We start from the raw sequence: 57,764 nt of genomic DNA on the forward strand, positions 1-57,764 counted from the left end.
GCCAGGGCGATAGGAGGGATGGAGAGTTTACAGTGGACTCTCCGGAGGGCGGTTGAAATCCATGAGACAAGTGGGATTATTTACGGCCGATGGGAGAAGAAGTGGTTCTTTCTGGCTTTCATAAATTAAACTCCTTGTCCTGAATGACCTGGGCAGGATTGGGACTTGTCAGGTATTTCAGAAGGAAACAATCAAAGGTTTGTTTAATCCTTGGCAGACAAGCCAGCACAGAGCTATGCTGGCTGGGGAATTCTGGGAGCTGAGGTCCACACCTTGTAAAGTGGCCAAGGTTGAGAAACACTGATTTAGAACGTGGGTCTTTAGCAGCTATGCTTTTGCACGGTGAATCCTTTTGCCTAGAAATTTGGGACAGAAATTAAACAGGCCAGCCAGCTCATATCTTCCTTCCTTCCCATCAGCTAACAACCTGAGTGGCCTTGTGCAGCGAAGGGGAGGCGACGTGTGTCTGTGTGTCTTCCACACCCAGCTCTCATGTTCCAGTTGAACGCCTGGGTATGAGCCGGAAGGAGCGTGCTTGATTTGGATTTACCTGGAAAAACAGAAGTGCCCATTGAGGCAAATTATTAAGAGGGAGAACTCTGTTTCCTCTCCTATCTGGGGTCACGAGTGCAGATCTCTGTGTAAATCAGATCAGCTCCTGTCTTGTTAGGATGCAAGAAATAATTTAAAAGAAGTGGAGTGGAAGTTAATTTTGTGTTTGTTCAGGAAGCATATGGCTTCCAGCTCAATATCCTTCTCAATTTCAGAAATTCAGAAATAACTTCCTTCTCTTAGACTCACTCCTTGCATTCTGGGCTTCTTTTATGAGCCGAAGCTGCTGTTGTTATCGTTGCTATTATTTTTGAACAGCCTTGAGGCTTGTTTCTTGCCTCACCACCACCGCTGATAGGCAAAATGCACCGTCTGTGCAGTTCTGCGTAGATCCACGCCTCCAGTCCAGGTCCCTGGGAGCTGCAGAGTGTGGCCGGGGTGTTGTGGGGGTGGGGGCTCTGGAGCCACCTGGCTCTTTCTGAATTCTCCAGAGCAAGATGGGTCTGCAGCAGGCATGACGAGCGCGCCCTTGTGCACCCAGAAGCTGGACTTTGGGATGAATAAATGGGAGAAGCAACAAGAGGGAGGGAGGAAGAGAAAGAAAGAAAGAAAGAAAGAAAGAAAGAAAGAAAGAAAGAAAGAAAGAAAGAAAGAAAGAAAGAAAGAAAGAAAGAAAAACTTTGGCAGAGGTCCTCCTGGTGCTTTGCCTCCTTCCAGTTGCTTCTGTCTCTTTGTCCTTGTTCTCCTCTGTTCTATCTCCCGCCCCCCTTTTTGCAAGCTGCAAAGTGTTATCTCTACAGATTCCCCACATGCCGTGGGCTGAGAGAGAGGTGGGGGGGGGGAGAGAGGGAGAGAGAGAGAAGGGAAGCAAAGCGAAGCTAAGCCTGGCTTGGGCAAATGTGCCCTGAGTTGAAGGCTGGGGCTTTTGTTTCCTTTCCCTTCCGTCTCCCCCGCTTTTTCAGACTTCATTGTTGCAAGGATGTATTTTCTCTCCAAGCGTGTGGGACTGAAAAGGGAGTCCTGGAATTCAGTTTCAGATGTGTGGGATTAGAGACGAGCTGAAGGCTGAAACGTTCCCACGGAACCCAGCTTAGAGGGTGGTCAGATAAAGGAGGACTTGGAAGCCACAACGTGCCTGCAGCTCAGAAGGACAAATTCTGGCAGGTGCAGCCCAACCATTAAAGACCCAGGAACCTTCCCTTCCTTCACCTTCGTGAATGTCGTTTTCACCGTCCCCAGAAAACTGGTCCCATCGGATGACTGCATTCCTCAACCTGGCCTGCAGAGAAGGACTGACCTGGACTGGATCAAACATCCAGATGGGAGTCCCGAAGGTGCTTTTTCAAAAGGCAAGTGGATTTTCTTTGTTTTTTCCTTAAAGATGTTTCGCTTCTCGTCTAAAAAGCTTCTTCAGTTCTGGACTTTGAACTGAAGAAGCTTCTTGGACGAGAAGCAAAACGTCTTCAAGGAAAAAAGAAAGTCCGCTCGCCTTTTGAAAAAGCACCTTTGGGACAACCATGACCTGGATGATGGAGAATCCCCATAGACATTTAAGATGGGAGGACTTCAGCTCCCAGAATTCCCCAGCCAGCATTCTGAAATCCTTTCTCAAATCCCAGCTCCCAGAATTCCCCACTTTGGGTCAACAGTGGGACTCCCAAAGAGGTCTTGGAAAGCTATTTGGAGGTCCTAGGATGAGACCCTCTGTTTCCTAAGTTTGGCCATTTTAAGATGGGAGGACTTCAGCGCCCAGAATTCTCCAGCCGGCAAGGGTGGCCTTCAGAACCCGCTGATCGTGGTTGGTTCCATGAATAGTGGTTAAGCCGCCTGATTCAGTTCAATTCACCTGTAGGTGAATTGTAAAACATTCTCTGTTGGTTTAGCTTACATCTCAAAGCCATGCTGTGGCTTAATCTGTCAATGCACGGGGTCATAATTGAAGCAAACTATGGTTTAGCACATTCCATCAAGCCAGCCTGTCTTTTCTCTCCAGCTTCTGATTTGTGACTGAATGTCAGCCTTAATTCAGCCTGGAGAAATCTTTTCATTATACTTCATTATCTCTGCTCTCTTTCTCTCTGAATTGCTTTTAAGCATCGGCCTAATGGCTTTGGGGAAATTTTAGAACGCTAAGGAGAGTGGAGAGAGCATTATGATGGGGGATTCTGAGCTCATCCCAACTGGTTAAAATCAGTACAGCAGGAGGCTGTTTCGTTTAATGGTGGAAACAAAAAACGGAAACGGAAAAAATGGAAATTTTAAGGCCAGGATTAATTAGAAAAATGGGTCTGTTGCAAAGCTATTTTTAAAATGAATAGAATAGAATAGAATAGAATAACGAGAGATTAATAGAATAGAGTAGAGTAGGGTAGAATAGAATAGAATAGAATAGAATAGAATAGAATAGAATAGAATAGAATAGAATAGAATAGAATAACTTTATTGTCACTTTAAATGTACACTAATCAGCATAGATTAAAATGAAACTTCATTGCATTCTGCTATCAAAGGGTAAAAAATAGGATTAGTTTACTGCTCAAGGCTTGTGTGCTATTGCTATATAACCTAGCTTCTGTTTTAATTTCATTTCATTTTCCTACAAGCATTTTTTTCTTTTTTCTTTTTCTAAATTTCTAAATAATTCCCAAGCCTTCTTGTTAAGTAGAGCAGAGAGGAAAAAACTTTTTCCCCCGATGGGAAAGGGAGTCTGAAACCTATCCTGGGGTCTGAAATCCATGGGAACCCCAGTCTCCTTCTGCCCAAACCTCAGCATTCCTCTGGCCTTCAATGGCCCCTCTTAAACCTGATGTTGTCCACTTGAAAACCAAGGCCCTAATACCCAGTGACATGTGTCTGCCCAAAACTAAGAGATTTCTCTCTGTGTTTGTATTGTTGTATTTGAAATTGCTTTTTTTTTTAATTTAAGTTTGGGGGGTGAGTGGTAAATCTGTCTGTTTTGAATGAGGAGGGAAAGGGGGGGTGTTTAGGGCATGTTATTTAGAAAGAAAAAAAGTGATGGTAAAAGAGTTATTGGCACCTGTCACTCACCTGCCCACATTGCTTTCCTCACTTCTTATGAATTAACTTAATGGGCGGGTGTTTCTCTTGTCGAGATTCAGAATCGCTTGGCCTGAGGGTGGAATTTGAGCAGGAATTTTAAGGAGGGTAGATTCATCGGCTCTAATTTTCTGGAGTCCTTTTTTTCTCTTCTCTTTTTGACTTAGCGGCGCCAGGGGTCCTCAACCTTGGCAACTTTAAGACTTGTGGATTTCAATTCCCAGAATTCCTCAGCCAGCAAAGCTGGCTGAGGAATTCTGGGAGTTGAAGTCCACAAGTCTTAAAGTTGCCGAGGTTGAGGACCCCTGACTTAGCCTGTTGTCCTTCTCAAGTTCAGCTGGTCTCGTTTCTCCTCTGTCCTGCTCCAGCGTCCGGGAGAGCGGCTGCCGCAGCATGGGCATTCAGCTCGTCAGCACATAATGCTCCCATGCGCCTCCATCGGCCCTGTCCCCGTGAAGCTCCTTCTCTGCCGTGACTTCCTTGGCCAGGTGCAAGAGAAGTCTTCCTGCTTGACGGAACTAAAATGTGACCTCCTGGAGCACCATGGAGTCCTTCGTGGTGGTAGCGGAGTACGACTCTCCCCCCAGTTCCACAGCAGGCCAGCCGGAGGGGCTGGCAGATGAGGAGCCCATGGAGCCATGCGAGGAGCAGCCCCTTCTGGGCCCGGTTCCTGGAGGTCGCGAAGAACCAGGCCCGGCCGACCCTCCGAGGGCTTCCTCCAGAGAGATCAGGGAACCTTGGATCAAAGTCAACCTTTCAAGTCGCAAGCTGTCTCTGCAAGAGAGGTCTCCCTCCGTCCAGTCCCCCAGCGGGAACATGGGGGTCAACGGGCGCTACATTTACCCTTCCCTCCCTTACTCCCCCGTCACCTCCCCACACTCTTCCCCACGTCTGCCCCGCAGGCCCACCATCGAATCCCACCGAGTTTCCATCACCGGATTACAGGTAAGAGAAGCAACGTCCCTCCCGACTCAGTTTGGAGCTGAGTTTGCTTGTTTGCTCACCATTGTTAAAAGAAAAGGAAAAAGGGAGAGAAAAAACAAACAAGGGGAAAGAGAAAAGGTGGGGGGAAAAAAGATGCAGAAATACGGTAAGTGGATGAAGGAATTACGGAGATTGAATGGCTGTTTTTCCAGTATATTGTTGATAAGAAATGAACTGTAAAAAAAAAAGTACATTGAATTATTTTGGCAAGATGGGAAAGAATTTGATTCTCAATGCCACAATCTCCACACTTCTCCAGAGAGGAAAAGAAAAAGAAAAACTAATAATAATTGGAACTATTAGTACCATTTTATACTCTTTTTGTGCTGTACACTGCTCAAGTCACTTCTTGTAAGAAGGGCAGCTATATAAATTGGATAGATAGATAGATAGATAGATAGATAGATAGATAGATAGATAGATAGATAGATAGATAGATAGATAGATAGATAGATAGATAGATAGATAGATAGATAGAATGATGGGTGGATAAGATGGATAGATGGATAGAAAGAAAAAAGGAAGGAAAGAAAGAAAAAGAAAGAAAAAGAAAGCAAGCATACTGACTGATGAATTCTGAAAGTCGGTCCACGCCTCTTAAAGTTACTGAGGTTGGCAAACATTTATTTAGAGAACTTGCAGGCAATTTATCTTCTGCCATTAATGCTCAAGGTGCTGGTGAGTGGGGCCACACCTTTGATCATTGGGAGAATAAGTGCTTCATGCTTTCTACGGCACTTACCTTCCAATTAACCCCAGTGCATTTTAAGCAGAGAAAGGACGATCGAACGGTGCATTAAGCTCCCTTCCACGTCAAACCGAAGAGGAGCGTCCAGTGGATTTCTGGACTTGGGGCTGCTTTTTCTTACTCCCGGGATTCTTTTTTTTTTATTATTGAGTTTTTTTATCCATAAAGGGAAACGAGGGAGGAATATAGGTATGGTAAACGGGAGGGTGGGGAGGAAAAAATTATTTTTCTTTTTTTTCTTTTTTTCTTAATATTTTTTTTTAATTTTTCCTTATATTATTTTTTCGTTTATGCCTTTTTTTTCATCATTCATATTTTTTTTACTATTTTTTTTCTTTATCTTATTCTTTTTTTCTTTTTTTTTTCTTTTTTTTTATAATTTATTCTTTTCTTTTTTTATTTTTTTATAGCATAAAAGGCATAACAGAAACGAAAAANAAAAAAAAAAAGAAAAAAAAATAAGATAAAAAATATAAAAAAATAAAAAAAGAAAAGAATAAATTATAAAAAAAAGATAAAAAAAGAAAAAAAGAATAAGATAAAGAAAAAAATAGTAAAAAAAATATGAATGATGAAAAAAAAGCATAACAGAAACGAAAAAATAATATAAGGAAAAATAAAAAAAATATATTAAGAAAAAAATAAAAAAAGAAAAATAATAATATAAGGTAAAAATAATAATAATAATAAAAAAAATTAAAAAAATTAAAAAACTATATAAAATATATATATATAAAAAAAATGAAAAAATAAAAATAAAATGAAAAAAAATAAAGAAAAAAAATGTAAAAAAAATAAAGAAAAAAATGCAAAAAGAAGAAAAAAATGAAAGAAAAAAGAAGAAAGAAAAAAAAATAATGAAGAAAAAAAATTAAAAAATGCAAAAAGAAGAAAAAAATTAATAAGATAAAAAAATTAATAAAAAAAAGAATGAAAGTAAGAAAGAAAGGTAAAAATAAAAAAAATAAAATAAAAAAAATAAAAAAGATAAATAATAAAAAAAACGTATGTGGAAAGAATAAATGATAATGGAAAAAAAAGAAACGTAAAGAATGATGATACAAGAAAAAAATATATAAGAAAAAAATATTAAAAAAATCAATAATGATAAGAAAGTAAAAATGAAGATAAATAAGAAATGAACGTATAGCAAAAAAAGGATAAAAAAAGAAAATATAAAAAAATATATAAGAAGTAAAAGGAATAAAAGTAAAAGGAACTCTGTTTGCTGCAGAGTTTCACTTAACAGCTGTGCAAGAAAGGACATGCAATGGCGCAAAGCTCACTTAACAATGTCTCATTTAGCAACAAAAACCTTGGACTCCATTGTGGCTCTAATTCGAGGACCACTTGTAAATATAAATAGCACAAATATCGGTATGAAATGATAAATAATGTTTTCAAAGTGTTTTGAAGTCTAAGGGTGGGGATAACGGTAGCCGAAGTCCTGGGCACCTCATCCCTGTCAGATGCTTCTCTGTTTATATGTGTGCTTGTGTGTGTGTGTATTCCCACCCTCATGTTGGTGGCTTCTATGGAAACAATAACTTAACTGTGCGAATGGAGGAGGTTTTATGTTCCCAAAGGGGAGGAAGAAACACGGCTTAATGGCAGGTTGTTCGGCTATTGACTTTCGGTAATTCATTTTGCCTTTGCCTTTTCTCTTTCTCAGGATTGTGTGCAGCTCAATCAATACACTCTGAAGGATGAAATTGGAAAGGTAAATCACACACACACACACACACACACACACACACACACAGAGTCCTTGCACTGTTGTTGCATATTTGGGATGGAAACTGTCTGACCTTCTGCCTTGGTAAATAAACATACAAATGAAAAGAACTTGTCAATCATTTCAGCAGCATTTAGGAAAACTGTTGCTTCCTTCCTGTTTCCTTCACCTATGGTTTGTGTGTGTGTGTGTTTGTGTGTGTTTCGCAGGGCTCCTATGGTGTTGTGAAGCTGGCGTACAATGAAGATGACAACACTTACTATGTGAGTAAATGCTCATCAGCTGGGATGGATTGCTTCAGTTTAACCCAAAAAAAAAAGAGCTAAAAGAAGGAGAGGGTGGAATTGGGTGATGAGTTTTGAGAAGGGAGGATTCATATTCTTGCACAGCACCAAGTTAGGTGGGGACTTAATTTATTTAATCCACCTATCGGTTTTATCCCCGGAGCAGAGCTAAAATGGCATAAAAAGAACAGCAGAGGAGAACTCATTATGAAACCGTTTCGGAGCAACCAGTAATTAATTTTTGTGTTGCGTTGCGAGTTGTTTTGTTCCCTGGCAACTCAGCGTCCTTGTCTCCTGCAGGCAATGAAAGTGCTTTCCAAGAAGAAGCTGATGAGACAAGCGGGTTTCCCACGTAAGTTGGGGTGCGCAGGCCGCTGTCCCGGGCAGGTGGGTGGGGAGGAAGCAAAATGATGGGGCCCCAAAGGATGGAAGGGATCAAAGGTCAGCCTGTTTCCTCAGAAGGCCTCTGAGTCCCGGATTTGAGGGAATTAATGCAGTGGAGGCCCACTTGGTTTGGCCCTAGGACTCAGGGGTAGGCAACCTTGGCTCTTTTATGACTCGTGGACTCAGGAATTCTGGGAGTTGAAGTCCACGAGTCATAAAAGAGCCGAGGTTGCCTACCTCTGACGTAGGTGGTTGGTTTTGTCTTGACTCCCAGCTTGAGTGCCCTCCAACCCTACGGACGTCGTATGGAAAACATGAAGAAGGGTTGCAAGATTTTGTTACAATAAAGTAGAGTTGGCTCCGCTGGTCATCTTTCCTGTCAGGCTGACCAAGCCATTCTCCACCAGCCTTCCAGGTTGATGACAGGTAGGTAATCTATACCTGTATCTTCTTCCTCAGGCCGCCCTCCTCCTCGGGGTGCCAAACTGCCCTTGGAAGGCTTCTGCCAACCCAGAGGACCCATTGAGCAGGTCTACCAAGAGATCGCCATCTTGAAGAAGCTGGACCACCCAAACATCGTCAAGCTGGTGGAGGTGAGGAGGATCTTGAACCAGAGGCACTTCCTAGGTATGGACCCATCTCTGGCCTGGGCAGATTGTCTGCCAGAGCCGAAGCCAGAAGCTCAGGTGGCATTCCATGGAGAAGGTGTGAGCAGTTGGGTTTCCAAGTGACCCCACTTCAGTTGGCAGAAAGGCTGGCCAAACGTTAGCGAGAGGTTTCTGCTTCCCACCTTAAAATCTGAATTCATTCGGAGAATTTCGTATCGTGCGTATAGCTCAGATATAAAACCCCTTTTGTCTTTCTCGTTACTGGCAGGTATTGGATGACCCCACGGAAGATCATTTATACATGGGTAAGCCACCCTGCTCCCTTTCCTTTGATACTCAGAAAAGGGAGGGAGGGAATAAGGTTCCTCCTGCCCACACATGTTGCACCCCGTCCAGCGTGCAGAGGCAGCCCTGCCAAGGGGTTGATTGACCCAGTCAGCTAGTTGGGACCCTTTTGTTACGCAAATGTTTCTCCTTGTAATTAACGGCCAGTGTCTTTTGCATTTCAGTGTTTGAACTTGTGAAAAAGGGGTAAGTTGATTATTGTTTTTACCATTTTTAAATAATAGTGCACATGTTGCATTACAGAATAAGGGGAGAAATTGTGGCCCTAAGCATTTTACTCCCTATAGCAATATTTTTTTTCAATCTCTGTGACTTTAAGGTGTGTGGACTTCCAACCCCCAGAATTCCCTAGCCATTAAGTTCATACATCTTAACGGCTGGCGAATTCTGGGAGCTAAAATTCACACATTTCTAAGTTGCTGAGGTTGAAAAACACCGCTGGATAGTATGGCAGTAGGTTTTCTGTTTTAAAATTTCTTTTTCCGCACGTGGACTACAATATGACTCACAATTTTTAGTCACAGTGAAGAGTTGGCTCTGCTTGTTTGAGCCCTGAACTAACCACGTTTAAAGTGTTAACTATGATTTGTACAAACCGTAACGGCCCACACTTTGCACGGAGCCACAACGTGGTTTGTTTATTTTTGGCTCTGTGGGATGAGCAAATCCATGCTTTATCATTTAATACTATGCCAGTATTGCTTGTTTAGCAAAATTGTTTTGCTCCTGAGAAATTAAAACCGTCACTTTCGCAGACTGCAGGTACCAGGTGTGCTGGACTCAAGGAACGGCTGCTAATTCCTCTTTAAATTAATTTATTTTTCCCTTTGTAGGCCAGTGATGGAAGTTCCCAATCTGAAGCCTCTGACTGAAGACCAGGCACGATTTTATTTCCAAGACCTGATCAAAGGCATTGAATACTGTGAGTGTGTAGAAAAAAACACACAAGGCTCAAAACCAGGCCTGGGTTGAGTATGGGAACCAATTTTCCGTCCCAAGGCTGGGCCTTGTAAGAAAATATGGAGAAGGCGTCTTTTGAACCCGTGCAGATTAACATCCTTCTGCATAGCCTTTTCTTACAATAAACAGGAACTGCTCACCTGCCCGCGTTTTCCAAGCCAGACAAAAGAGGTTAACATCTTATCTCACATTTAACGTTTCTCCACAGTACACTACCAAAAAATTATCCACCGGGACATTAAACCTTCCAACCTTTTGGTGGGCGAAGACGGTCACATCAAAATTGCCGATTTTGGCGTGAGTAATGAATTCAAAGGATCGGATGCCCTGTTGACCAACACGGTGGGCACGCCAGCATTCATGGCCCCAGAGACGCTCTCCGAAACCAGGAAAATATTTTCAGGAAAGGTAAGTGGAGGGAAGGAAAAGCAGCATGCGTCTTCCTGACTTAAATCTTGTTTTCCTGTCATCTGGTAGGAATGGAAAAGGTTTTAGAACCGACTCCTAATTCAAGCTGACGCGGTCTCTGAACCTGGCCTAAAGCAAACCAATGTAATCCGGGATTTGGGCCGAGGGTGTTGTATAAATCCTGACAATCGTGGCTTAGTCGAGGTGTGGCTAAAACAAACCTTAAAATAGCACGATATGTGAACCTAGCCGGTTGGTGATTTAATGTTAGTCTGTGGCCTCAACTGCCCGTGCCTCAACTGTGAAGCTGTGTGATCTTAGGATGGACCATTACGTCTTAAGGCAGATCACTAGATCTTATGGCAGATCCCCTATTTCCCTATAGAACTGGCTTGATGTGTCAGTATAATAATAATTTATGCCAGCCTTGGAAAGTGAATGGAATAGAGGCATTGCTGAAAGAAGAGGCAAAATATTATCTAGCTGTTTCTCCCAGTGATAGAAGTATCAGTGATAATAATGCAAGGAGCAAGCATTTTTGAAAAGCTAATGTATATTTCCTCCCTCCTTCCCTCCCTCCCTCTCTCTCTCTCTCTAACCCTAACCCTTCTCTCCTCCCCTCTTTCCTCCCCTTCTTCCTTTTCATTCCTTCCTCCTTTTCCTTCCTTCATCTTCCTTCCTTCCTTCTTCCATCTTCTCCCTCCCTCCCATTTCTTTCTTCTCCCTCCCTCCCTCCTTCCCTCCCATTTTTTCCTCCCTTTCTTCCCTCTCCTCCCTCCCTCCCTCCCTCCCTCCCTCCCTCCCTCCCTTCCTTCCTTCCTTCTTTTCCAAGGCTTTAGATGTCTGGGCAATGGGAATCACGCTGTATTGTTTTGTCTTCGGACAGGTAACAGAATGTCTTTTTCTATCTCTATGCCAGTTTTTTTTTCTTGGTCAGATGCCAGGCCAAAGAAAGCATTAAATTTACAGAATGCAAGCCTCTTAATAATGGATATTAAGTCAAGCAGAAATGAGTGGATCTCTCAGTTGTGGTTTGTCATTTTTTCCACTTCTTTGAGTGATCCAATTCCTCCGCTAGGGCTGAGATTCCTTTAAAAAAAAAAACACCAAAGTGCTAAAGCTCAGATGCGTTTCCGTGTATATTCTGTAAACAGGCAAGATTGTGGAATGTGTGGTTTTTAATCCGGTTTTGTTAGCTCCGTGAAAATATGCCCCTCCCTTTTCTACAATGTTGTGTGATTATGTTGTGCCTGTTTGATGGAGTAGGTGGTGTTAAACCGTTTGTAGGCGACCCAGTTCTGGCTCAGGTTGTCGTAGAACTGTTTTGTCACCCACGCAGTGCGATTCGAAGGGGAACTCATCCAGTTTCTCCTCTGTGCCAGCCATAACATCTCCCTGGATATTCTTATCCTTCCCAGTGTCCTTTTATGGATGAGCGGATCCTTAGTCTGCACAGCAAAATCAAGAGCCAGATGCTGGAATTTCCGGACCAGTAAGTGAGAACTCCGCGGCTCTCAGGTTGAGTCCTGTAGATGTGTTGATGCTTCTTCGAGGCATTGCAAGTTCAGATCTGGGGGGGGAAGCAGGGCCCATGTCTCTGAGGCCGATCAAAATCACAACTCAGATTATTGGCCGTGATTTCCTTTGAGGGGGAGGCAGAGACACTTTCACTGCTCACCACCCTAATTCTAACCCATCAACTCAAAAGGCAGTGTTCTTTCTTTTTCTTTTTCTTTTTAATCATCCAAGACCAGACATTTCTGACGAACTGAAGGATCTAATAACCCAGATGCTGGACAAAAAACCCGAATCCAGGATCACCATCCCAGAAATTAAGGTAATTCACGGCCATCCTTTTAGTGAGAAAAAGAGACACCACCACCCCAAATCATCTTCCCCAACTATCTTTTCTGAAATCAGCAGCCCAGCCTTGTCTCTTTCTCTTCCCCCCAACCCACACCTGGGCCCCCAGCTGCATCCGTGGGTCACCAAGAACGGCACCGAGCCGCTGCCGACCGAGGATGAAAATTGCACGCTGATCGAGGTCACCGAAGAAGAGGTGGAGAATTCAGTCAAGCACATTCCCAGCTTAGCCACCGTGGTGAGTGGATTTTGAGCTCTGCGCTTGAGCCGCTGCCAGGCTTTCGCGTCCGTGCCAGTTTCGGTAATGGCTTTGCCATTAAACCCTGTCGGTCTCTGCGGAGAGGCAGAGAGCTTCAAATGGACGGGGCTGGTTTAATTCTAGATTGCTCTGGGCAAGATTAGGAAGGTTGCCTGTGGTTTTAAGAGGACAAGGGGGTCCTGGCTCACCACGGTTCACTTAGGGCAGGGGTAGGCAACCTTGGCTCTTTTATGACTATTGAACTTCAACTCCCAGAATTCCTGAGCCAGCTGTGCTGGCTCAGGAATTCTGGGAGTTGAAGTCCACGAGTCATAAAAGAGCCAAGGTTGCCTACCCCTAACTTAGGGACCAGGTTCCAGGTTATAACGGCACTGAAAAAAGGGGCTTGATCACCATTCTTCACAGTTACAATCTTTGCAACATCCCCACGGCCGTGTGATCAAAATTCAGATCTTGGCAACTGTCTCATACTTAACGACCATCGCCGTGCCCCAAGGTCACGCGATCCCTCTTTTGCGGCCTTCTGACGAGCAAAGTCCATAGGGAAGCCAGCTTTACTTCGTAACCATGTTACTTGCTTTAACGACTCCCGTGATTCATTTAACAACTGTGGCAAGAAAGACTGATAAAAGGGACAAAACTCCCTTAACAGCTGTCTCGCTTAGCAACGTAAAATGTGGGCTCAATTGTGGCCGTTCTGTTCTCAGATCCTGGTAAAGTCCATGATCAGGAAAAGATCCTTTGGGAATCCGTTTGAGGGGAGTAGAAGAGAAGAAAGATTTCTTTCTGCACCAGACCGGCATACGTACTTGATGTAAGTGCCTCGGAGGGGGCTATGGATGAACTATAGCCTGCCTTCCTGCCTTCCTGCCTTCCTGCCTTCCTTCCTTCCCTTCCCTTCCCTTCCCTCTCTCCCTCCCTTATATCTTGAGATTGTACATCTCTTAAAACTTGCAAAAGTGGGTTTGGGGAAAATTCCCCCCAATTTTCCTTCTGTTCCTGCAGAGAGCAAGCTATCTAAATGAAATAAAAATGGTCATTGCACCATCGCCCCCCCTCCTGTCCCCCCCCCCAAAAGCATTGCAATTGTTCTCATGCCTTTCTTTGAGTTAAGGACAAAAAACATTTGGCTTTGACGATCTTTGTCTTCCTTCCAAAGCAGGAAACAGAGCAGCGAAGAGGCTTTCCACACCATGAACGATCTGCCAAACGTGAGCGAAGACGAACTGCTTTCTTGAAAAAAGGAAAAACCCTGGCCCTTCCTGTAAGAGAGATCCTGCTTAGCTCACCGTGCCTGGTGTGCGAAAAGAAGGTGTTCTGCAGACGGTTGAGCCGGCTTGCAGGACGTCGGTTCATTGTTTAAATACCAAATGTAAAGATTTTCGTGACAGCATGCTGTACAGATCAGAATCCATTCTATAACCATCCAAAAAGATCTCTGCTGATTAAAGACAGGGTGTGGAACCCTGAAGGATGATCTTCAGGCTCGCTGGTCGTCCTCCTCCAGCGGTGAAGCATCGTGCTGACTTTCCGGAAAAAGCAAAAAAAAAAAGAAGCAAAGAACTCACCCAAAATGAAACCAAGTTTGGGAAGAAACCTACATCTGCTCAGGCCAAATCTTTTGCAAAAAAAGAACAACGATCCAATTTTTTTTATCAGTGGATGGCTAAACCACGGTGCTTCTTGCCAAATGAGGATCGAGAAAACGCTTGCTTTTGGTGGGTTTTTTTTTGTTGTTGTTAATAATTATTGTTATCCCTTTTTACTGCATGGAAACCAAACCGATGTCACACTGAGGAAGTATTTGCAGAACGCTTAGCTTTTTGTGAGCAGGCGATTGGGTTTTAAGAGCGGGCTTTTTGAAAACTCTTTGAGTTTTTCCTAAGTCCGAAGGGAAAGGCGGAAGGGACGCACACCGGCAAAGGGCAAGAACGGTGCATTTGAAGATGGGTTGTGCGGTTGCGTTCAAGCACAAATTGCCAACATGCATTTGTTTTGGTGCAGCAGTGTGCTTGGCTGGCAAAGCACAGGCTCGTATTTTACTGATCATAATTCTACTTTATATCTGTGTTATTGTATGGCTATGTACACAAAATTCAGGGTTTTATAAATAGTAGCCATCTGGTGCTTGCTGGCATGTTTCAAATAAGTCAAATAACTTTCAAGGATGGGCGTAGAGATTCCGCTGTTTTTCAAGACTCTCCAAGGATTTAAACCAAAACCAGATTTTTGAGCACTTCTCCAACTTGCTTATTAAGTTCCTCCAGACTTCTGGATAGAAAGCAGTCAGCATCGTGTGTTCCAGTAGAGTCGCAGCTCCTAAAAGAGGGAACTGTTGTGGCAAGCCTAGGGGATCCTGACGTATTCTGAACCTCACCTGTAATCCTTTTCACAGATTAACCTTTCTAGGAAGTAATACGACTCATTAAACTCTTTGCATCTGCTTTTTTTTAAAAGCAGCCAAGAATTTACGCATGGAAAGGCTGCTATGGTGTTTTGTTTTTTTTAAAGAAAAACATGTTTTAAAAAAAAGATTAAAAAGCTCTCATTCCATTAAAAAGAAAAAGAAACGAGCATCAGAATATTTCTGGCAGGTTCTCTTCTGTGCGGGCCAGGTAATTTTGACTATAGCTCTCGTTATCTTATTCTAACATGGCAGGATTGCGAGACGGTAACATTCGTTGCTGTAAAAGCAAATGAAAAGGGGTAATTGTAATGGGGGCTGTATATTTTCCTGAGTTACTCTGCCCAACATTGGGAATACTGGTCAAGAGTGATGGGAATTGTGGTCAAAGAAATGTTGAGAGTGAGATTAAGGAAGCATTGGATGGAGTAATTTTGATTTGTGTTTGCCGTGTATCTATTCAGCCATTTGTGACCCTACTTTAAATATCAGGAATATTAGTCTTTCAAGGTATCTTTTGTAGAAAGCTGGCTAGTTTGGCTGCTGAATAATCCCTGACAGCTGCTAATTTTATATCAGTAATGAATGCCTCAGGTTTGTACATTACAGCCTTCAAAGCTTCCTTCCTTCCTTCCTTCCTTCTCCCCCCTCTCTCTCTCTCATTTTGTTGATACTGTATTTTCAACTCAACCATTCATTAACATGAAGAAAAAAAGCGATATAAATCATATTTCCCAATCTTTATTTTCTCTTGCAAAATAGATAATTCTCATTGACACTGCCTTACATTCGTCTCCTAAAACAGGGAAAGTGCCATTATCTTTTCATTTATATATTAAATTTCCGTGGATATAAGCAGGGCAGTAGGAACCCAGTAGTAGAAGCTGGAAGCTGACACGCCTGCATGTCACATTTATTTAATATCCTGGCCATTTCCAGAGTGGAATTGTACTTGAGAGGGAATTCTCAAGGTCTGTTTAATTCCAGCAATAGAGGCTACAAATTGCCCCAAGTGGCACTTTTTGAAAGGGTGACTATGGAAGACAAGTGTCCAAACAAGTGAGTGCAAGGCAAATCGTCCCACCCTTTCCAAAGAGTGAAAAAGGGAAGCACACCAGAAACTGGCAAGTCTAGAAATATCAAAGAAGTATCTTGGTCCCATCACCTCTCCCTGCACCCCATTCTGTCCATGAACTGAACGGTGGAAAAGGCACATAGAAGAATCTGATTCGGAATTATCTCGGACTACTCGAAGCTCGGCAGACCCTACACCCAAAAAGCCTTGAGGATTTGCAGGAGAACGTTGCTTTCTTTGGGAGAATCTCTAGGTGGATCCAGGATGCCGCCAACAGAAGCAAAGGTGGACAGAGGAACTATGGATCCGCTCTTTTCCAAGAAGGAAATCCAGGCCCTCTTTGCCAGTGAAAGACCTCCCTCGGCTGGGTGAAATGAGCAGGATCTGTTTGTGAAGAATCATCGCACTGTGGAGCAGTCTTGAACTTCCGTCTGGGATCCATACGTTGCATGGTCCCCCTGCTAAAATAAAGGTAACATTCAGGATGGGAGAAACCAAATAGAAGAGGGGTATAACGTACCATAGCTGGCTGGGGGGGTTCTGGGAGTTGAAGTCCACAAGTCTTAAAAGTTTCCAAGGTTGGACACCCCTGAATTAAGACTGACATTTTCCTCCCAAGTTGACAGATGAGCAACTAATAGTAAATAGATCACTCATTCAGAGAAAATATTTTAGGTTCTTTGTTTAACAAGCTACCTAGATCCATTCAATGTTCTCTCTCTCACACACACACACGGAGATTATAATTCTCAGGCTATCTGGAGAGATCACAACCAATTCCACCGCCAAGTTTGCACTTAACTTTCTCTCCTTCTGGAGTCCAGAGCTTAAGTAGGAGAAAAGAGTTTTTAATTTAGTGGTTTGGATACAAACGGTCAGCCGCATAAAAGTGATGGGAGGTGGCAAACTTACCAGTTCATAGTCTTCCACATATTTATATTTCTTTTCTCTGTAGTAGTATCTTTTCTTCATAAAATACAGGACGATGATATCGCAGAGGACCGTGGTCTAGATGAGATTTCAAGGAATTTATTTTGAGAAATGAAATCTTCTAAAGACCAAAAACCGCTTGGGAAAAAGAAAAGAAGGCTCTTACCACGCCGAACAGGGCCAAGCCAGATCCAATATTGATCATGGTGGGGATGATATCAAACTTTCCAGCCTAAGACATATGAACGGAAGCAAATTATTCTGACATATCTCCTTAAGAACACGGCAAAGATCGTCTATAAACTGCTGCCGATTCAGACAATCCACTAAAGCCGTAGACCGGCTTGTTTCCATGTGTGACTATTGATTGTGGTTTATGGGTCACGATTAATGGCTTAGAGTAACATTTTTCAACTGAACCACTTCCAAGAGTAGAAGCAAGTGACAAAATGTCATACAATTTCCAAAAAACGTACCTCGCCAAATACCATAATGTCGAAACGTATGCCATAGGCCTTGGTGAGGGTCCGGTACTCGTTGTTGGGAGATGTCCGGTAGTATTTGGCAAACCTGAACCGGAGGAAAAAAGCAACATCCAATCCAATGATTATGACACCATCACAGTAACATTTCTATGCTATAAATACACCCAAAATTTGAATATTTTAAACCTCGCTGCCCTTCCAAGATTTGTGGGTCATCATATGTACCACCAAGGCTTCACAGTTATTACAAAACAATATCCTTCTCAGTAAAAGTTTAGTCAATTATAGTCATCTGTTACATTCACATAAAATCAAAATAGCACTTCAAGTAGTAGTCCCAGTTATAACAAACTCAAATAAATTTTACAAATTATCTAGCAGCACTTCACCAACTTTGGCATGAAGCAATAAAAATCACCAGGGGAAAATCATAAAATAAAAATGACAAAACAAAATACCTCTTTGGCATAAAACAGTAAAAAATCACTAGGGGAAACCGTGTCAGATCTAAAATTCTCCGGGGATAAAACCAGCGCAAAAACGAAATCAGCCTCTGGAGCCATCAGGTCACCAGCTCCAGGTGAGATGGCCCACCACCAGCTTCCAGCTTTGGCTACTCGGACAGCCTTACCTGAAGTTGTATCCTGGGGAAACGGAATGAGCAGAATCCTTGTTGTCAATTCGCCGAAAGGAATACTTTGGCACGCAACGAGAAGCTGGGTAATCTAAGTTGCAGTCCCATCGGATCTGCAGTCCCATCACGCCACCCTGCAAAAGGACATACCAAACAGGTGCAAAGGCTGCTACCGCCATCCTTGAGCAAATTGTCCAATGTGGTAAACTTCTGGTTTTTGCTGGAGCTGACTGTTCAAAATTTCAATAATTTGGTAGTCAGCTCTGAATTCCCTTCAATACATCAAGCCATTGAGTGCTCCCTTTGGCAGAAGCAAGAAAAACACAAGTCTAATTGCTCTTCCTTTCCTGGCCCAAGGCATTTTTGGACCCACCTCAATGGCCATCTCTTGGAAGTTCTGGCCAGCAGCTTCAACTATGTCCCCGAGGCGAAAAATTGGGCAAAAAGGGTCAGTCTTGGCGTTGTATTTGCAGTCCTTGAGGTAGGTGTGATTGATGGTAGGAAGAATGTTTCTCCTAGAAGAGAAAAGAAGTTTCTGGGTTTATGCTCCCTGAAGGAGCCCATGTTCCGCTGCTTAAGTAATCCCCAAGTAGACCTGTCCATACTTTGGTGGCTATGTTGAGGGTTATCTGTATAGACTGTCTGTCTCACTGCCTCAAATATCTGCCCTTTTCATCAAAACAGCAGTAGTGTTTGATGGAGCCATTTTGTGTAAACTACCTAACCCCACCTCGTCCAAATTTCTTCCCCTATCTAGCCCCACTCCAGCCAAAAGAGGTGAAAAAAGTACACATACTTTGTAAAGTTGAACTTTGGGTACCAGATGTTGTTCTTCACGAGAAGGGTAAACTCCTCAGCATCCCGCAGGAAAGCTGGCCTGGAGGAGATTGAGCAAGAGACACGAGGCGAAAGAAAAAACGGTCTTTCTGAAAAGATTTCGTTTCTTATAGCCCAAGTTTAAACACCCTGATTTCAAACCCAACATCGCCCCTTCAAAAAAAGACTTTAAGTGAGATATGAGGGCAGAATTTGCATGTAACACTAAACCAAGATCTGCTTTAGTTCAGTTTTCCTGAACGAGCCATAATTATTCTCGCAAAATACACGATTTGGACAGTTCTTCATTTGCTCTCCATTTTGTTTTCCTACCAGAACCCGAGTGAGATACAAATATAAGCCAGGATTGTGATTTCAGACATAAAGACAAGGAGCTGGCATCAAACTCTTGAAAGGTAACTCGGCAAGATGCTGTTTCTAGAAAGAGTTGCCTTCCACACCCTTCCTCCTTCCTCCTTCCTCCTTCCCTCAGATGCTCACTTGGGTAAGTTGTCATCATTCTCTACCGGACACCAAGCAAAGACCTCGCAAGTCTTGATGGAGGGATCTGTAAGGTTGTACACTCTGCACTTTCCGGTCTGAATACCTGAAAGGATGCAGAAAGGGCATCGTGAAGTTGGACGGAAGCTGGGATCCTCTCAAGACAGCAAACATGAAGTGAGGAGGGGAAAGAAAGCCTTAAGCTTCACTCCAGGGGGGCTCATCAAATGGGCCTCCCCATACAGATGTTTTGCAGGCCATCACTTCTGAAACTCAAACAGCAGCTTCTGTTCTGCTTCACATTTCACAATGTTAGCAGCAGCAACATCATATGTTTTCTGGCGGAAAGGTTGTCACCTCCTATCTAAAGAGGCTTTCAAGGGAAGAGGAGAACCTCAAGGTCGAAAGCATGACCCCTACCGTTGCTGTGGGTGCTGACGTAGCCTTTTTTGCAGTCTGCCTCTGACTTGCACGTGGTGGTCTTATCTGGGAACTGGATAAGAAGAGCAGCGAAGAGAGAAAGAAAGAATCTCTTATCTGCTCTGCAGTTCAAAGATCCCTTCGAATGTACTGCAGACTTCGGCTACCAGGGCCTTGGAGATACGGATAGTCCTCGACTTACAACAAGCATTTCCATTTTTAAGCAAGGCAGTTGCCAAGTGAATTGCACCCAGGGTTTTTTGGGGTCATGGTCATTAAGCAGAACAGTTAAGTTGTTAAGTGAATGCTGAATGCCAAATTTTGACCACTTGACCATGGAGATGCTGCAATGTAATTTTGAAAATTGGTTGTAAATTGGGTTTTTTGGTGCCATTGTAACTTAGAATATCATTAAATGCATAGTTGTAAATTGAGGATTGCATATAATTGCATAAATGGCACACAAAAAGAGCAAAGAACTAAAAGTTCACCTGCTATGCATGGATTTATTGAAAGCAGCCAAAGAAAGTGAAGAGAGGGTCCTCAGAAAAGGATCCATATTCTGCAACTTATGGAGATTGTGCAATTATCCATTTATCCTATACCTCTGCACATCGCTCCAGGTACACGCAAGGCAGATTACACCTGGGACCAGTTATGATCTCCTGCCCCTTTCCGAACTCTACTCCCAATTTCACATCCTTGCTTTAGTTTTTCAGAGGAAAGATACCCCAAATCTGACGATGAGCCATTGTCGCCGAGCCTACCTCTGGACAAAGCCCTTGGGTCTGATTCAGCGTGATGATCATATTTGTCATGATGAAAACCGAATTCTCAGCCTAAAGAGAGGAAAGAAGCAAGGTGGAAAAATGAGTTGAAATAGAGAAGACGTTTGATCTGGATTAAAAGCCTGAAAATGCAGCATTAAGAGTTCCTTCCTTTAGAAACAAAGCATCTGTTGAATTTCGCCATTCCTTATTTACAAGTTTACATTTTTTCAACCCCTGTACCATCCTTTAGACAGGACCATCAGTTTCCATGAGAAGAGAAAGATTAATTTAAATATGTACGTATCTCGGGGTTAGGTGCAGGATGAGTTACATATTGTAGGCAGAAAAATATGGACTAGATAAGGAGCAAGTGCAACTATGAGCTTGCAGAGAGTTTGGAGACAGATGGAGAAACATTTCTCCACTAATATCATGTTTTACTCATTGTTGCTACCATGGAAGCTAAAAACATCAGTGCCTTCCCATAGAAACCAAAGACCATCATCCGAAGTTGCTCACAACAGGAACTAGAGGTTGCAAACCACCGATCCATTGTTCTCTGTTAGCAGGGATTAAGGGAAGGAATCCCCTAAATCTGTCAAAAACCACAGCATTGATCTCCAATGGACCCACCTGAGGTGGAATCACGTAATCAGCCGCATCCCAAACCCGGGGACCCAAGTCAGAGGTGTTGGTCATGGTGACGCCTTTCACCTTAGTGGTGACCGAGCTCACCACCGAGTCGGTTTCTTGGTAACCTTTTTTCCACACAAAGACCCAACTGCAAGGAAGAGGAAAAAATTCTCAAAATGGCTGCCTCAGGTCTCAGGGAGAAAGAAAATGGATTTAGATACCACGTGTGTCTATTTTACTTTAATTTCTTAGTGCTTAGTTCATAGAGATAGATAGATAGATAGATAGATAGATAGATAGATAGATAGATAGATAGATAGATAGATAGATAGATAGATAGATAGATAGATAGATAGATAGATAGATAGATAGATAGATAGATCGATCAGGCTTATCTTGTCTCTGTGTTCTTTATTTCACCATCTATTTTAATTGTGAATTGTGTATTCTTCATTTAAGGGATGATCAACTAGCTTGCGAGAGTGACCTTGCTGACTCTTGTGACGAGAAAGTTTTTTTATTTATTTGTCAAAAATTACAAACTCAAGTGAACAAAATGAAAAAACTAAAATGGGACTAAAATGAGAGGCCATCTAAGAAAACTGGGGCTGTATGGGTGGGTGAAGAGCCAATGAAACACGGAGTCTCCCAAACTGGGCAACCAATAGGCTGTTTTGGTGGGAAAAGAACGGCTATAAAAGGGGCAGGAGCCCGAGGGCATCTCTCAGAGAGCTGAAGAGGCGAGAAGGAGGCAGAGCAGCCCTGAGGGGCAAAAGAGCCAAAGTCCCCCCGAAAGATCTCCAGGATGGAGGCCAGAGCAGCAGCCCAGAGGGTGGGCGAAGGGGCAGAAGTCACTCCCTGCTGAGTCACTGAGCACCTGGGGCAACCGAGGCCCCTCTCAGGCTGAAGTCCTCAAGAGGCCGGAAGGCCCCCAGGAGCCACAGAGTTGAAGCCCCTCCAGAGGCGTCTGGGCTGGAGGCTGAAGAGGCCAGAAGGGCCGGAAGAGGCCAGAGCAGCAGCCCTGAGGGGGCTGAAGGGGCGGAAGTCACTCCCCACTGAGCTGACTGACAGACTGAAGGGCAGGGGGGGCTGTGAGTGGCCAAAGAGCTGGAGGCCCATAGAGGCCAGAAGGGCCAAAGAAGCAAGCCCTAGAGGTGAGCGCTGCCCTCTGCCTTAAAGAGGCCTCCAGAGCCAGCTGGGCTTGAGGAGGAGGAGGGTCTGGGGGGCAAAGGGGCTGGAGCCCCCCTGCAGAAGGACCAGCCATGACTTGGAGGAAGGGGAAGGCCAAGGACAGCCAGCTTGTGTGAATCCGACCCTCCCTTGACCTGGGAGCCAGAGCTGAATCCACCCAGCATTTTTGCGTATGGCTAACTAGTGAGGAATCGAAGCTCCGAGGCACAAACTCCTGCGGTGAAGCCAAGCCAAACCTTACCCAAGCCTCCCTTCATTACTTTCGCTTTGAGCTGCCCTTTGAAACCTGCAAAAGCGGCGCTGAATGCTACCTGGAAAGGAGCCACTCACACTGGGGGAAGCCCCTCTTCGGACGTTTTACCTTCAGGGAACAGCTGAACGCCGGTTCCAAAGGAAGGCAAGGATTGCACGCCGGCCCGTGAGCAGCCAGCCGCACCCAGACAGCTGTTCAACGGGTGCGACTTTCCCCGGCTGTGCAAAACTCAGTTCCGGGGGGTGGGGGGGTGGGGGTTTCAATAGACCCTTCAGGCAAATCGGCAGATACAGGCTGGGGATCCTGGGCGAGGGAGTCCCAGCCCGGCTGGAGGGCGCTGGGTTGGGGGTAGGGCATCGCCCTCTACACCCGTTTGAAACTACGAAGGAGCGAGGGCCAAGGCGCTAGTCCCTAAGAAACGCACGCGCGCGCGCAAAAAAACAACAACAACAAGCGGAGCGGGCGCCTTCCTTACCCGATGATGTAGGCCAAAATAGCCAGCTGGACCAGCCGGTTCATGAGCCCCACTTTGCGGCTCTTGATGGAGACGATCCGCGGGGTGTCGTACTCGAAGAGGAAGCCGCGGAGGGCCCCGCAGCACGCCCCGGGGCTGCCCATGGCTGCCGTCCGCTCGGCCGAAGCGACTGGAGAAGCGCGGGGTCAGCCAGCCGGAGGCGCCCGATTCCTGCCGCCCGCCCCCCGCGTGTTGCAAGAGACGCCGGGCCGGGCTTCGGGTTTGCAGGCGAGGCGAGGCGTGTCCTTCGCCTCCGATTGGCCGCAGGTGGAGAAGCGGCTGCCCAAGTTGGTCTGCGGGCCGGAGACGGTGGGAAGCCAGCCGGATCCCCGAAGCGTCTCCGCGCAAACCTCGCTTAGCATCTCGGAAGACAAACGCGCGCAACGCCTTCATACAGAGATTGCAGCCGGGAGTGGGGGGGGGGGAGGATGGGAACTGGAGTCCCCTTTCCCCGGGGCGCGGCTAGGGAGATAATCCCTCTGCCCCTCGCTTCTAAAGCAGAATTCTCTTCAAGGGAAACCACAAGGGCGATGAAACAAGATCTTGCCTTGCATGCAGAAGCCTTGCCAAAATAAAATTGGTACCCCAAATACAAGACCAGGCTTCTGAGCTTAAATCCAATTTTGAGTAACTTCCCAACCCTTCACTGTAGCTCAGCAGTTCATTAAATAATTTAAGATATCACACAAGGTGCTAAGCCAGAATTAATCAGGCTGTCGCATAAATCAGTAGCTTAATGAGGATGCAAATCTTATGCATGCGCTAATTGCAAAATAATGATTCAGCCTGAATTTCTATGCATATTTGCCTGGTGGTTCAGCCTGACTATGCTGCTAATTTTAATCAGGAATCGATGTGGATCAAGACAGCGATTCAGATCCCAGATATATCTACAGGAAAGCCATGTAGATCCCAGGGCCTTCTCTGACAGCAAAACAGAACTGGACTAATTGCCAAACCTTTAGTTGGCTTTTTTTTATAATTATGTCTACATATCCCTATGAAAACGCCAACTGGAATTGCTGGTTCACAACCAGAAGATAGTTAATCTTTCTTGGGATTTTTTCCCCCAGACAATTTCCATCATACTTTACAATATCTTGTTAGTTGAAATTAAGCACACACAGAATCTTTTATTTGTTCTTATAAATTTAATTTTCATCTGTACAGAGAATTCACATGAGCATATTGTAAAAAAAAAAAGTATAAATTCTGCAACAATATATAAAAATGAGATAAAAAAAAATTGCAGAAAAATTGCTAAGAAATAGATTTTATTTTGCAACAATTAGGTAGATGAGCGTGGAAAGGTTAGCGGCCACTTAAATGTTAGGTTTGCTCCCTTGCTTCTGATAAAGAGAAACCACTTGAAATAACTTGCTAGACCAGCTTGTGGACTACAAGGGAGCTATCCTTTGCCAACAGGCCACCAAATGATTAAAAAAGAAAGCATAGCACAGCAATACGTGAAAAGTATGTGGGGCCAAGTCTCTTTTTGTGTAGACTTTTTAGGTACCAAAGTTCAGTAATGACATTGAATGGAAAAGTTGTTTCCGGGCAGAAATTCCCCCGATATGGCATCCCTGCAATTCACAGAATTCCTAGGCAGCGAAAAAGCATCTCCCAGCCATATTCTGTGCACTTAAGAGCATTTCTGCGTTGCCCTTCTTGTCCTTTGCATCTCCCTTCCTTTTAAATGGAGAGGCTGGAGCTGAACCTGAGGCATTTTGCGCAGAAAATATCCAAGCTTTCTTTGAAGGATATTTAAAATGGGAAGATTCCCTCTGGTTTATCAATGTTGAAAACAAAAGGGATTTTTCCCATTTCCTGAGAAATGAGTTATGGGAAAAGAAAGTTGAAAAGGTAGCTGAGTTATGGGAAAAGAATAGTGCTTCAGAACAAAATAAAGAAAGGAGTCTTTTTAAAATAAACAAAGGGACGTTTTTAAACAAAGGTGGCTCTGTGTTGGGATCAGCCAACCAAAACGACCTGATTTCACACCTGATTTCACACCGGTAAACCACTGCTAGGTTTCTGGGGAAAAACAAGCAGGCTCATTCCGTACTTTGGCTGCCTAAACGTGAGAAATCTGAGCCCTGTACATTGACTTTTCCAATCCTGGTTCTCTCCAGCTATCCCAGTGAGGTAGACAAGGCTGAGCGAGGGAAACGAGGCACAAAGCCTTCCAGGGATTTTCGTGGCTGAGCTGGGATCGAAACTCTGCTGTCCTCTGATCTTATTCAATAGTCTAAAAACATCATCCAGTTAAAGAGCAAAGATGATGGCAGGGCCACAAATGGCCATTTTTGAAAAGCAGGAGGCAAAGCTGATTAATTGGCACGCGTGTGTATCCACCCTTAAGGCCGCAACGCAGAAGTGCAACCAATAGTTACTTCTTCTTCTCGAAACCGCTGTATTCGCCGTTCTCACTCGGAAAAGCATCTCTGATTCTCCATCTGCAGCAGTTGGGGATCACAGCCCTGGCACCCAAGTCACCCTCGCCAAAGCGCCAGTGAATATACCGCTCGTAAGCACAGTGCCGAAAAGGCTGGTTGGCAACCCCAGCCCTCAGATCCAACAAGGGGTCCCTGTAGAGCAGAACAAACTCCAGCCCGGATCGGGAGAGGACGAGTTGCTCAAACAGAGGGGAAGTGGCGATGCAGGCCCCGTCCGTTTTTCGGCAGCAGAGCTGTTCCCAAAAGGGGTCTGCCGGCCGGCACTTTCCACAGCAGCACCAAGAGGGACATTCACGGAAGCGAGGACCTTCCTTTCGGGTTTGGAGGGGCTGCAGCTCTTGTGAGTTTTGGGGAGAGGCCGTGCGGTCCCAATATGGAAATCGGGAAGACTGCGTGAAATCGCCTTGGCATTTCTGTAAGTAAAAAACATCATATTGGTGGGTGATGGTTTTTTTTTTCCTCCCAAGGGAGACGCTTTGAAAGGAAGGGAGTGTGATCCTGTACCATTAAAAATGAAACCTTTCCATGGAACACAAAGACTGTTTCAACCCTGCCTTTTCAGAGATCTGGGAAGATCTTTGGCTGGTCTGAAGTTGCAGGAAGGCCAAATGGAGTCCTGTTCTAAATTACTGATGCTCGGGTTATCGTCGTCAGCGTGAGCCACACAGAGCCTTGTAAGTTGTAGCTTAACCCCAACTGTGTGTCATCCAGATCTAAACCCAGATTCATCTCAAGCCTCATTAGTTGCCACAAGCCAACTCTTTATAAAACATGGCTGCAGTTGGTCTCTTTAAATTAAGATTATCTGCAACATTTAGCTTGGAACAACATAGCAAGGAGTAGTTCATTAAAAATGTGAAACACAACCATGAAAATCCAAGCTTTGAGTGTGATACTAAACTATCTTCCAGCCTTGGGGAGCATTTAGTCTGTTCACAAATCTCTAGGCAGGCACCCCAGCCGACACCTGTGCACACCCCAATAAAGGCAGATTCCAAACTCACGTCCATGATCCTGCCCTTGATGTTCTGTAAACTGGTCTTCAAATATTCGTCGATCATTAGGATGTTGCACTCATCAACAAAGGTCACGTAAAACAAAGTCTGTCCAGTCAAAGAAAAACCAAAGAAATTAAGACTTAGCATTTTACTGGATCAGTGTGATATTCCGTAATTATTAACGGCTCAAGATTTCATCTCGCACCAATGCAAGAAAACTATTTCTCAGGATGGCAAAAACAGAGAAGGAGGGAAGGATATTCTGCATATATATCATATCATGTTATCATATCTGCATGCATATCATATCACTTCCTTCCGGCACTGATGGTGTTGCCTAGCTGGGTCAGGAAATGTCTGCAAGAAAATCACCAAGCTCAGAGAGCACCAGGGACCCCACAGTCCTCCTCGCCTTGAATCCATTACTGGAGATAGAGGGATCACCCGCCTCTCTAGTACGTTTATAGGCCACCACGGATGGGTCTCCATGGAATATTAAAACCATAACACGGCCTGTTCATTTTGTAAGGGAAGAGTTTAGATCCCCTAATGCTACGTGGGATCCTTTTCCTGCACTGAAAGGTCCATAAGGAATGACAGCGTGTCACATTTAGTTATATCGCTCACCCATCTTGGTCCCAGCACCGTCTGACACTTTTTATTGTAATAATACTCCTTCACTGGATCAGATTTGGACGTATAGGAAGTGAGCAGACAATCCACAGCTAGCTGAGCCTGTAAAGACAACACCGTGTGCAGGCCATTCTTCTAACAAATATAATCAATTCATAGGATGATTTTGAAATTGTGAAACCTGGAATTAGAACCGTACGAAAGCCCGACCGCCAGCAGGCGTTCGACAAAAGCGTCCGAAGCCCCCTTTCAAGACGGCTGGGCTGGGCGTCCAAATATCAGCACCATTTTTAAAACCCAAGGACAGAGAGGGACGATTCCATCCAGGGCAGACGTTCACCTCTGAACTCGCCCTGAGACCCTGCAGGAGAAAATTATCTTACCAGGCCGAAGTAGGACAGCGCTGAGCCAATGTACACCACCAAGTCAATGAAGCTGAACCTCCCAGCCTTTGAGGAAAGAGAAGAAAAGTAAGGAAGGGTGCCACATTAGGGAAATCTGCTAGGGCTTTTGTGTTGCCTCCATGGGAATACAGGTAGTCCTCAACTTACGACAGTTCCCTTAGTGACCGTTCAAAGTTACAAGGGCACTGAAAAGAGGGACTTATGCACACGTTTCACATTTTACAACCATTGCAGTATCCTCATGGTCAGCTGATCAAAATTCAGGCACTTGACAACTGACTCCTATTTCTCCTTTGCCGTCTGTCAGGCCCCTCAGAGTTACTTCTGAGTAGTTCCTTCTTCACTTATAAACACAAATCTTTAGCCAAACTAAAGTCGACTATTTGCGTCATTAAAAATATTCTGAGAACTTCAAGGGAGGGAGGGCATCTTAACTTTCTTCCTCCCAAACAAATTATCTAAACTTCCCTGTCTCATGGTCCTCTGGAATGCAGCCCCTCCCTCCCTCCTTTTGGGAATCCAGACTACATTCCACTACATCATCCCACCAAGGAAAGTCTGAACGCAAGGAGAGGGAATATGTTCAGGATCAAAACCAACAAGGAGGGCAAGATTTAACCTCTCCACATGGACTGCTAGAGACGCACCCCAGTCGGGATCTCCGCCCCAACGAACTGACTGACAGCCCCACCTGAAACTGAACTGCCTGCAGGGAGAGGGATATTTCTCATTTGAATTACGTGGGGTTTTCTCATCTACACTTAAGACACAGGGAAGAAAGCCAAGTCGCATTTACCGTGCCAAAGATGAGGATGTCGAAACGGATGCCGTACGCTTTGATCAGGGTCCTTTCCTCCCTTCCACCCGGCTGCTTGTAATACCTGGCAAATCTAGAACGAGCAGACAGGAAGGACTGAGAAGCTCTGGGGCCTCCGGGTTCAACTCTTAGGTGTTCACTGAGCGTGACAGTTTCCCTGCAGGCGTCTTAACACCAGGCTAGGTAGCATCATCAGCACGATGCCCCAAGCACACTCCAAAGAAGAACTGAGGAGGGACTATGACATCCACCTGCTGACTGTAGGGATGCTAGGATTGTCAAAAGTGCAAGGACCAGTCATACATCATTTTCTCAAAGTTTTGAGCCATTTCTCAAAACAAATGGCTGCAGGTTGAGCACTACCGACATTGAAGTTTCCACCACACTTCAAGAAAAGTGGAAAGTGAAAGAGGAAGAAGGATGACCACTGGGTCCTCACCTGCACCTAGCAGGAATAGAATCAAAAGGAATAGAATCACAAGGAACATTGCAACAGAAGCCAGAAGTGAAAACAGGATGTCCAACATGCTGTAATAACACAACTCTAATGACTTTAAAGAAGGGGAGACATGATAGCAGTCTTCCAATACTTGAGGGGCTGCCACAAAGAAGAAGAGATCAGCCTATTCTCCGAAGCACCAGAAGGCAGACCAAGAAGCAACGGATGGAAACTAATCAAGGAGAGAAGCAACCTAGAACTAAGGAGAAATTTCCTGACAGTTAGAACAATTAATCAGGAACAACCTGCCTCCAGAGGTTGTGAATGCTCCAACACTGGAAGTTTTTAAGAAGAGACTGGACAGCCATTTGTCTGAAATGGTATAGGGTTTCCTGCTTGAGTAGGGGGTTGGACTAGAAGACCTCCAAAGCCCCTTCCAACTCTGTTATTATGACCATCACATGGAAAAGTAAAACAGAACCTGGAAGGTCCTCCCTCTTGATCTGTGACATCCCCTAAAAAGAACCTCAAAAACCACAAGTACTTGAATATCCATTACCTAAAGTTGTAGCCCGGGTACAAGGCCTCGTTGGTTCGTTTGTCATCCAGGCGCCGGAAGCCGTAGTTGGGTCTGCAACGGTGCATCCATTTATCTAGATTGCAATCCCAGTTAATTTCGATGCCGATGATGCCTCCCTTGGAAAGAAAACCATCAGAGAAGTAAGTTTGCAAGATGGATTGAGCAGGCGAGAGAGCAGGCATTCCTCATTTCCCCCATTTTCTGCCTATGACACAAAACTGCATTTGTACAAGGAGCTGTTACAGCAGCTCTGCCACTTTCTCTTGTCAATTTCTCGAAAAAGAAAAAGAAAAAAGAAAGAAAGAAAAAAGAAAACTTTAAATTTGCCTTGAATTCTCCTTTTCGCAATCAAATTCAACATTTGCCCTTCTTAACTCAGTCCTTCCGACTAACAGCAGCCAAAAAGTCGACAAAGACCTCTGGCCACTTTCAAAATGACACCCACCTGAACGGCCAGCTCTGAAAACTTCTCTCCTGCCTCTTCAAGAATATCTCCCAGACGGAAAATTGGGCAAAGTGAGGCTTTGTGTTTGCTGTATACACAGGAAATATTGAATTCTGGGGGAATATTTCTTCTGCAAGGAATAGTGAGAACAATTAATCAGTGGAATGGCTTCCCTCCAGGTGGTGCTCCAACACTAGAGGTCTTTGTCTGGAATGGTAGAGGGTCTCCTGCTTGAGCAGTGGGTTGGACTAGAAGACCTCCAAGGTCCCTTCCAACTCTGTTATTCTGTTCTATTATTCAGAAGAGGAGCAGTTTTATCAGCCTAGCCACACAAATGCATATTTAACAAAGTGCCGGCTCTCGAAAGACCAAGCATAGATGCTCTTTCGGGAATTTAACGGTTAACACTTATTTCTATTTTGTTGAAGTCCAGCCCCGCAAACATAGATTTTAGAAGCTCTGCCACTTCTTAGCAAACAGAGGTTGATTTCCCAGGGAGGAAGCAGGAGGGACCCTCCTTTTAAATACAGCCATCCCAAGCCAAGAGCCCACTTACGTTGTATAATTAAATTGTGGGAAGTGGATGTTGTTTTTTATAAGCACGGTGAAATTCTCAGCGCTGTCCAGAACGGCTGGCCTGGAAGGATGAAAATATCCAAGTCAGTTCTCACTTAAGTAAATAGTCACAACCATCATTAGACAATTTAATCATCTTAGCTGGAGGCCTGTTCAAGAGGCTGTAAAATTGGGGCCTGTAAAATGCAAGCCAGAAAGTGGCTGTGGTTTTCACCGATTGGTTTCTCTGAACAGTCTTCAAGGATGGCCCTCAAAGATGCCTTGTAGTTATTGATGCAGGAAGCCATTAAGGCAGGGATGTCCGACCTTGACAATTCTAAGACTTATGGACTTCAAGTCCTAGAATTCCCCAGTCAACAGGAAATATTGGAGTTGAAGTCCGGAGATCTTAAAAGTTCCCAAGGCTGGGCACCCCTGCATTAATTCAGAATGGAAGGGGACACCTTGGATCAAAATGCAGAACGGAGTAAAACAGGATACAGGAGCAGCTAAGAAAAACACCTACGTTGGGGCGGTTTTGGCCGACTCCACGGGACACCAAGCGGAGACTTCGCATGTGTTGACGGTGCTGTTGTATTTCACACACTTGCCCGTCTGGATGCCTAGTGAGGGAAGAGACCCCCATCTCATTCAAGGACCCTCATCGGGAGACCAAACAGCTTCTCGGGAAAGGAATTTCAAACGGAAACTCTCTTACCATTACCCTGTGGGTCTACACGGCCTTTCATACAGCTTTTGTTCGTAGTACACACTGCTTTGGGGAGAGGAAACTGAAAGGATAAAAGGAGAAATACATCTAGCAGAAAATTCCACTTCAGTCTCCCAAAAGCACAGCCTCCACTTTTGAGGCTTATCAGTCTCTCTCTCCTAACAAGTTGCGTCTGGATAATATTTTCCTATTATCCCTTTTTTCCCATGACGCTGGTTTTTCCTCCAGGACAGATCCTTGGGAGTAGCTCATCACAAGAGATCCCTTCCCAGCTTGGTCTTTGTCCAATTCCCCTGCAACTCACAAAACGCCCCTGCTTTCCACAGCCACCTTCTAAACAGGTAGAAACAGATACAGCCTGGAGCCTACTTGCCAATTTTCTAGCAGATGGGAAGGGAATAAATTAAAAAAAACCTTGCCTGAAGAATATTGGGCTAGTCATAACCTGCTTCACACTGTTTGAAAACCAGGGATATGGGTGGGACACACAAACCAGCACATTACTGTATCCATAGAAAACAGTTTAAATTAAATATAAATATGTTTGCCAAAATAAATCGCAATCTTTCACCCCACTCCCTAAATATTAAGGTCAGGCATGAAATTTTGACTTTGGGTTTTGCTGATTGGATGAGTTTGTTGCCATAGAAATGGGTAGTACCTATTAGTACGTAACAGATTAAAGTTTGCCTTAAAAGTAAAAAGTTTGCCTTCATTCGTAAAATGTTATGTTTGTAACGTGGCTGTCACTTTTTCTTTCTTTTTCCCCCCCTCTCTAGATTACACTTCTTTCTCTTCCCTTTTTCCTGCCCCATTTTCCCACTATTTTCATTGTCTTTTATATTTTAGCTCTTGGTAACCTTAATAAAATTATTTTTTAAAAAAACAACATAGAGCAGATATGAGATGCTGGTACCTCGGGGCAAAGTCCTTGGATCTGATTTTCAGTCGTGATGATGTTAGTCAGTACAAAAAAGGAATTCACACCCTACACGAGCGAAAGAGAGGGAGAAAAAAACAGATTCACTTAGGTTGGTCTCCTGAAAAATAAATCTGTTGCAACAACTGTATGATCTCACATGGATTCCTTCGAAAAGAAGCCCAGGAGAATGAGAACGTTAAGGTCACGAAGAGGCTAGAGGGTTTTTTCTAACTACAATTTAGGGGAAGAGAAAGAGGGGGACGCTCCAAGAATTCTAGTAGAAATTTGGGGTCACAGTTATCGTAGCAGGAGAGTCTTTCCTAATACATCCCTGTATTCTGAGGCTCAACTCTTTGCTTCACTGGGAACCTGACTGTTTTCTCCTTTTGCAGGACTCACCTGCCCAGGGATGGTGTATTCGGCTGTATCCCAAACCCTTTTGTCAGTCTGGGACACCCCCTTCACCTTCACGTGCACCGAGCTGATGACCGAATCTCTCTTCTGATAGCGTCGATCAGCCACCAGGGTGATACTGAAGAAACACACCGGAAAAGGTTTGACCCGGAGCGTTTGTTTCGTGTCCATTTCACAGAGGGGAGAACTGAGGTTTAGAAAACTCTCAATTGCCCGTTCAGAATGTAATCGATCTTGCTTCAGCAAAACACTTTTAAGCAAAACATGGCTGAAAAGAACACGCAAGACTGTGGAGTCTTTAGTGTCCCCTGAACTTGGTTGCTTTCTTGCAGACCTAGTTGGGTCATGAAAACGTCTGCAAGAAAGCCACCCAGCTCAGCGAGCACCAGGGACCCCACCGTTCAACCCTCAGCTACAAATATTCTTTTCTATTGATTAACATACAAGATTCCTAGGTTTGTGGATTGTTACTTATTCGGTTGAACTGCCCTAAGAGTCAGAAGCTGGGTCTTTCAGACTGGCTGGTTACATCAGAATATTTATTCCGTGTGGGTGGAAAGTTCATTTGCCAAAGTCACAAAGCTGCACTTGTCTGGATGAAAACAGCTTCCATTGAGCGATGTGCTTTGGAACCGGGGATCTTGTAAAAGGTCTCTAGAGAATTCCAGCCCTCTTTTGCTCCACTCAAGTGAAAAAGTGTCTCCGTTCTAGGAATCAGCTGCCTTCAGTGGTGACTCTTCTTGAAAATCCATTCTTGCATGTTCAGTTCAGCGCACGTCCATCAGAGATCATAACAACAATACAAGCGTATAATGTGACAAGGTTTAGACAAGGCTCTTTCAATGAATATTTTTCCACCGCAAGAGATTCCCAACAGTTTCTGTATTGTATTTGGGGCAGAAAAGTGGGGGGGGGGAGAAAGCATTTCTTCTCCTGCTTAGGCAAGGGATTGGACTAGAAGACCCCCAAGATCCCTTCCGACTCGGTTATTCTGTAGTCTATATCCTATATTCACGACATCTGATGTTGGTGGATCAGATGAACAAGAAGTTGCTCAATGGAAAGTTCCCGTCAAGACGGTAGCATTTACGGTCTGTTTTTGAGAGCAAACTCGTGCTGTGGTTATTATTTCAGATCTTGATCTGGAGAGGGATACCCACAGCCCAGATCTCCCCCTATGCCTCCCCTCCCCACTGATTTAACCGAATCTTCCCTTTCCAACTTACCTAACGTAGAGAAAAACCAGAAAATGGATTGTCCACTTTAGGCTCCCGTACCAAAAGCTGTAGATGCGTATCACTTTGTTGGTTTCGAATTCACACACGCTCTCCAAGCTGCAGCAGGCTGCCATCCTGGAAGGAGAAAAAAGAAAACCTGTCTTCTGGCTTTCAGTATCGCACAGCACAGAAAAACCGTGCAGCTCCCCAGGCGGGAGCCAGAAACAACAATTAAAAACCACAACCCCACAAATCTTAAAGGCACAGGGGGAGGAAATGAATTTCTTTCCCCAAAGGGACTTGTGGCTCCCAGGCCAAAATCTTTCTCTCTCTCTCTCTCAGTCGCCATGAGTTCCTCAGAGGTTTCCTAATCCTAATTTTAGGAAAGGGTTCCAGGGTGATTGGGGAAAGGAGGGTTCCCCCCTGCAAATGAAATGGGGTTTTAAGTCCCAAACTAGGCCCCCAATTCCCGGCTTGTTGGTCTTCAGGTAACCAAAGACCTGGTCTTATGCCCCCCCACCTCCATTCTGTTTGGAACCTGGCTCAAGATCCCAAAACAAACAAACTCACTTGGAGTTCCGGCAACAAAGTTTTATTTAAAAAGAAGCATTTGCAAAGGCTTGGTGAGCTGAAACACGTGGGAGTTCAGAGCTGTTTGACACATTTTTAGATCCTAGCCCTCCCACGCAGATTCCCCCCCCATCCCCTATCGCTCTCAACACCCCTTCCCCAATCATCTGATAACTAATCCGGACGGCCTAAAACCACTATCCCTCCCATGTTCCAGGAAGCCCCTTTGTGCACGTCTTATCTATCACCATCTAATTTTCTGTGAACAAATGTATATATTTCCTCTGCTTGCGGTTTCAATTAGCCAGCAACTTCTGCTTTTCTTATTTGTATATAGTTAATTTATACAAAGCAGCTTTTCACCCTTCTTTTTTTTTTTTTGCAGGGTTTCCTCGTGGTCCCCCATCCAGGGATGATCCAAGCATTTTAGTTTTGGGCAAATCGCCCCGAGGGACTCAATGCATCCCACCATCCCCATTCTTGGGGAGCAGCCCCTTCCAAAGGGGAGGCATTCCCATGCAACTGCCCAAACCCTCCGCCAACAGGCTGTGGATTCTGGGCGTTGTAGTCCTACCCCTCCCGAGGGCCAGAAAAAGGGGAGGCCGAGCTCATTCACCATTCGGCCGCGAGACCATCCTCTTTCGCCCCTTCATTTTTTTAAGAAAGACTTTTGTTTTTTTTCCTCCTTTCTTCTTTAGCTTTCTCGCGTCGCGCAGGCGCGGTCGGAGCTTTTCCCTCCTTCCCGCGAGCGCGCCTCGCCCCGCCCCTCTCCGCGTCGTCGCCTGGAAGGGGCGTGGCTTCCTTCGCCTGACAAAGCCGCGCCGCCTCCTCCTCTCCGCCCCCTCCCTCCAGCTCCGCCGCCATGCCAGTCACGTGACCGGAACTGGGCCTCCGTCGCCTAGCAACCGTCGCCACAGGCCTGGGCGCTTCCGAGGTGGGGAAGGGGCGCGAGGGGGTCCTTGGGCCTGCTTAACATTTGGGGGGGGGAACTGAGGGGCTTCGTTTCCTCCCAGCCTGAATGGGGAGGGCTGCGCTGGGCCCCCCAGGAGGATGCAGTGGGGAGCCCAGGGAGGACCGAGGGGTCCTGGGCCCAGATTTGGGGGGGGGGGAAGGAAAACTGGTCTTTATTTTTCTGAGAGGGAGGTGGGATTCACCCAAATAGGTCAGTTCCCCACTTCAAGAAGGGTGAACTACAACTCCCAGAATTCCCTAGCCAGCTTGTCTGGCTGGGGAATTCTGGGAGTTGTAGTTCACCCCCTCTTGAAATTGCCCAGATTGGGAAACACTGTAAGAAACTGAGGGGAGTTCCTTTTCTGGGTCTAAACCCCAGAAACCCACACATTTTTCTGGCTGCCAGAAATGCCCCATAGCACCGGCAACTTCTTCCTCAACCTTTCAATCTCGTTCTCTTTTTTCTCTCGTGCAGATCCTTTTCTGGACACCATCATGAGTGACCAACTGAAATTCATCGTGGAGAAGCTCAACAAAGAGCCGTTCAAAAAGAATTTCAACTTAATCACTTTTGATTCCCTGGAGTCAATGCAGCTCTTACAATTGCTCAGCGATGTTCTGGGCGAGATTGACCCCAAGGTACGTCGGACTTTACCAGGTCAAAAATCTCTGTTTGGAAAACTTGTTGATGTCTTATTAGCTGGAAGTGTCTGCTCTGTTTCCCCCCCCCCGCCGCATCCTACGGAGGGTTGGACTAGATGACCCTGGGGATCTTTTTTCAGCTTTGGGGTGATGATTCAGTCTGATGGCTTGATCCTTTAAAGTAGTCTTATCCAAGCTGGCCCCAGATCTGGCAAAGGCTGGGCTGATAGGGAGCTGTGGATGTTTTGACGAACTTATCTGCAGGGTGTCAGACTGGGCAAGGCTGATATACCAAAAGCAGATCTGGCTGGCTTAGTGGCTTGAAATGGGACCCTTTTCTTCACCTTAATAGACTTAGATGTGCCAAGACTGTGCCCATGAAAGGGAAAAGCACATCTGACTGCATTCCTAATGTTTTCACTTACGGGAAATTACATAGAACAACCCCAGGCTGTTAATATTTATTATATTTGATCCGTTTAAGCTGCATACAGTAATGAATTTCATTATGTCAGTTGTACCTCAACTATGATTAAACCTTTCAGCACATCGTTGACATTAGAGAAGAGTTGCCAGAACACACAGCGAAACGGATGTTGACCCTGCTTGGCATTCTTAAATACAAACCTCCAGGAGGTACCTGTGACTTGTAAGTAGTAGTAATAGTAATAATAAAAATAATGTATTAAATGTATATACTGCCCAACTCTCAGTGACTCTGAATAGTTTACAAACTACTAAAAACATTTTAAAAAACAAAGGAAAAACACAACCCTTTTCACAAAACACATTTGGGATTGTTATAAAATCAGCTGTTGAATGCAATACTATCTCTTACAGAGCCACCAGTTTGCTAATTTACGTGTCACATAATACTTTACTGTTATTGTTGTTTATTAGATCATCTGAATTTTGAGGACTAACTGTGTTGAGGCGTTGAATGTAAGGATGGGGACAATCATGACCATCTTAGAAAGTTTGTTTTGTATTTATCTTTCCACGTCAGCAATAGTTTATGAATATATGTGGGAATAAGTCTCAATAAAATCAGTTGGACTCCGCTTCCAAACGACCATTATTGATTTTGAGATTAATTTTGTTCAGGCTGGATTGGACTGCTGCTGCATATACTGTATTTATTTCAGCTCCCTTTATTCATTCTACTTAACGCTAGAGGGTGCTACTGTTTTAACGCAAAGCACCAGAGTCTTTTTTTTTTTCTCCCCAAGAGCTTACAATATAAAATGGACAGTGCAGCTTCAGTTGATTAATGGCAAATCGGTAGCTGCTTATTAGTTCATTTCTCTGAACTGCAGCCATGATTGTATAGTGGAATTTGCCAGGTTTATCTGAAGAGAATGGCATTTAGCAGGGTTCCAGGGCTAAATTAAATCGGGCATGTGTTGTGGCCAGCTTTTACAGGCAGCCTCTCAGACACAGTTGCCGAGAAAGGGAGAGTTTAATTCATTTGTCTGAATAGATACAGGGGGTTGGGCCTTCATCAAGGCACAGTCTGTGAGGGCAGCTGGGGATGAAAACTGAAAGCGTAGAAATTAGCAGCCTGTTGGAAAATTTAGAAAAAAGCTGACCAAAATTGGGAGACGGTTTGATTGATGAAGAATCACACAAGGAACTGGTGTCCTTGAGGTTGAAAAACTGATTCAACCGACCCTCAACCTTTTGATAGCCATGCAAGATACTGCTAACTCTTGGCTGCCATTATTCTTAATCTTTGCACAATTTTATTCCTGTTATTGCAGGAGCGCCTTCCGCCAAGGGTTAGTTACAGGAAGCAAGCCTGTCATTCACCCGGTCCTGCATTGGCTCCTTCAGAGGACCTCTGAGCTCAAGAAAAGGGCCTACTTGGCCCGCTTTCTGATCAGGGTCGATGTGCCAACTGAGTTCCTCCAGGACGACACGGTGGCTGATACGAACAGACAGGTAGCCTTGACCGTATGCAAGAAAGCTAGGCACCTGGCTTGTAAGACAGGCAAACCAAAGGCAGAGCATGGACAGACCTCTTTGGGTTTGTTTAAATGTGTCATAATTTCGGCATTAGAGATCACCTTTTTCTTTTTGACAGTATGAAGAACTGATGGACGCTTTCAAAAGCTTGCATAAAGAGTGTGAACAGCTCAAGACATCTGGCTTCTCAACAACAGAAATAAGAAGGGTAACGAAATGTTGAGATTTCTGAACAGCTGTTTGAGCGTAGAAGCCCCAGGGCCATCGGCTTTGCCATGATCTCAATCAGGAAATGTTATAATTTGCACCCACTATATCATGACATTATTTTGCGATACATCATTATGTCATGACAGGTATGATGTCACTTGCCCCCCTCGCCTCTCCCCACAAGCATCCACATTTCTCAAGTTTTTTAAAAAAACAAAACTGCAACTCCCAGAATTACTCGTTCATAGCTGGCTAGCTGGCTGGGGAATTCTGGGAACTGAAGTCCACAGGTCTTAAAGTTGCCAAGGTTGGACATTCCTGCTATTAAGGAAGACCTAATTAGTGCACTTAAAATAACACAATCGGAATCCTAAGCTGAATTCACTGATATTCTCTTTGTAGGGATTTCTGGTTTGCGGCAATATGCCACTGATTTGTGTATGTGTTACTACCAGGATATCACCGCAATGGAAGAGGAGAAGGACCAGCTGATGAAGCGAGTGGAGCGGCTGAGGAAGCGGGTAAGTGGGCGGAGGGAGACACCCTACCCCTGGCTTGCAAGTTTCACCCGGGAATGCAAACAGGCATTAAGGTTTACAAGCTGTGAGTCTGGAGAAGGCATCCAGTGTCTCCCAGGGGGAAAGGCAATCTTCTCCAGGCAGGCCTCCAGAAGGTCTAAAGATCTCCAGCCTGAGGAGACGACAGCTCCTCAGAGCCCTGAGGACAGGAAGGAAGCATGGCGCGAACCTGTGAGACACACGATCCCTCGGATGGCTTTCTCCGCTCACTGGCTCGGCTTGCCCCCTTTCTCCCAAGGTGGAGACGGTGCAAAACCACCAACGGATGCTTGAGATGGCCCGGCAGCTCCGGGTGGAGAAAGAGCGGGAGGAAAACCTCACCCAGCAGAAGCAAGAGCAGAAGAACCAGGTACTGGCCCAACTCTTCTCCTCGGCCTCCTGGGTTTCCTCAGAGATGCCAGCGTTCTTATTGGTTCGGTGCAGGTACTCCTTGACTTACAACAGCGACCGTTCGAAATTACAAGGGCCCTTTTCACACTTGCGACCCGTTGTGGCATCCCCGTGGTCCCATGATCAAAATTCAGACGCTTGGCAATTGACTCGCATTTACGACGGTCGCAGTGTCCCGGGATCTCGTGAGCCCTTTTGTGACCTTCCGACAAGCAAAGTCAAACGGGGAGACCAGATTCACATAACAAGTGTGCTATTAACAACGGCGGTGATTCATTAAACAGCTGTGGCAAGGAGGGTCATAAAACGGGGCAAAATTCACTTAATGAATGTTTCACTTAGCAGCAGAAATTTGGGAGCTCAGTTGTGGTCGTATGTTGAGGACAACCTGTATTCCTTTTTTTTTCTTTATTGATTCTAAAGCTCCCAAGTCGTGGAGAAATCGGGATTCGCGTGAATTCCCTGTCTGCTTCCCCATTCCAGACCTTGGGGCGCAGGGGCCTTGTTTGCTAGCCTCTGCCGTCTTCCTCTGAGTTGACAGACGAATCCCCTGAGATTTTCTCCCCTGTGTTTCACCAGCACAATGTTAACCGGGTCCATTTTAAAAAAAGAAAGAAAAGTTGTGCAGAGTTGGCACAACAGGTGGACAGTTTGTCTTGCCAAATCTGCCATCTCAATGTCCCCTGATTCCTGGGAGGGAACAGAGAGCGCTCTGTCTGTGTTCTCCATCTATTTAGCCACTCTTTCATAGAGGTTCCCATTTTGTTTGGCACGAAGCTAATATTTCCAAAGAATCGGGTGGCTGAATTAACCCCCTGCTTATTTTCCCCTCCCCCCAGCTTTTTCACGCAGAGCAGCGGCTACACCGAGTCCGACGTCAGCTCAAGGATATGCGTCATGCAGCCGTGGATTCAAAGCCAGAAAGTAAGTGGGAGTCTTCCGTATTCCCCCCCCCCCATAAACACACACACACACACACACACACTCTGCCTTCTGGGTCTTCTGCCAAAAACACTCACTTAAACAACACTGCACTAAAAAGCAAAAGCTATAATTTTTTTTCCCCGCCTCTCCGAATTTACGTGTTTTCATTTTCAGGGTTTGGCTTGGTCCAATTTCACAGCTTCCTAATTTCTGTTTGTCTGGGAGAATGCTATCGCGGTGAAGGGTTAGTAGGGCCTTTTTTTTAAGAAAACCAGATTGATCTGCTCAAAGACAGCCCCTTACCCTATTTTTAAAACTGAAGCTCTGTAAGATTGCCTTTCCTCTTGGGCTGTAGCAGGCCTGCATGGTTTCCCCCTGCGTAAGCTGGACTAAGATACACTCAGGTCTTTCCTGCTAAGAACTGATGACATCAGCTGCTGACAGAGCTGAATAACACTTGAATGATGGCTGTCTCAGATTAAGTACTTTAAAGACAGCCGGATTTTCAGTTGGAGTGCTTTAAGTTATCGCTGTGGATAGGCAGAAGGTCGGGAAGCCTGGTTGAGATCCCAATTAGCCTCTGAGCTTGCTAAGGAGCTACTTTACACCAGCAGAAGGACTTTGCAGTCTTCACCCTGTTTATTTTATTTTGTTTTTCGGTAAGCCCAGACTATATAAACTGCTTTGCTGGAGAATCATTGTGACGAATGCAATCAGAAGCCCCAAATCTTGCAATAGGCCTCATTCTGCCGTAGAATTTTTTTTTTCTTTTTCCTGGCAGAAATGAAAACCACCGGTGTTTATAGTGTCAACAGAACGACTTAAATCTTTGGTCCTTGTCTCTGTTGTCATCGACACGAGGATTAGAAGAATTAGATTCAAGAATGTCAAAGCCGAAAAAATCAACAACAGCTCCCACTTATTTTTACAGACGGTTGACAGGAGCTTTCCAAATGTCGCCAACAAGTATCCCGACTTCTGCTTTTGAAATCGGCGTAAACAGCCGGGGGCCTCTTCTGTGTAAAAAGAGAGTTTCAGCGTAAGGGTCCTTCCAAAGAGGACCTAGAGAATTATGCTGAACTACCTTTGTGATTTAATCTTCCCTAGCGTTTGAAGCGTCCCTTGTTTTTTTTTTAATGACTTGAACAGGCCGTCCTCGACTTACAACAGTTCATTTAGTGACTGTTCAGAGTTACAACGGCACTGAAAAAAAATGACTGTTTTTCACAGTTACGACCTTTGAAGCCTCCCCACGATCATGTGATCAAGCTTCAGCCCCTTGGCAACTGACTCATACTTATGACAGTTACAGCGTCCCGGGGTCACATGGTTCCCTTTTGCGACGTTCTGACAAGCCGAGTCAATGGGAAAGCTGGATTCGGTTAACAACCGTATCGTAAAGTGGGGCAAAGCTCACTTAACAAATGTCTCTCTTAGCCACAGAAATTTTGGGCTCCATTGAGGTCATAAGTCAAGGACAACCTGTAATACGTTTGTGGCAGCCCAAAAAATCAGGTAGAATTGCTGACTGGCTGGGGAATTCTGGGAACTGAAGTCCAGACAATCTTAAAGGAGCCAAGGTTGAGAAATGCTGGCCCAAAGAACTTCCTAGTTCTGGTCCAGCATCTTAGCCCCCATTATGTGCTGGCTCTCCCATATAGCAACGGGGCAGGTTTCCCCCTGGATGATGCACGGGTGACTGCCTGTCTTGTTTTGCAAACAAAGTGCCAGCCTCCTCAAGGGCCTTACGTCTCAGGAGAGAAGCGCTATTCCTCGTGAACTGAGCCACAGGCAATTTGATGGAGATGGCTGCATCTTCCCCTCTCCTTCGCGCACGTTCCTTAGCACAGCCTCACAAAAACAACCTCCCTCTTTTCCCCCCTGTGTGGGCAGATCGCTTTTTTTTCTCTTTTCTTCTAAGAAGAGGTAGAAAAAAGTGACTCCAGATGAATACGAACTCACGGCTTTTCGCACGTAAACGATGCCGCTGGCAAAATGGCCCTCAAGGGACCGGAAGCCCTGGGCAGGGTCTGGCCTTAGACGCTCCACAAAGAAACATTGGAAAAAAGAGACGATGAAGAATAAAAGAAAACCCTAAAGCACACTTTATTTTTTTTCTCTCCTCTAGCCTCCTTGCGAAAGTCGAGATTCTTTGAAGGCGCTCAGTCAAATTAGCACAGCTTTCCATCCCCAGGGGGCCAGTCTCACAGTCTGAAGTGGGCAGTTTTTAAAGTAGACCCCTCCTCCCCCCATGTGTGCATTTGGGAACAGTCGCTGACTGGCAGGATTTGCTGGGTGACTCAGGACCGGTTGCAGTCACTTATTACATTATTATTATTATTATTATTATTATTATTATTATTATTATTATTATTATTATTATTATTATTATTATTATTATTATTATTATTATTCACAATGGACAAGGAAGCTGGCATATTTTTTTGTTTCTCTCTGAAAATGCATTTGTAACCAGTGACTCTACTTTGTGTTCCTGCTGCCTATTAAAGCCACAAGATCCAAAAGTTGGAAAGACCCGCTGTGTCTGCTCTAAGAGGTGGAGAAGAGCTTGACTGATGTTTCTCTAATGTTGATGTCTTAAAGATGTGTGGATTTCAACTCCCAGAATTCCCCAGCCTTCTTCCAGTTGCCAAGGTTGAGAAACACTGGCCTAGGCAGAAAATTCTTCTTCCATTTTCTATCCCTGTTCAGGAAATGGGGGGGAAAAAATGACATCTCTTTCTACAAAAATCTATGTGCTTTGGGGTTTCTCCAGCTTATTTTTTATATGCTAACATGCCGTATATTTATCTCTGCAAATTGAAACCCGGGGGAGGTCCCTCCTTATTGGTTCCCACAGAAATTAATGCAATCTGCCGCTAAATAGCTGGGTCTAAATTACAGTTATTACAGCCTGACGCTAAATGGCCCTCCTCCTCCTCCCTTTGTTTAGACACATGTGGATGTGAGGGTTTTTGTTCTGCTTTGTTGTTCAGGCTTAATGAAGAGTCTAGAAGAAGAGACAAAGTTCAACACTTATTTGGTCTCCGAGAAATTTCCTAGAGAGCTGGAAACGAAGAAACAGTCCTTGCTGCTCTTGCAGAAAGTGGTGGTTGAGCCAGCCATGGGCCAGTCCGATCTCAACGAGCTGGAATCCAAAGTAGGTGGGCAGGAAGATAAAACGCCTGCAAAAAAGCAGAGGGCACCAAGGACCCCTCATTTCAATCCTGAGCTGCAGATAGTCTCCTTAATAGGGAAAGTAACACACACACACACACACACACACACGAACCAACTAACAAACCTGTCCTTTTGAAAGCCACTGTAGACCAGGGCTGAGGATAATTGTCCGCAGTAGCAAATGGCAGCAAATGGCTTTTTCCAAGTGATTTGACAGGATGGTCAAATAGTTTGGACCATAAACCCCATCGTCCCCAGCCAGCCTGAATAAGAGCTGTTGCTCAACATGTGGAGGTTCAGGTTTGTCCTTGACTTACCACCACAGCTGAGCCCAAAATTTCTGTTTGCTGAGCGAGACAAATGCATTTTGACCTGTTTTACGACCTTCCTTGCCCGCAGCTGCGGTTGTTAAGTTAGTAACACGATTGTGAAGTGACTCTGGCTTCCCCCATTTGCTTGTCAGAAGGTGGCAAAGACTGTTCTAAATATTAAGGGGGGGAGCCCTCTGGCCAGATGGCCTTGGGGAGCCTCCCAGTAAGAGGGAAGCATAAGAATGGACATATTGGGAGCCATCCAAGCTGGTATCAGGCTGGCTGGGAAGCATGGGCGCTGTAATCCACTCCCTTGTGAAGGCACCGGGTTAGCCTGAGGTGGCTTAACATTCACCCTCTATTACAACTGCCCAGGCATTGTCCACGTGCCCTGAAATAGATGGTGGGGGTCACCTCAGGATAACCTTGGCCTCCCTTTGGGATTATCTCAGGAGACCCTTTTCAACGTTCAGGAGCTGGAACGACAAAACGTTCCTTTGACTCAGCGTCCTCATTCATGAAATGCCAGAAGATTCCAAAGTCAGTTTTCTCCCTCTGGGTAATAGATACACGAATCAATATCCATTTCCTTATTATTAGCACAAGCCCCAAAGAAGCCTTGGTAGTTAAGGTGCTGTCAGGCTGTTTATTTTTAGTAAAATATCCCCCTGAGCGAGGAGCCGAGAAACAGGTATTGGTGAGCGTCTCTTTCATTGTTTGACCGGCTGAGAAGCAGGACAGTGAGCTGGAGGGAAATCAAGAGATTTACGGAGAAATAGATTTAAATAGGTTTACAGGTGCAGCTTTAGGCCCAATAAAATGCCTTGATTTACACAGTGTCATTCTAACAAGTAGGAATGAAAGAGAAGGTGGTGAAAGATAAACCACAGCAGTCAGGATGGGGAAACTGAGACTTTAAAAGTATGGATTTGGCTGTAAAACTGGAGACGGCCTTGAAACCAATCTCAGTGGTTTAAGTAGGTAATATAATAGCTGTAGTTTAGATCTGCAGTCCCAGTGCAGCCTCCTCACCCTGTATTTTCTCAATCACCGCTTTGAGCATAGTTAATAACGAATCATTGTTCCAGATATACATTCACCTTCATAAGACTCATCATTAGCTGGTTTTTGATAGAATATAGGCAAGTTTAAGCCACGAATGCCTGCCTGTTCGCTGAATTTGTGTAAGCAGAGGCTGAACTGCACCTGTTACGGGATTTTAATTGGGATTCCTGAACAGAGCAAGTTGTTGGACTCTGTAGCCTAACAACCCCCTTCCGGCTCTAGAATTTTGGCTGGACTTGCTCGCTTGCTGACAAGCGGTTTTAACCGCTGAAAAGGACACCAAAATGAAAAACAGACGCTTGCCATTTGCTATTTTAGAACTGGCGGCGTAATTTTAGAAGAGTTCACTCAAAATTCCAGAAACTGTAGCGCCACCTCATACGGATCCACTATTGAGAAGTTAGCCTATTTCTGGAGCCTGATTTCTGCCTGCAAACTTGGTTTGCCTTTATTACCTTATTCTGTCATTCCAGATAAAGGAGGTCAATGCCCAAATCAATCAATTAATTGAGAAGAGGATGATGAAGTACGAACCGATTGACAGTAAATTTTCGATGTACCGGCAACAGGTAAGAGCAAGTTCTTTGCAGGACAAGCATGAGGAGAAATTGAATACAGGTGGTCCTCGACTTACGACCACAATTGAGCCCAAGATTTCTGTTGCTAAGTGAGACATTTGTTAGGTGAGTTTTGCCCCCATTTTACGACGTTTCTTGCCGCAATGGGAGAAGCCAAATTCGTCGCAATTAGTAACACGGCAAATCCAGCTTCCCCCTGGACTTTGCTTGTCAGAAGTTCTCAAAAGGGGATCACGTGATCTTGGGACACCATAGGTCCAGTTGGGAGAAGCAAAGGGCTTGGACAACACCCAGACTGAATGATTTCAGCCAGATGTTGGAAGGTGCCTTCAAAATTACCTGTACAAAAATCTGCCTTTTGAATGACTAAAAACACCAGGCTTGGCTTTCATTTGAAGACATTTGTCACATAAGTGGCTGCATGTTTTCCCTGTGGTATTTTAGATGTAATGTGTAGTTCTGCCTTGAATATTATTTGTTCTTGCGTTCGATGTTACATATTAGTAGGCAAAAACTGGCCTCCTTGAGCTTCTAGAGACTTCAATTCCCAGAATTCCCACCCCCAGCATGGCTGGACTTCAACTCCCAGAATACTGAATACTAAATTCCCTAATACTAAACCCCCGCAGGCCTCTATCATTTCGCGGAAGAAAACAGCCAAGGCGGAGGAACTTCAGACCGCCAAGGAAGAACTTGCCAGCCTGGAGAGGCAAATGTTCCAGAAGTCAAGCCAGGCTCGGGAGCTGGACGGGACAGAAGTCTTGAAAGGCGACGAGGTAAGGACTCTTCAGTGAGGGAAACAGGCCTTTTAGAAAAAGTGGGTTGGGGGGGGTCCCAAGATGGCTGCCCTTGTTATCTGGGAGAATCACGAGTGCAGGGCTTATTCCACGATCTTGGCGTCTGTAGTTCCCCTTTTAAAGGACCGTAGTAGATGTGTTTCAAGCCAACCGTTTGTAGGAGCAAAACCTCAGGAAGGCTCTGTGCTTTGTGAGCCTTGTTACTACACAGCAGCAACATGTCCTACCACAAAGGCAAAGGATCTTATCTGTTGCGTGTCCGTGAGGTTTTAAGTACATCGCACAAAATTCCACGTTGTCAACACATCTAGTGAGAACGATTAGTTGAGTAGCTTAATGTGAAAATAAATTACGGTGCTTATCGCAGCATGGAAATGGAGAATTAGCTGTTGAGTTTATGGCCGGATTACTAGATGGAATGAAGAAAAGATGAAGACCAGCAGACCTGCGTAAACAACTTGCAGGCTCGGTTCACACGATAGCCATGGATTCTCAGTCATGGCCCCTTTTCTGAAGCCATCTGAGCTACGTGTCTTCGCCACCTTTTGGACTGGAGTTCCATCAAAGAACAGGGCTGCCTATGAGAGTCACTAATGCTGAATAACCCCCTGTATTTCAGGCTTGGTCCTATACGGTTGTATATTTAAATCCTCCTCCTGCTCTCTCTTTCTACCCAATGGGTGATTTTTTTTTAATCTCCTGACCCTAACAAAGGTATTTGAGAGCAGAGAACCTCATGGCTGAGTTTGACCTTGGTGGAATTTATTTTGATTTCGCACAATTTTGATTTCGCCCTCCTTGTTTTTTTTTTTAACCTTCTTACGGATCTTAAAGGCTGCAAGCCACAAAGCAGCAATTTCTTTTCAAGGAATCAAGGATGCTGAACCCAGGTCTTAAGTCATGATCTGAATGTCCCCTTGCTGGTTTGGGGGCTTCCCTGGGATTCCTTCCCAGCTGTGAGAAAGCTGGAAAGTGCCAGCCTAAAGGCCCACTTGCTTTGAGATAGGCCATCCTTATGGGTTCGCAGAGGAGGTGCCAAATCTGGAGCCTGCATTAATACTTTAGACATGAAGTTTAGAGCCCTTAATGACTTGTGATGAGGCTTCAGTGGCTTCCAGCCTGCATCTCCCGCCCCAGGGGCTTGAATTGCTGGCCTGCCTCTCGCTAAGTTTGGTGCCCCAATGAATCAAGGCCTTTTCTGCCTGGACTTCTGCATGCCGGCAATTGTATCCTCAGCTGAGGTCTTAACACCTCCTCGCCAGAAAGGTCAGCTCAGGCTTATGGTTTTCCCCGTTGGGGAGGAGCAAAGAACAGCCTTTGTGCAAGCAGCAGAACAGAGTGGGTGGATTTATTTAAGAGTGGGGGTTTTTTTAGGGGAAACTGGGGAAGATGTGCAAGGGCTAAAGTGGGCTCTTGCAGAAGGGAGGACATTGTTAATAGGAAATCCAGGCCAGGCTGGATTTCCAGCCTGCAGCTATCGAACTGTAAAAATTAGGGAATTGCATGCCTGCACGAGAGAGAAGGGGAGATGGTTCAACTTACAAGTGATCTTAGGTAAACCAGGGATAATTTTAGCTCCCTTTCACGGTACATTGTACTCTTCGCAGTTGGACACCGGTTCCCGGGAGCCGGGATTCCTGGTAGGTTGGTTGTTTTCTTCCACGTAGTAATTAGGTCTTTATCCCATTTTTATAAGCAACAGAGGGTGACGGACATACATAATACTACTTCTTCCTCTTATTTCCCCTACAACAACAACCCTGTGAGGTAGCCCAGAACCACCCAGCCAGCTTTCGCACCTAAGGCAGGACTAGAACTCACCGTCTCTTGGTGATTGGCCACCATGGCAAACGATAAAAGAATGGGCCGGCAGGCTCAGTCAAAAGAGCCTTAGACGTGGCCGGTGTGAGCGGACCTTCGGCATTTGTGTCTCTCCTTTGTCCTTCCTTCGGTGTCTTGTTAGCCAAAGTTAGGAAGGGGGGAAAAATGGACAGATTAGGGTTTTGAAAACTGAAGAAAGATCAGCAGGTTTATTGTCAGCGACCTGAGCGTGTTCTGTCACGGCAGTTGGATGCCAGAAGATTTTTATTTAAAGCCCGCCTGGCCCTGCCAGCTGAAAACCCAGATGTTTCCCAGATGTTTCCATTTATCCAGAACTGGGGTCTCCAAGAAGACCTCCCGCTAAATTGAGAGCCGAAGCCTTTAAAATAAGGCAAACAGCAGAACGAACCAGAAATGGCAATTACTCTTAAGAATTGCCTGCCTGGCCCATCTAAAGAACGCATCCCATTTTTCTTCCATCAGAGTAGGATGGAGTCAGGCACATGGGTATGGGTGTGCTTTTCCGGTTGCCTTCCTCTTTCCTCTTTCTGGTAGACATTGAGGGGGGCTTATCTTCTGTCACCGAGAAGGGAAGGGATATCTAAGCCTCGTCCAGGCGGGCTCTTGAGTGAGCAATTGGTCCAGAGCTTGTCACGGCCAGCAATTTGCTCAGGCTAAATTCTCTTAATTGCCTGCCGAGCCCTTATTACATTAATTGGATGGGCAATAAAACTGCTCCACTGTTTTTAGTGTGCGGCTTCTGCAAACATTATTTTAGGGCTTCCCGCTGAGATAATGAAGGAGAGTCTCTTTTCATCTCATTGAGATGGCGGTTTGGGAGCTTAATTTTTTTCTTTTTTCTTTTCTTTTTTTTAACTTCTCCCTTTCTCTTCCAGAGTTGGGGTGGGTGGGTGGGAGGGGAAACTAAAGCAAGTGTTGATTCTCTGGTTTCATTTACCTCTTTCACCAAGTGAGGAGGCTGAAAGGAAGAATGCTTTACACAGCGCCATGACAGTGACGGATGGAAACCTGGTTTTATGCAGCTTGGGCAGGCGTGCCCCAGTCAACATACAGAAGAGTCCCTTTTCATGGCCATGTTCCCTATTTCACCCCCAAATCCAGGGGAACTCTCTAATTTTCCTGCTCCCCGTTTTATTTCTTCTGTGCTTGTTCTACAGAACTCCTGCTGAAAAAATCTCTAACCTCTCAGCCTGGTTGGGGAGAGGAATGCAGTCTGTTCAGCAGGATTTGGGGAGTTAAAGGAAGGCAAGGATTGGGGCGGGGGGGGCATTCTGCAGGAGTGAATTTGCATCCCAGCCAAGCAAAAAAACAGCAGTTTAGGCTCATGGTTGAAAGCTTGAAGTGTTTCCGTTTTTCTGCTCGATGCAACAGCACAGTGGTATTTTCCCCAGTATTTCTCCCGGCTTTTCTGTTAGGCTGAATTGCCAAGCAGATTGGGAAACAGTTTGCATAGCCACCTGTAATGAACTGGAAGCTCCCTCAGGTGACCAGACATAGCAGTTTCCGAAAACTGGGACTGAGGTTTTGCTTTTTAAAGGGATTTGTGGGGAGGCAGGCTTCTTTTCTGGAAGGCCATCCATCCTTGTAAATCTCCACAAGCAAACACAGACATTTTTCCTCCAAAAGATTGTTGCATAAAAAAACCTTTTGGGGACCCAACCTGCTTGGGTGCCCGTGAATATGCACCCTAACCCCCGACGGGGAGTTTACATTCTGCCATTCCCCGCTTACATCTAAACACGCATGATTTTCCCTCATCCCGTTGCTTTGTCACGTTGTGCCATTCCCGTGGCCTTCCCCAGCAATGTTCTGAGTGGTGTGGGCAGTAAATAACAGTTGTTCTCCAAGCAGTCAGGACCTCGCCTTTTTAAAATACGAGACGGTTAAAATACGAAACCTGGCTTTGCTCTCTCCCTGCAAAGTTTTATACAGCTTTTGGTTTAAAAATAGTTGCAGGAGCCCAGGGAAGTGGATGAGATCTTGGCAAAAGGTGGCAGATGAACTGGCATGATTTTAAGATGGGCTCTTTGCCCGGGAGACTTTTTATAGCGCCTACAGTTATTGGCGTGTGGGATTCTCACACAAGGTTCATCTCAGACTGTAAGAATTTGTTCTTCAAAAGGGACGCTATGTTTTACGCTGGGGAGGGCTCTCTGCACCCCAGACCTGGGGTTGTTGTTTTTTTAAAAAAGTTTTCATTGATTTAAGAAAACATTGAAAAGCCGAACCAAGAAATGCAAACCCTTTAGTTTTGGGGAGGTATATAAAACCCACGAATGTATCTAAACACCCATCTTTAAGGGTGAGCTTTCTATTTCTACCCAGGAGAACTTAATTCCTTGATTTCTCTCCCTTTTGAAAGAGAAGGGAGGGGTTACTTCTGTCGTAAGGGCGGGAGCTGGACCCAACGTCTTCGAGTGGCCGAGGATTGCAACCCTTCTCATTTCAGTTTAAGCGGTACGTCAACAAGCTCCGAAGCAAGAACACCCTTTACAAGAAGAAGCGCCTGGAAATAGCGGAGATCTCGGCTGAGTACGGCATCCTGCAGAGGACGGAAGAGCTGCTGAAAGAGCGGCACCAAGACATTCAGCAGCAGTTGGTGATTGTCCCTCCCGTCCTTAAAGCCGGGATGCCTGGGTGGGGGGGGGGGTTGATGGCAATGATCAGCGGGAGATCCTGAGCCCATCTCAAATTCCAGAGAGGATCCCGGGGAGATGAGGAAGAACGGCGAAGTCATTAGCTAGGTTTATGCAACGTGGCTTGTTTGGTTCGTGCGTGGTGGAAATCCAGCCAGTTGTGGCTTAGTGAATAATTGGGAATTAAACAAACCATGGTCTAGCTGGCGTGAATCCAGTCGTGCTGTCACAGGCTGAAACTTAACTGCAGACAGCCAGGTTACCATGGCATTTCACGTCCCATTGGCCACTTCTGTGATTATTCTCTTCTTTGCAAATCAGCCAAGGATTGTAGTTGGTCCAGTGTTTAAAGCTTTTTATCTTTTAAAGCAGGTTGCCCAACCTCGGCAGCATTTGAGACCTGTGGGCTTCAGCTCTCAGAATCCACCCTGTATCCCCAGGGAGATAAGATTGGCCCCACTTGGACACTCTCCTTCGGCAGGCCAGGCCTGAGAGTGGTTTTGCTTGGGGACCCCAGCGTGGGATGGACCCCCCCCCTCAAATGGCTCATTTGATTGTCTGATTGTTGTCGCCGGGGGGGGGTAGTCCTGCTTTTGATTGCTTGTTATATTGGATTTTTATCTCTGTAATCTACCAAGCGTCCCTGATGCTGAGTTGGGAAGCCATTAATTGTTCTCAAATAAATAAATAAGAGTTAGATCCTGGAGCTTCTGGAGAACCTCTGGAGCCTGATCCCTCCTGACAGTCCTGTCTCCCTCCTTGTTCCTCCAGCAAGCCATCGAAGACAAGAAAGGAATCTCCGGGTACAGCTACACCCAGGAGGAGCTGGAGAGGGTGTCGGCCGTCAAGAGCGAAATGGATGAAATGAAGGGCCGGACTCTGGACAACATGTCCGATATGGTACAGTCCAGAGGCTTTACAAGGGGCGGGGGAGAAGGAGCTGGCCTAACCCTCCCCACCCTCTCCCCACCCTTACAAGAGCCCTGGTGGCGCAGCGGTTAGAACACAGTACTGCAGGCTCACTCAGCCGACTGCCAGGAGTTCGATCCTGACCGGCTCGAGGTTGACTCAGCCTTCCCTCCTTCTGAGGTCGGTAAAATGAGGACCCAGATTATTTGGGGCAATAGGCTGACTCTGTAAACCGCTCAGAGAGGGCTGTAAAGCATGGTGAAGCGGTATATACCGGTAAGTCTAAGGGCTATTGCTACACCCAGAATGTTGCAAACTGGCTTCCTTCTAAATGTGGTAAGTCCTTCCTAGTCTACTTCAGCTTCCCTTGAGCAGGTTCACTCCTTTCCATCAGGTGAAAAAACTGAACACTATGGTAGCCGATAAAAAGTCGAGCTTGGCCCCAATCATCAAAGACCTCAGGCAGCTGCGACAGAGGTGCCAGGTGAGTTGCAGCCAATGCTCGGGACGAGGCTGGAACTTCCCCCCTTTCTTCCCATAGTGCACTGGGTTGCTTTCAGGAAAGGGGGGGGGCTCAGAAATACGAACTGAGGTCTAGCCTTCCCAATTTTGCTTCAAATGCAGCTCAGTCAAAAACCTCCCTGTTGCACTACGAGCACCTTAGGGAATTCCCCCATCACGGCCTTAAGCGCGTTGGGTGGCAGTCTGCTCTAGCAGGCACCAAGGAAGCTAGGAGCCTTTAGGCTTCTCCCACACAGCAAGGCTCACGGGCCTCTTGGAATTAGGTAGGTGCCTCTGTGCAGCAATTGCTGAGGTCAGACTGCAAGACCGAGCAACAGGCCACCTGCCAGGGCCCACCTGTTGTATCCACACACCTTTTCTCCTCTCCAGGAGTTAACCCAGGAATGTGAAGAGAAGAAATCCCAGTACGACAGCTGTGCCGCTGGTTTGGAGAGCAAGCGCTCATCCCTGGAGCAGGTAGGCAAGCAGGAGAGAGAGGGAGAATTCCTCTCCATCTTGCCCCCCCTCTCCCCCCAAAAAACATAACAGGGGTTGGATTTGTACTAAGGGATGTTCAGGTTTGGAGTTGAGCCAAAGAGATTTAATTGATGGAACCCTACATTCCAAAATGGAGCCTCTGCTCAGAGTTGTGACTGTAAGATAAAATAGTGACATCTGATCCATGCGTAGACCAATTAAATCTCCCAGCCACAGTTTGAAGTTTGGTTTTGTCCTCTTTGGACAAAAAGAGAAGTAGAATATTTTAGGAGTGAGAAGCTCACATCCTTCCGTTATTGTTGGTCTCCAAATCAGTCAAGGATGATGGAAGCGTTGGTCCAAGGGCATCTGGGGTGGGGGAGGCTTCCAGGAACCTTGCCTTTCACCTCCACCACGATCTGGCCTGCAGCTTGTGCTCCAGACGGCTGACCCTCTCCCTTCTTCAAAGTGTCCCTTTTCTCCTATCAGGAGGTGAAAAGCCTTCGGGAGGAGTGTTTACGGGAAGAGAGCAACTATCACCAGGTCAACTGCATGAAAATGGTACGCCGGTGAAAGAAACTCGGATTTTGTCCGGGCAGGAAGGAGGGCAGGTTGAGGCCTAAATCCAGATGTTTCTTTTTAGATTCTCGAAACCCAGCTGCAGCGCGTCAAAGACGAGGTGAAAATGTATGTTTCTTCAGATCAACAGGAAAGAAAGAAGGCTGTCAGGTAGCTGGCATCGCTGTTAAATCCATAATAATGACATCATTGGCATTCCCCAAATCCCGATCGGTCAGTTGCAAAAAACAGCTTGACTCAGAACAGTTTGTGCCCTGTAATGATATTTTTGACGTCATCAAATAACTGCCTCTCCCAGCTCCCTGGGAAGGACAAGATAGGTGAATCAAAATGCCACATCCAGTGCGAACGTCTGGCTGAGTGTGTGGCACACCGTAAAAGCAGTGGGTTGGTGTCATGTCATCGCAGGACACGCTTTGTCACGCACGCATGGCGTGGGGACGCCCGTGGCCTCCCAGAGAAATATCGGCCGCAAAATACCGCTTGCGTCACTTGGCTACTTCCTAGAGCTCTCCGTTTATGGTGCTTAAATAGAAGGGCAGCCAGGGACAAGGAGCAGATTACATCTCCAAATATTTGCAGTGGATTTATTATCTGTCTGAAGGAAGGAGAAGAAGCTGAGATGGAGGAGGAGGAGGAACCGGCTGGGCAAGAGGACAGCGAATGAATTCCGAGGAGCTCCTGTGTGTGTGTGTCAGCTTAGTGGTTGTGTGTTTTGTTTTGTTTAGGATTTGGCTTGGCGTGTGGCATTCTTGAGACACATCTGCTTAGCAGTCTTAGGCACTTTAGAACAACGTTTCTCAACCTGGGCCACTTGAAGATGTGTGGACTTCAACTCCCAGAATCCCCCAGCTGGCATAGCACAGAATTCTGGGAGTGGAAATCCACACACCTTCAAGTGGCTCAGGTGGACAAACACTGCTTTAGAGGGATTGCTTTGTAGATTTTGGTTTAAAAAAAAAAAAAAACTTTGTTGGGGTACCTAAGGATAACCTTCTAAGTTCTTGGAGCAAGTAAGAGTCAGGAGGAAGAGGCAGAACTTGTTGATGGAAGTCCAAACTGACCATGTTGCTCCTCAGCCTCCTCACCTGGCCCGGTTCCACCCAGAGAATGGAAAGTCGGAGAAGCACTCGCCCATCGCAAGGGGAAAGCCTCCGTGTTTCACATACTTGCCGTGTCCAGCTGTAGCATTCCTGCATTTCTGTGAAATTTACCACCCCATTAACGAAGGCTATCCTATTAGGGCTGAGCGTGTGAGCCCAAAAATTCCCAAACCATCCGACTTCTCTTCGTCAGAGGGCTTGGACAAGCCAACAACCTGTGCAGCCCAGCAAATGACTTTCTCAAAATCCTTCGGTAAGCCCTGGAATGGAAGCTGCATTCCGACAACCCATAAACATCGGCCCTGCAGTTGGGAACCAGAAGTTCCCTCGTTCTCCTGATCCCTTCCCCATCTCTGTTCCATGGAGTCAGCCGTCAGGAATGCAAAAAGTTAATTTGACTCTCTAAAAATAGCCCTTCACTTTTAAAATTAAGTGGCATTCCTTCCAAGCATCATTTAAATAGCCCAGGAAAAGAAAATAATCTGGTTTCAGGAACCGGGTCTTTTTCCGAAAAGCAGAAAAACAAACAGATCTGTGAATCCTTGGAGAGATCAGAAGGTCATGGTCTTGAAGGTGAGGACCCTCCTGTTGCCAACAGAAGCAAAGAGAAGACCCCGACCTCTGAGTGGAAAATATGATCCTGACGCAAATCTCGTGCCGTGGGACACGAGTGGGGATGGCCTGGAACGTGAGAATAGAGTGAAGGTCTGCATGTCTTGGTAGTAGAAGGGAAAGAAAAAGGGTCCAGATCTGGAGTTTAGTCTAGAAAAAAAATATATTAGAGGCAGCCGATTTCGATTATCGCGCTATATTCCAAAACGGGCGGGCTCTCCGTAATTCCAAAGACCGTATTGTTGTTAGCCCGTAAGCTGTCCTGTCTATAACCTGCCTGAAGGAACTCTTGCCAAACAACACAGCCAAAGTGCTGGCAACAGCCTAAAATTGCGATACGACTCTTGTCCTTAAATTGCTTATTTTCCGTAGGGATCAGTATTCCAAGATGATCACAGAACAGGACAACCTTGGAAAGGTAGGAGTGGACGAACAATTCTGTTTTGTTTCCTCTGTTTAGACCAGGGGTGTTCAACTTTGGCCACTTTAGGATGTGTGGACTTCAACTCCCAGAATTCCCCAGCCAGCCACAGGGGGAATTGAAGTCCACAAGTCTTATGGTGCCCATGGTTGGACATCCCTATTTTATACAGTGCCTAGTGGGCACAGCTCCTAAAAACCATTCATTTTTAGACTCTGAGAAATTGCCTTCTTAAAATAAACTATACAGTCCTGAAATCAGCTTCCTACAGATAATGCCTGAGCTACTGGACTATCGCTTACAAAAGGCCTCTTCTGCAGAAACCTCAGAAAGAAGAAGACATTGCTTTGCCAGATCAGTGGCCCACACAGCAGTTGGCTTCAGATAAACCCAGTATTTAGTGGCGCGCTGTCCTATTTTTACCAAAAGGGACCTACAATCCATTTTCTATCCCTCTGTTGGCAATTGGCTTTGGAGCAGTATGCAGAAAGAACTAATTTTTCAAAAGAACTGTCTTTGATGTTCTTATAAACCGGTCTTGTTGCTCTTCCCAAGGAGACCCGTCTTGTAACTTTAAGACAGTCTCAAATTTCCAAAATGGGATTTTAATCCGCTGCGCAGTCTTGAGCTGAGGCATTATCTAAACGTTTTCTGATGTTGTTTAATGCAATCGTATAAACATTTTAAAAATGATAAACAAGAAACGAAAGCCAAAAAGAAAACGGAATGAAGGTATTTGGAAGCCCTTATATACTTTAAAACTCTATTTTGGCTCTGGAGTTGGTTAGTTGAGGGATTGCTTTCTCTTTCTCTTCTTCTTCTGCCTTCCAACTATACACTGAATTATATCATTGAATCTATCTATCTATCTATCTATCTATCTATCTATCATCTATCTATCTATCTATCTATCTATCTATCTATCTATCTATCTATCTAATCTATCTAATCTATCTAATCTATCTATCTAATCTATCTAATCTATCTATCTATCTATCTATCTATCTATCTATCTATCTATCTATCTATCTATCTATCTATCTATACGCCTGCCCATCCATCCATCCACCTCTAGAGAAAGTACTAAAATATAGCACTGAGTTTTATATGCATTTGTAGTAGTATTTCATTTCATTTTGAACCAAAATAGTTGGCTCAATGGAGGCACACGGGGACAGTAAGTAAATAAACCAACGGATCAGGATTCCTCCTGAAACAGCATCTCTCTCTCTCTCTCTCTCTCTTTTTTTTTTTTTTAATATCAGAAACTACGAGAGAAGCAGAAAGCTGTCCGGGAAAGTCACGGCCCCAACCTGAAACAAGTCAAAATGTGGCGAGATCTCCAGCTTCTGATGGAGTGCAAAAAAGAATGTTTTCTCAAGCAACAGAACCCGGCCTCGGTGGGCCAAGTCATCCAGGAAGGCGGAGAAGACCGCCTGGTCTTGTGAAAGATACCCTGCCTGGTATCTACGTCATCCCAAAGAGCCACGCTTCCTCCAGCGAGTCTGTTGCAAATGTTGGCTGGGGTTTACGAGTGTTTCGATGCAGATGAGATGTCTAATTTGCCATGCTTCGGGAGTTTAGCTAAAAAGTTCTTGACTCAACTAGAACATGGTTCGGGGTGGGGGCTTCATTTGTTCCTTCTTAGAAGGAGAAGAAAAATCTCTTATTCTGCTGATGGATGGAGCATCCTTCCTTCTCTTACTTCAGGGGCAGGCAACCTTGGCTCTTTTATGACTCGTGGACTTCAACTCCCAGAATTCCTGAGCCAGCATAGCTGGCTCAGGAATTCTGGGAGTTGAAGTCCACGAGTCAAAAGAGCCAAGGTTGCCTACCCCTGCCTTAGTTAAAAATCAGTTGAGTGGTTAAAGTATTGAAAAGGTACGCAGATAAAATTCCATTCAAGTTTTAAGAGGCATTCCAGAGAAGCAGACAGACAAAAAAAAAATCAGGATTAGGATAGTTTTGACATCTGGGGTTAGTAGATGATTTGATATGAAGCCAGGTTCAAGTCACACAGGTCCTCACCAACTCGGGAGCATAATTTTCACCACCTGGCTTCCTTTTGGCCCAAAATAGTGGGACCACTTTACTTCTTAAATCCCCTTTCACAATTCCAGTAACCAAGTGGAGGAAGGACTTTTGAATTTTTGAAGGAAAAAAAAATGCATGCGCAAAATACAAGGACATTGTGGACCAAGCTTCTCGTAGCCCACAAATAGGTAAACCCCGATGACCTTTGCGGGCCTGGATTCTCCTCAGAGCAAAATGCAGAAGACTCAATTTATTTAATTCTCCTGGATCCAAACTAAAGCTTCAGCACTGAAGAATCTGAAATTCTTCTGCCTTTTCTCATTTTTGCTTGGCCCTTAGCGAGCAGACTTTGAAGCCTTTATTTTTGTGTTGATTTTTTTTTAAAGATTCCCCTCTTGGGCTTATTACGTGGGTGAGATTGCTGACTTCCTTGTGACATTCTGCATGCGTGCCCTGTCTCTTTTCAAACTGGCTGGCCCTTGTTTCTCCTTAGCCTCAAAGACAATAAAGTTATTGGCGGCGTGACTCTCTTTCCAAGCTGTCTCTGGGAGTTCATTAAATCTAATCTCTGCTCCGGGGAAACCAAACATTTTGTTTTCTGCCTAGAACTCATCAAAACTGGTCTTGCTGAGCAACGCAGATGAATCATATAATGTCCACTTGCATTTTTTTTAGATGCCCCGTTGAAGGAAGAAAAATGGAAGAGGTTGTGCTTAAATAAATGTAACGTGAAAAGCAGCCTTCAGGGACTGGATTCAGATCTCGCCTGTGCTAAGCATCACGCTCAGGACTGGGCAAATGGTATCCTCCAACCTTAATGCCCTCTTCTGGGAAGCATTGCTGTGAGTGAGCGAACGCAAGTCTAGAGGCAGTAATTAATGCTGTACATTGCAGAAGCCCAGAAGCAAAACCAGCATAAGCCACTACGGGAGGGTTAACCTCATTTTAGGAAACGTCGGTGATCGTAGAATCCCGAGCCTCTATTTGGGTGTCTTTTGTCCCTTGCTTTTCACAAATGGAGCAACCATCAAACACTGCAGGAGGCTTTTTTTTTTTTTTTTTTTTT

The 57,764-nt window shown here is 45.2% G+C and overlaps 4 protein-coding genes across 5 annotated transcripts; 2 read left to right on the forward strand and 2 right to left on the reverse strand.

The window, feature by feature from the left end:
- The first annotated feature begins 3,983 nt into the window (after positions 1-3,983).
- On the forward strand, positions 3,984-13,818 carry CAMKK2 (calcium/calmodulin dependent protein kinase kinase 2). Of its 2 annotated transcripts, none has more exons than XM_029284041.1 (15): positions 3,984-4,554; positions 7,014-7,061; positions 7,286-7,339; positions 7,661-7,712; positions 8,204-8,337; positions 8,621-8,657; positions 8,862-8,883; positions 9,531-9,619; positions 9,866-10,065; positions 10,898-10,951; positions 11,484-11,557; positions 11,815-11,902; positions 12,038-12,166; positions 12,895-13,001; positions 13,347-13,818. In XM_029284041.1, the coding sequence occupies exons 1-15, from the start codon at positions 4,153-4,155 to the stop codon at positions 13,423-13,425; spliced, it is 1,569 nt and encodes a 522-aa protein (XP_029139874.1). In that variant the 5' UTR covers positions 3,984-4,152; the 3' UTR covers positions 13,426-13,818. The 2 variants fall into 2 exon arrangements, with proteins under 2 accessions (XP_029139874.1, XP_029139875.1); XM_029284042.1 differs by having other exon boundaries at positions 13,350-13,818.
- Positions 13,819-15,317: 1,499 nt separating this feature from the next.
- P2RX4 (purinergic receptor P2X 4) lies at positions 15,318-22,919 on the reverse strand. Its single transcript, XM_015815419.1, has 12 exons — positions 22,775-22,919; positions 20,856-21,003; positions 20,220-20,291; positions 19,453-19,525; positions 19,033-19,138; positions 18,512-18,592; positions 18,089-18,230; positions 17,713-17,849; positions 17,073-17,166; positions 16,763-16,828; positions 16,579-16,674; positions 15,318-16,127 (listed from the first exon to the last, which is right to left on the reverse strand). Exons 1-12 carry the CDS (start codon positions 22,915-22,917, stop codon positions 16,065-16,067), a joined length of 1,221 nt encoding a protein of 406 aa, XP_015670905.1. The 5' UTR covers positions 22,918-22,919; the 3' UTR covers positions 15,318-16,064.
- Positions 22,920-24,990: 2,071 nt separating this feature from the next.
- On the reverse strand, positions 24,991-33,557 carry P2RX7 (purinergic receptor P2X 7). Its single transcript, XM_015815417.1, has 13 exons — positions 33,433-33,557; positions 32,192-32,324; positions 31,787-31,858; positions 30,859-30,931; positions 30,667-30,763; positions 30,142-30,222; positions 29,586-29,715; positions 29,120-29,256; positions 28,101-28,194; positions 27,284-27,349; positions 26,895-27,002; positions 26,274-26,372; positions 24,991-25,682 (listed from the first exon to the last, which is right to left on the reverse strand). The coding sequence occupies exons 1-13, from the start codon at positions 33,555-33,557 to the stop codon at positions 25,203-25,205; spliced, it is 1,695 nt and encodes a 564-aa protein (XP_015670903.1). The 3' UTR covers positions 24,991-25,202.
- A 1,341-nt stretch (positions 33,558-34,898) lies between these two features.
- On the forward strand, positions 34,899-56,315 carry IFT81 (intraflagellar transport 81). Its single transcript, XM_015815460.1, has 19 exons — positions 34,899-34,927; positions 35,420-35,583; positions 36,132-36,235; positions 37,347-37,527; positions 37,670-37,759; positions 38,217-38,282; positions 38,578-38,688; positions 39,569-39,653; positions 42,650-42,813; positions 44,683-44,778; positions 45,417-45,563; positions 49,876-50,025; positions 50,834-50,962; positions 51,366-51,455; positions 51,863-51,949; positions 52,439-52,510; positions 52,593-52,678; positions 54,616-54,661; positions 55,930-56,315. Exons 2-19 carry the CDS (start codon positions 35,440-35,442, stop codon positions 56,110-56,112), a joined length of 2,031 nt encoding a protein of 676 aa, XP_015670946.1. The 5' UTR covers positions 34,899-34,927; positions 35,420-35,439; the 3' UTR covers positions 56,113-56,315.
- The last annotated feature ends 1,449 nt before the right edge of the window (positions 56,316-57,764 follow it).

The sequence above is a fragment of the Protobothrops mucrosquamatus genome, unplaced genomic scaffold, assembly GCF_001527695.2.
Source record: "Protobothrops mucrosquamatus isolate PMUCROS unplaced genomic scaffold, P.Mucros_1.0 scaffold342, whole genome shotgun sequence".
Classification (NCBI taxonomy): Eukaryota; Metazoa; Chordata; class Lepidosauria; order Squamata; family Viperidae; genus Protobothrops; species Protobothrops mucrosquamatus.

Coding starts and splice junctions, on each gene's coding strand:
- CAMKK2 (XM_029284041.1), top strand. CDS start 4,153: ATGGAGTCCTTCGTGGTGGTAGCGGAGTACGACTCTCCCCCCAGTTCC. Junction 4,555..7,013: donor TTTCCATCACCGGATTACAG/GTAAGAGAAGCA, acceptor TCTCTTTCTCAG/GATTGTGTGCAGCTCAATCA. Junction 12,167..12,894: donor TTCCCAGCTTAGCCACCGTG/GTGAGTGGATTT, acceptor TTCTGTTCTCAG/ATCCTGGTAAAGTCCATGAT.
- P2RX4 (XM_015815419.1), bottom strand. CDS start 22,917: ATGGGCAGCCCCGGGGCGTGCTGCGGGGCCCTCCGCGGCTTCCTCTTC. Junction 17,850..18,088: donor TCCAAGAGATGGCCATTGAG/GTGGGTCCAAAA, acceptor GTCCTTTTGCAG/GGTGGCGTGATGGGACTGCA. Junction 16,128..16,578: donor ATGTGGAAGACTATGAACTG/GTAAGTTTGCCA, acceptor CCTTTATTTTAG/CAGGGGGACCATGCAACGTA.
- P2RX7 (XM_015815417.1), bottom strand. CDS start 33,557: ATGGCAGCCTGCTGCAGCTTGGAGAGCGTGTGTGAATTCGAAACCAAC. Junction 27,350..28,100: donor ACATCCTCATCTTTGGCACG/GTAAATGCGACT, acceptor CTTTCCTCAAAG/GCTGGGAGGTTCAGCTTCAT. Junction 25,683..26,273: donor TCAAGGGCAGGATCATGGAC/GTGAGTTTGGAA, acceptor TTTTACTTACAG/AAATGCCAAGGCGATTTCAC.
- IFT81 (XM_015815460.1), top strand. CDS start 35,440: ATGAGTGACCAACTGAAATTCATCGTGGAGAAGCTCAACAAAGAGCCG. Junction 44,779..45,416: donor TTTCGATGTACCGGCAACAG/GTAAGAGCAAGT, acceptor AAACCCCCGCAG/GCCTCTATCATTTCGCGGAA. Junction 50,026..50,833: donor AAGACATTCAGCAGCAGTTG/GTGATTGTCCCT, acceptor TTGTTCCTCCAG/CAAGCCATCGAAGACAAGAA.